General features: G+C 63.1%; 2 protein-coding genes across 6 annotated transcripts in view; both read right to left on the reverse strand.

The window, feature by feature from the left end:
- Positions 1–16,773: 16,773 nt before the first annotated feature.
- SLC7A5 (solute carrier family 7 member 5) lies at positions 16,774–47,847 on the reverse strand. The gene is made up of 10 exons (XM_059381565.1): positions 47,298–47,847; positions 34,304–34,429; positions 24,948–25,053; positions 24,031–24,075; positions 23,571–23,694; positions 22,728–22,831; positions 22,259–22,355; positions 21,753–21,902; positions 19,980–20,157; positions 16,774–18,928 (listed from the first exon to the last, which is right to left on the reverse strand). The coding sequence occupies exons 1-10, from the start codon at positions 47,830–47,832 to the stop codon at positions 18,873–18,875; spliced, it is 1,521 nt and encodes a 506-aa protein (XP_059237548.1). The 5' UTR covers positions 47,833–47,847; the 3' UTR covers positions 16,774–18,872.
- A 12,376-nt stretch (positions 47,848–60,223) lies between these two features.
- CA5A (carbonic anhydrase 5A) overlaps positions 60,224–68,604 on the reverse strand; it is a 23,463-nt gene continuing 15,082 nt past the window's right edge. Inside the window, exons 4-8 of one of the 5 annotated variants that reach the window (XM_059382233.1) lie at positions 67,803–67,898; positions 67,607–67,669; positions 63,251–63,406; positions 60,848–60,946; positions 60,224–60,547 (exon numbers count right to left, since the gene is read on the reverse strand). In XM_059382233.1, the coding sequence (XP_059238216.1) occupies positions 60,494–60,547; positions 60,848–60,946; positions 63,251–63,406; positions 67,607–67,669; positions 67,803–67,898 (468 nt within the window). In that variant the 3' untranslated portion in view covers positions 60,224–60,493. Of the gene's footprint in view, positions 60,548–60,847; positions 60,947–62,725; positions 62,919–63,250; positions 63,407–66,199; positions 66,726–67,606; positions 67,670–67,802; positions 67,899–68,604 lie in introns of those variants that run through there. The other 4 variants (XR_009400773.1, XM_059382235.1, XM_059382236.1 and 1 more) reach the window with 4 other exon arrangements.

Raw genomic sequence — 68,604 nt, forward strand, 5'->3', positions numbered from 1 at the left:
CCAGCTCCAAGTCTGAGGTCCTGCCTTGGGCTGCTGCCATGGACTGAAAATGGCTGGACAGAGGCTTTGGGGCTCTTCGTATCCAGGGGTGTGGCCCACAACTCCGATGCTCTGCCAGCTCCGGGCCAGGCCTCGGGAGGCTGGCAGCTTCCCCTTTGGGTCTCTCGGAACCGTCATTCCTAGAGCCTAGAATTCCCACCGAAGAACCACGGAGAAACTGGCAGGCTGAGGGTCTCCCCATGTCAGTCCCATGGAGAGGCCGCATGGACAGAGACGTGCCTGACCGGCCCTCGCAGCTCCAGCTGTTCCAGCCCAGGGGCCAGACGTGCGGACCAAGAGTCCCTGACCGGAACTCTAGACCTAGCTGTCCTCTGACCCCGGCTGCCTGTGAGACCTCTTCAGGAACCGTCCAGTTGAATCCAACTCTCCAGAGCCATGGACCTCGTAATGAATTGTCTTAAGACACTAACTTTTGGCTGGCTTGTTACCTGGCAACTGGTGGAGCAGGTGGTTTGGCGAGAATGGAAACCTTCCCCTCTTGGTGGGGGACACACTGTTCAAAAGTATTCCCTCTGGGTGGGCACGGTGGATGTCTTGGCTATTGGATGGGATTCTGTGCAAAGAAGCAGATGCCCCGTCTTCAAGCTAGAGGAGGCCTAGGCGAGTACACAGGGTGCACATGGAGCATGGGCCAGTGCCAGGTGCCTTTGTGCAGTGTACAAACTGTGCAACTGTACGTGGCAGCCCTGTGCAGAGTCCTCACTACCAACAGGAGGAGGTAGAATGTGTCTGTTTCAGATGCGTGATCCGCCGCTGTTCCTCCTTACAGCAACCTTGTGTTCATCGCTCAGTCGCAGTGGTCCCCCTCCTCGAGCCGGCCAATTTTGGCTACTGGGGAGCTCAGCCAAGTAGGGACCCGGAGGAATGCTCTGATACAAGCAGGTTCAGGTGCCAGGAGAGCTCAGACGAGGTGCCAGGTAGGTTCCAGCAAGGCTCTAGGATCGGGTCTTGACACCACCTCCCAGGTTCCTTCTCTAGTCGTAGCTTGTCTAGCCCAGAGCAACTTGACAAGAGTTCACCTGACAAGAGCTCCTTTGAAGTCTGCTGCTGGGGATGATCACAGGGCCCTGATCCGGAACAGAGCACCCGCCCCCGCCCCTCTAATCCTTGGCTGGCTCTGCTGGAAGCGGATGGACCTCTCCCACCTCTTCCGCTGTGACCCCAGCCTGCCTGGAGCCACCTGCATCGTAATCCAGCCTGCTCTGCCCGGGCCTGAAAGCACCCATGCTGCCGCCCGGGGCCCCTCCAGGGCCTCCCTCTGCCGTGCCCCACCCACGTGTCCCCCGTCCTGCACCCCAAGGCTGCTCTGGATGGCCAGCTCCCCGCTCCCGGGGCCCTCCAGGGCCTCCCTCTGCCGTGCCCCCCCCACGTGTCCCCCGTCCTGCACCCCAAGGCTGCTCTGGATGGCCAGCTCCCCGCTCTGTTGCCCTCTCGCTGCCGGCTGGATTCGACCAACGGGGACGCTACTGCGGGAGCCCGGAGGCTGATGCTGGAGGGACAGGGAGGCCGGAGAAAGACCTGTCGGGGCCCTTCCTGCGGGGTGAGGCCGCAAGTCCCCGGGGGCACTACCGGACAGCCTCTCCCACAGCCGCGGGAGTCTCGGGGCGACCCTAACCTGGGCGGTCCCGGCTCCCGGCTTTGCCAGCGCCACAGCTTCCATCTTGGTGACTCGTTCCTCAGCACCCGGTTGGGGGCTGCCTGTCCCCCGAGACTCCCTGGTGTGGAATTAAAGGTAAAACAAGCTGGCTTGAACAATACACGAGAAGGCTTCCATCCTTCCTCTGACTCAAAAATCCCCCAAAAGTAGGGGCCTCAGAAAGGCACTGCCCCAGAGACAATTGTTTCCTTCACCCCATGTCTTCGGGGTCCGATGGGGGCAGCACGTGCTGCAGAAAAGGGGAACCCGTGCCTCACGCCCTCACCAGACTCCCACATGTCAGGGTCATCGTCTGGGCCCATGTGGCTGTGCTGGTCTCTGACGCCTGCCCGACCCTGCACTGGGGACTTGGCAAGCCACCGGGCCTCTCCACACCCCAGTCCCTCCTGGAGGATAATAAGAAATTACCAACATAATGTCCCAGTCTGTGATGAAGGCTCCGTGACCCGGGTCTCGTAGGCTCCTCTGCACCCTTTCCCAGCCAGGCCACCGCTGAGGCCCGTCCCCAGGAGCCTGGAGCTAGCACGAGCCCGGCCACATCGGTCTGGCCAGAACTGCCACGTTGACTCTCCGGTCCTCTGTTTAGCTGGAACCTCCCTCCCCGCCATGGTCATCTTCACCACTCACAGCTCCTGACCCCAGGGCCCCTGCCATCCTGAGTGCACAGCTCTCTCCCCCCGGGCGGAGCCCCATTGCCCTGGCCCTACGTCCTGTTCAAATCTGCCTCCCCCTCCCCCGCTATGACAAGGGTGATCCATGGCTCGGACCCCAAGCCTCCCACCAGAGCCGCGGCTTGGCACCTGCTGCTGCGACACCACCCTCTCCTCCGTGGACGAGCACCTCCAGATGCCCAAGCAAGAGCTTCTCCCCTCATCAGACGGCCTCCCGGCAGACCTCTGAAGGGACCAGGTGACACCTGCCACTTGGAGATTCTGTCTTCACGTCTGGCGAGGCTTCCCTGCTCCTGTGGACATGTTGGCAGGGGGTCCTTCCCGGGAGCCCAACCCAGCAGAGGGCACCAGAAGGGGGGGCAGGGGTTGGCCAGCTTCCAAAGACCCTCCAAGAGGGTCAAGGGACTGGGAGAAGTCAGAGTGGCAGGCGGTGTCGGAGCTGGGACAGGAGGGACTCTCAGCTGGGCAGAGGACAGAAGGACTGTTTCTGTGGATTTGTTCCACTCAGGGCCCTGGGGCTGGCACTCACTCAGGGTCGAAGGTGCCTCCCAGGGGACACCTGGGGATGTTTGGTGACGTCTGTCAATATGGGGAGAAGTGCCCTGGCACCTGCTGGGTGGGCGCTCCAGGGAAGCTGCTCGGCAGCCTATGACGCAAGGGACAGCCCAACCACAGAGGACCTCCGGCCCCAAGTGTGGAGACTCCGAGAAGAAGGGCACGGCTGCCTGACTCCTGTGCGTCACTGTCGCCTCCTCCTGCAGGCGGGGACCACAGGGAGGCCACTTCCTGTGCTCCGGCCCCCAGGTCCCCACTCAGCGGAGAGCTAGGAGGCGGGTGCTGAGCTCCCAGGCCACCCTCCCCGGCACGCCGGCCCCTGTGGCAGCAGCTGGAGCGCCGCCCACACCTCTCCCAACGGCTCCTGGGCCTCAGAGCCTCCCCGGGCTTCCCGGGCAGGAACCCTATTGCTGGGTCCCGCTGAAGACTGGCCGTGCTATTTCGGGCCTTCTCAGGCTGGGGCCCCTCCTCCCGGGCCCGCCCCCGACCCGGGTACGCTCAGGCTCTGGCTGGGGAGGCGGTGCGTGGTGTTCCTTTTCCTTCCTGCCATCCGTGCCCACCGCCTTGGTCCCTTTCTAGTTCCCCGTCGGCAGAGCCCCAGCACGGCCCCTCTGTCTCTAACTGTCGGCCACATGTTGGCAGCTGCCTCCCGCCTTCTGAGCTAGCGACTGGTCGACTTGTCGACTTGTCTTTTGAGTTCCGCTCCCCCCAGTCAGAGCAGCCCTTCTGGGGAACAGGCCACTCCGGGGGCCTCTTGCATCAGCCACGCTTTTGCACGAGGTGTGTGGGGGGACGACGGACGGGCTGCTGGAGCCTCCACCCGGCTGCCGGCTCACGGACACACACACACACACACACACACACACACACACACACACACACGGGAAGGAACGTGCCCCGGGGGGTTTCTTTCCCAATACAGCGCGCTGCCTTCTCTGCCCAGATGGGCACTTGCGTCACCAGAGGCTGCTCTTGTGGTCAGGCCAGATGCTCCTTGCCGCCGTTGCTCTGACACTTGCCGGCCCTCACCTGGGTCTGGGAGTCACACACCCCTCCCCACCCCACCCCGCCCCAGAGGAAGCACAGGCAGGGCCCAGGGCAGGGGCTCCGGGAGTGAAGTGCTGCATCTGCATGTCCACAGGAGGCAGCAGGGTTCTGGAAAGGGTCACAGTGCTAGAGAGAGAATCCACAGAATTCACACACGGGGACCTGGCAGAGGGGCTCCCCTGGGGCTGACCCTGGGGGGCTGGGGCCCTGAGCGGCATGGGGCCTTAGTTCCAAGCAGGGATGCTCCGCTGTGTCTGGGGACAGCTTGGGGAGGGGCGCCTCAGTTTCCCGCGGGGCAGGGCCAGAGGCTGCTCCTGCCCTTCAAGGCACACATGGCCTCCAGCACGCATGTCCACAAAGCATGATCTGGCCCCACACGTCCACAGCCCCGGGATCAGAGAGAAAAGGAACAGGCTCTTCTGTGGCTTCTGTGTGCCCTTGGCACCGGGAGGGGTGCAGTGAGGCTCTGCTGTTCCAACCTGATCCCAGACCCACCTGGCAAAGTGTCCTGCACGGAGGCAGCTAATCTGTTCCGTCTCTCCGCCGTTTCTCTCCGGGCCTTTTGCTCCCACAGCCTCTGTGCTGCTCGCCCCGGGCACGGACAGACGCTCACTGGACCCTGCTCAAGTCAGGGTTTCCGTGGCCTGGTGGCCTTCTGCGAACAGCTTTTCCTCGGGGAAGGTGGTTAGACGGGCAAGAGTCGCCATCTCAAAGGGTTCCAGGGGCCAGACCTAGAGGAGGGGGAGTGGAAGGGGCAGGGGCGGCCGTGGTTCAGTGCCCAGGTCCTCCAAGAACCTGAGCCACTGCTGGGCTGCTCCAGGGACCAGGCGCCCAACACTGCTGGACTGCTGAGTTTTCTTTTAAAGAGAGAAGTCAGAAATTTGTTGTCATTTTTTAATGCGAAATCCCCCACTTCTAAATGCTAACTGGAAGTACTGTGGGGTGGGGAACAGAGTTGGCGGGAGCACGGCGGCCCCGGCTGTCCCTGCCGCAGCCGCTGTGCCTTGTCAGAGGAGGGCCCCGCTCCTAAGGCAGGTGCACCCGCTCAAGAAACAGCACCTCACGGGCTCCGGTCCCACAGACTGTGATGTCATAGTCCCCACCTGTCCAAGGACCCACACTCGAGGGGCTTGGGGCAGAAGATAACACGGCGTGGGATGGGGGAGGGACAGGACCCAGGAACGAGTCCCTGCTCGGGAGTTCAGACCCCAACCCCAAACCAGAACCTCCCAACCGGCTTCCCCACGGCACCCTTCTGGGAACCCCTTCAACTGTGGCCCCGGGACTCTGCCCAAGCCTTGTGAGACCAGAAATCTGCAGGGGTGACCAGGAATTTGTTTTCCAAAAAACCTTTTTTTTAAAGGTTTATGGACCCGAGGGGTGGGGGGAAGAGCCGAGGGAGAGGGAGACCCCTGCAAGGCGCATAGCCCCAAGCGGGGCTCGAGCTCACAGCCCCGAGATCATGACCTGAGCAGAAAGCTAGAGTCAGACGCTTACCTGACGGAGCCCCCCAGGGGCCCCCCCTGTAGTAACGCTTTCTATCACATGGGGTGTGAGGTCCCCAGGGGCACGTGTTCCGTTCGCCCGGAGACATCAAGTCTGGGCTCCGCCGAGAGCCATTTCCAAGAAAGAAGGAGAGACGGAACCGAGGCGCTGCGTGGTTGGAAGTAGGGCCCACGTGTCCACCTCCTGGCCCTGCAGGTGTCTCAGACCTCGGCCTCCCCGTGGGCTCCCCATCACTGTCCTCTTACCGCTTTTCCTAAAATGGACTCACTTAATGGGAAAACCAGCCATAAACCCAAGGAGAACCGCCAGGTTAGGGGGTCGCGGGCCGCGAAGACGGAGGACACGGCCGGAGGGTCAGGAGGTGATGGAAACCGACTGGCGGGGAAGTGGGACTCACGGGGGCGGGAGGGTCTGGAGAGAGCCCTCCGCGCCGGTCCACACACGGTCTGTGGACCCTAATGCACCTCCGGGGATCGCCTCCGAGGCCCCAATCCGTGTGTCAGGGACACCCTGCCCCGGCGGCCTGGCCGTGTGTGAGAGATGTCCCCTCCCTGACGCGGGGTCTCGAGGGAGCCACCGGGGACCTGGCCCCACAAGCCAGACCGTCAGTCAGACCACGGGGAACGCCGGCGACCCGGCGCAAGCCCTGAGGTGAGGAACCTTCGTGTTCAAACCGGCCCCCGAGTGCCTGTGGCGCACATGTCCACGCGGCGCCTCCGCGCAGTGGGTTGGGGCACAGCCGGGGGGCAGGAGGGGCGGGGAGCCCCGCTACCACCCGGCGCGTGGACCCGCTCAGACCACGTGTCACTCAGTCATGGAAGCCAGTCGCAGAAGGCCGCTGAGGACGTGAGTCCACGCGGAGGACGTGTCTGGAACAGGCACGTTGGCAGAGACAGATGCTCCATCGCTGGGGGAGGGGAGGCCGCGACCATCCCGGCTCCGGGCTGGCGGGGCAGGAGGGACCCGCTCGGGTAGTGGGTAGAGTGGGGGGGCTCACGGGGGGTGAGTCTCCTAAGTACCGCGGAGCCGGATGCTTTAAAATGCTGTGTCACGGGGCGCCTGGGTGGCTCAGTGGGTTGGGCCGCTGCCTTCGGCTCAGGTCATGATCTCAGGGTCCTGGGATCGAGTCCCGCATCGGGTTCTCTGCTCAGCAGGGAGCCTGCTTCCTCCTCTCTCTCTCTCTGCCTACTTGTGATCTCTCTCTGTCGAATAAATAAATAAAATCTTTTAAATAAAAATAAATAAATAAATAAATAAAATAAAACGCTGTGTCACTTCTATTTCCGTTAAAAGGAACCTTTAAACATATATACGTGTATTTGTAAGAGAAACGGGAGAAGAAGGGACACGGACGGCTCCGCGCGTGAGCCTGAGCCCAGGGCATGGGGTCGTGAGGCTGAGACTCTGGGCAGCAGATGCCCCGACCCCTTCCTCAGACAAGAACGGTGGGAGCCGGGGTAGGAGGACATGGGCGGCGCCCCCACCAGGGGAGGGGGAGTCCCCGTGGGGGAGAGCCCCGGGCCCAGGCCGTCTTCGCCACCTCCCAGCTCTGCTGTGTGCAGCGGCGGGTACGGAAGAGCCCCGGGCAGGGGTCAGCGCATCTCGGGCCAGAGGGGGAGTGTCTGGAATCAGCCGCTGCCTACAGACTCCTGGGCGCCTGCAACACTCTCTGGTTTCGGTGGAGCCGCCGCTATCTGCCGCCTCCTGCGGATCACAGGCGCTCCCTTAATCCTCCCGCCGGACAGAAGCATTATCCCCGCTGGAAAGAGGCAGCCACGTGGAAAGGAGGCGAGGGCCGGGCCCCACGAGGTCAGCCCCACGAGGTCAGCGGAGGCTGCCCCACACCCACGCGGGCTTGAAGGGCTCACGCCTGACAGCGCGCTCCCTAGCGAACAGTTGAGACCACCGACCCAGCGTCCTGAGGGGCTGTGGCCGTCCTGGGGACGCCTCGACCTCAGACCTGTCTTAGGGACCCAGGCAAGGACGGGTCTGGGCTGAGTGCCGTGTGCGTGGTCCCTTGTTCCAGCAGGACCGGGTGTGGAGACCCATGGGGCCTCTACGCTTCCCCACGGAGAGCAAACAAAGCTTCTTCTGCGGTCCTTGTGATGGGCCTGACCGCGTAGGACAATCCTGGACGCAGCTCCTGGCAAGACGGTCTCTCTTGTGGTCGAGGCTGCCCTGCAGGGCCGGGTCATGTGGGGAAACCCTGTGTAACTTCCTCAGCCTCCCCGTCCAAGCAGAGTCTGCTCCTACCGGATTCACTGGCCAACATTTTCAAGCAGGTCACCTTCACCTACCGCTGTGCCGAGGGACAGGCCAGACATCCTGGGTCAGGATGAGTCCAAGTTCCTGTTCCACTAAAGGGAGCTGTTGACAAGCAGAACGCACTGAACGTTCCCGCTGCCACCTCAAACCTGGCCTATCTGCCTATCTTCTCTGAGGGAGAGTTTCAACACTTCGTCGTGGCTTGAATCCAAGCTTACGGCGTCGTCCGTGCCCGTCTCGGGGGGCTGACACTGCCCCTGAGTGTCCCTCTGCCCCATCTGGAGAGCCCCGGCGGGGGCCGGCTGAGGACTGACGGTGCCGCCCACGGAAGGCCGGCCACGGAGGGCCGTGGTGCGGGACACTGGCGGCCCAGCGGTCACGTCCCGTTTCCCTGGCGCCTGACGAGAAGGAGTGGCAGGGACCCAGCGCCCACCCTCCCTGCCCTGCACGGTCCAGACACCTCCCAGAGCTCCCGGCCACGACAACGTTTGCATCGGTTCCGTAACAAGCCATCCGGAGCCATCCGCCTCCCGCTCTTAGCGCCGCTGGGGGCCCCACCCCTTCAGTCTTCCCTGGGATGACACAGCCTCACCCCTCAGACCCAGCCAGGGGCCGCTCAGGCACGGCTCGCCTGTCCAGACTCCCCCACTCTCTCAGAGGCCCCAAGATAGGGGAAAGGTTGGCAGAATAATCGGCCCAAGACAGCCGGGCCCTAGTCCCCGGAGCCTGGGGTAGGGTACAGAGCAAAGCGGACATTACGGGTGTGATTAAGGTCAGGATCCTGAGATGGGGAGACGGTCCTGGGGTGTCCACGTGGACCCAGTGTCTGCACAGGTCCTTCTAGGAGGGAAGCAGGACGTCACACGGGAGCCACGGGGCCATGCGGCCCGCTCTGCATTTGGAAGACCGGCCGTAAGGCAGGGAACGCCAGAGGCTTCTAGAAGCTGGGAGGCAAAGAAACGGACCACACCCAGGGCTTCCAGAAGGAGCCCACCCTGCGCGAGCCCTGATGTTGTTAGTCCTGTCAGCCCCGTGTCAGACGTCCGGCCGCCGGGACCGCAAGACAGGAAATGTCTGTCTAAGCCACGAGCTTTGGGCTCCCTTCTTACAGCAGCCCTACGGCAGAGAGGACGGGTGCCGCTCAGTGGAGTGAGGTTTCCGGCCACCCTCTCCTTCACTGCGGATGCGCCGCTGGAGCGTAGCGCACGCTCTGTTCCCCCCGAGCCCCCTCGGCACGCACAGCCGGCCGGGACCGCAAGGTCGCAGCTGTGGAACCAGAGCCAGACCGGCACCTGCTGTCGGGAGCCCCCCAGGAGCTCCCCTGTCCTTCCTAGCCGTCCTCCGCACAGGGGTTGGGCGGAAGGGCAGCCCCCACCTGCAACCCCAGAACGTGGCCTTATTTGGAAACGGGTCTTCACAGACGTGACTAAGATACACTGAGGTCCTTCTGGGGTTGGGTGGGCTGTAGATCCAACGACTGACGCCCCCCAAGGCCAGGGAGGTTTGAACAGAGGAGAGGCCTCGGGAAGACAGAGGCAGACATGGACGGACGCGGCCACCGCCTAGGGATGCCTGGAGTCCCCGGGAGCTGGAAGAGGTGGGAAGGTCCCCTCCCTGGGGCCTTGTGGGGGAGCCCGGCCCTGCAGATGCTCCCGCCCCCAGGACAGCGAGGGGATAAACATCTGTTGCTGAAGCCCCTCCCTGGGCTGATGTGCTGTAGCGGCCCCAGGACCTTGACACCTGACGCCACTACCACCTGCCACCCAGACGCCCTGATTCTGCCCCAAGTTTCAGACTTCCAGGGAATAGGATAGTGCAGTGGGCAGCTCTCGCTGAAGGTTTCTCTCCCAGGTCGTGGGTTCGTGGCACTCCATGTAGCTGTGCTTAGCTACAGCCCATCAACCCTCACCAACGCTCATTGTCCCACTGCGTGACCACAATGTCTCCTTTCTGGAATTCATGGTCTTGTGGGAAGTTCCCACTTTGGGCCGCTGGGACCGGAATGGCTGCAAACAGTCTCGCACACGCTCTGGGGTCCACGCACACCCAGAAATGGGACTGCTGATTCACAGGTGTGAGCCAACACTGCCTAAACATGTCTGGAGGCTTGAACTCATTTCCACGCCCTCCCAAAGCACGGTACGGAAACCAGGGCCGCTGTGCATACCTGACACCGCTCGTCCTCTTGGCCGAAAGCAAAGACAGAAAGCACAGTGGGACAGGGCAGGGGTCAGGAAACTCGGGGACCCAGGGGACATTCATCCGAATGGGGTTTTGTCACTGGCAGAGCTCTAAAAATACATACAGAGCTGGGTTAAGGCTGCCCAGGTTGTTGGGCTGGAGCGCTTACACCCGCTGAGAAGAGTTATGACGCCGACCGTGGCCTGGGCCATAGGCCGTGCAGGAGGACTGTCAGGATGTCCACAGGAACGGGCTCTGTTCTCTGCGGGGTCCCAGGGATGGGCCTGAGCTCCTGTGTTGGGTGAGCGAGGCCGGGTTTCCTCTGGAGCCCAAGAGAGGAAGCAGGAGGCAGCAGGCCATAACGGGGCAAGGAAGCTGGACGCCGGCTCTGGTGTCGGAGAGGCCGGGAGTCTCAGTGCCCTTGCTATGCCCAGGGTGGTATCCGGCTCCCCGTTTCATCCCGATTCCCTGGCTTTCTCCGGCTTCTCCTGCGCAGAGCGTACCGGTGCTCTAGCGAAGCAGAGAACAGTACGAGGACGGACCGCACCGACTCCCCCTTCTCCCGCGGTGGTCGTGGCCCGCGCGGCCCCTCGTGCGTGGGTTCCCAGGAGGCAGCCTCTGACGCAGGGACGTGAGGGGAGGGCTTGCTGGGGCGGGGGCGCTCCGCTGGTCGGAGGAGGATGCAGCGCACACGGTCATGATAGGTGCTGCAGCCGACCCCACAGGAGCTCGGGGCTGGGTGGCTGCAGGAGTCACCCCCAGCTGGGGCGCAGGGGCCTCCGAGCATGTCCACCTGCGGACGCCAGTGGCCTGCAAAGAAGCGAGCGGACCCTCGGGCCAGGGGTGAGCCCAGGTGTCTGGTGAGCACGGTCCGCAGCCCCCCCCACCGGGAAGGGGAGACCCAGTCCCCACAGGACATCTGGGCCATGCCAGGCAGCATCCACTCCAGCAGGCCGAGCCCAGCCAGGCACCAGCCCTGTCATCCCCGCGCAGCTCCCGGACACGCGACGGCTTCCACAGCCGCGCTGAAGGTCCCTAGCGCAGCATCCTGGGCCAGGCTCTCGTGCTCGAAGCCACACGGGGAGCCCCGGCTTCAGGGTCCTGCGGTGTCCGGCAGCTCAGCCGGGCTCCACTGTCCCCCACGTCCAGAGGGAGGAGTGCCCCTGCTGACCGCCCTCCACACCCCTCCCGCCCCTCTGGGCCCTGCCCTGCGTGCGGATCGGCCTCTTGCTCCTGCCATGCTCAGACACGTGCCCGGGCAGGGAGGCTCCCCCCACAGCTGCTGCGTCTGTCCCTCGGAGTTCTCCCCACACCACGTGCTCTCGGCTCCTGAAGCAGGCCTGGGAAGTGGCCACCCTGTCAGGGACCCTCAGAGTGTCCTAGAGGGGACGGGGCAGGAAGGATGAGTCAGAGACCACTTGTCTTATCCCTCACCACCTAAGAGATCACGGCTGGGGAAACGGAGCCTTGGAGAGGGAGCCACATGCTCAAAGCTGCGTAGCAGGACAGCGGTGGGCCAGGACCCTCACAGATCCCGGGAGGACCGCCTACCCCATTCTATAGCTTTCATCTAAGCGTCTCCAGGAATCTCCAGGATCCAACATGTTCTTACACGTGAGCAATGAAAAGAAGCCTGAAGCCAATTCCCAACAACCCAGGAAAGCTGGGGAGGGGGGGGGGGGTGGGGAGAGAAGGCTCTGTGTCTGGGGAGCAGCCGCAGTGAGCCTTGGAGGCACACAGACGGGAGGACAGCAGGACTCAGCAGGCAGGAGGCAGGGAAGGGCAGCTCAGTGTGGAAATGGTGCGTGCAAAGGCCCTGAGGTGCGTCCCAGGCTCAGAACAATGTAGCAATGAGAGAAGGCCATCGCGGGCCGGAATGCAGAGGGAGGGGGAGGTCGTCTGGCAACATTTAGATAAGTGGGCAGGTGGCCAATGTGCAAGGCCCTGGGAGCATTCGGGGAGGCGGGTCTCCGTGTCAGAGGCAGTGAAGTGCTTTATCCGGCACCTCTCGTGTCTGCTTCCGGCACCTTCCTGGTGTTCACGGAGGCAAGGGTAGAAGCGAGGAGCGAACAGGGCACAGGACAGAAACTGTGGCCTCCTCAGAGGATCCCACATCCCACAGATGGATTGACAACGCACCAGCCCCTCCGGGGCCGGCCGGCCGGCCTGAGAAGTCTAGCCGCTGGTCTTTCTGACTTTCGGGAACCAGGACTCGAGAAACCAGCGACCCGAACACCTCCGCCCTACCTAACCCTACCTCTCAGCTGGGACCCGCTGATCTAGCAATTCCCACCCCAGACCTGCCCCGCCCCCACAGAAAACCCTGGTCTGGCCCTAGAGGTCAGATGGCCTCCTTTCGTAAGAGCTCACACACTTGTCCTCCGTGAGTCCGGTCTGGACGTATCCTCCGGTGGATAGTGTGGCCCCCCCCTTCCCTTCCCAAGAGCATCCACGGGGGGCAGCGTGGGGGGCGGCACCCCTCCTTCCGGCCTTCCACAGGTGAGTCCGCTTTCTAGCTCTTTCTCTCTGGACCCTGGGCGGCGCCCATCAGAGCCTGCCACTGACGCTATCACTGTCCCTCGTCGGTGGCCCCCGGTGTGCCCTGCCTCCTTCCGCAGAGGCCGTAAGGACCCCGGAATCCTGGGAAGAGAGCCGGGGAGAGGGCTGCGAACCTGCTTTCCATCCACACCTGGGGACCCCCGAGTGGCTCACATGTGTGTCCCGCAGCTGTTCCGGAAGATGCCGTGAGCGGAAGCGGTGGGAGGTCACGCTGGGCGGAGAGGACTGAGTCCCAGCCGGGCTCACACGCTCACCAGACCGAGGGCCTCCCGCTGTCACACGCTCTCTGGCCGGCTGCCTCAGCGTCTGCATCCGTGAGACAGTCTGGGTGCAGCTCTCTGGCTTTCTGAGTTTGTGCTTCTGACCCATGGGAGCCTGGGGAGGCAGCCAGTTCCTGGAGCCATCTCTGTCCTCCGCCGACGGGTGTCAAGTCGCAATGAGTCAGGCCACCAGAAGCAAGTCCAGTCAGGGCTGACAGCCGCTCGGGGAGAAGGTGGAGGTGTCGGCCCGGGGTGACCTCCCGGGACGGCAAGCTGGGGCCTACAGGTGTGAACCCTGGAGGTCATCCCAGCCGGGGCTCCATGACCTTCTCCTCGGCCGTAGCAAGGTCCCCAAGAGGTCATGACCCTCATCAGGTTGGAAGCAGCGGGAGAAAGGTTCAAGGCACGGGTGACTCCCAGGACCTGCGAAGGGCTGAATCCTGGCCCCGTCCTCACAGGTGGGGGTGCGGATCCTGTGGTCTGCGGGCACATCAAGCAGGCACAGTGAGACCAAGGCAGAGCCCAGGCAGCCGCACGTCCAGGGCACACTTTAAAGACTGTGTACAAAGGGCGCAACCCTTCACAGCCCAATGAATTTGCACCCCCCAGATCACTACACAGAACAGTGTCTATGTCCCAGACAGCCTCTTGATTTGTAAAAGCTCATTCAAAAAGTATTGTTTTTGTGAATGGGTGAATCGTCCGTGTGATTCAAGTCCCGCAAGGAGCAAAAGGGCGCAGGCGACAATCTCTTTTCCTGCCACACGCCCAGCCCCTCTGGTTCCCTACCTGGAGGTTCCCCGGGTTGGCTGATTCCCACAGACTCTCCCCGAGATCTTCCAACCTCAGGGAAATGCATTTGTATACTCTTTCTGCCTTTTCTTTCTTTTTAAGATTTTATTTCATTTATTTGAGAGAGAGAGGGGACACAGGCAGGGGGAGTGGGAAAGGGAGGAGCAGGCAGTCAGGGAGACTGAGGTGCCGCTCGTCCCGCTGGGGTCATGACCTGAGCCGAAGGCAGATGCTCCGCTGGCTGAGCCGACCCGGCGCCCCTGTTTCCACCTTTTCAAACTGGTGGCGCCTGCGTCACCGTTCCCCACGCCGCCCGTCCCACGTGGCGATGTGCTCTGTTCACAGGCTGTACCATTCACCACGTGAAGAGCCCCGTTCAGTGGGTCCCGGCACACTCACGGGGGTCGCGCCGCCACTGCCGCGGTCGAGGTGAGGACACACTTGTCCCCGCAGTCGGCTGCCTCAGCTGCATCGCCCTCCCCTGTGTGCTGGGAGCGGTCCCACGCCAGCTTCTGTGCATTCCCGGCCGCTGCTCCCCTGCGGGGCGTGTGCCTCTCAGTTCAGCCCTGAACGCTCATGACACGGGGGACTCCGCAGCCCCATGGGCCGGGCACAGGTCCTCAAACTCCCTCTGTGTCTCAGCAGTGACGACCCCACTGATCCGGCGGGACAAAACTCCTTAACCAGACTGTGGTTGGGCCTCCTCTCAGAGCCCTGGCCCTGCTCAGGATGAGCCGGCGGACGGCCTGTAGGTGTGGGACACCGGCTCTGCCCGGGCCCCACGCGGCCGCCCTCCAGAAGAGGAGCCCTGGCCTGTCCCCCGGGGTACCGGCAAGCTCGTGGTCCCAACCGCCATAGCCCAGGCCTTCCAATTACAGTCTCTCCCTCCTCAGTCCGGACGTAGGTTTTATGTAACAAATCCCTCCCTGTGGGATGGCCGCCGTCCGCCAGGGACTGAGCGGAGCCCAGAAATCAGATAGCAGCCACTTCAATGGAAGGAGTCTGGACGCAATCCTACCTCCTACGGTGGATCCCTGAGAGCGAGGCTGAGCCGTCCACACAGACGGACCCACAGCCTGGAGAGAGGTCGCCACGGCGAGAGGAACAGGACGGGGTGGCCGTCTGTCCAGGAACACCCTCCCACTGCCCCGGCTGCCCGTGGGCACTGAGCTGGGCCCTCCCGGAAGGCCAGGCAAGTGCTCCCGGATGACTGAAGTCAGCTGCCTGGTTGTTAACAGTCTGAGCGGCTCGTGAGGACAGGCAGTGGGCCCCGCTGACCTCGGACCTCGGGGTCAGAGATCATCCACACGCCGCTTTCCCCACCTCAAGCCGGGGGCTGTTGAAGGGCTTCAGAAGGTGACCTCCCCGGGAGGGCCGGTGGGACCACACGTGGGCAGGGATGGGCCTACGCCTTGACTCTGGGCCCCGAGCCCTCTTCTGGGGGGTGGGGAGAGCCTCCCGGGGGCCACGTGCCATGCTCCAGATACTGCACAGAGGCTGCTGAGGGAGAGGGAGCTTCTGGAGCCTTCTGTGCCCTCTTTGACCTGGACGGGGAAATGGGTAGAGGCTCGTTCTGAGTGACCTGCTCAGCCGGGCGCCGCAGGCATGTGTGCTGCAAACCTCTGATTTTAATCACCTGGCTGGGCTCCTGCTGGCGGAGAGAGAAGCTTCTGGGTCTTGCCTGAACTGGACCCCAAGTAGCGCAGAGGGCAGCACTCCGTGTTTGGCATGTGAGAATTCAGAGCCTTTGCTCTGCCGGGGGAAGGCGCCTGGGTCCCCAGCCACACCGCTGGTGCATGTGCGGCTGGTGCACGTGGTGGACAGTGCGCCTGCCTTCATGGGTGCCACGCTCACTCTCACTGTCTCTGGAGGCTGTTCCTTGGGGGTGTTGTGGGGCGGGGCAAGGATTTGCGGGACTCTGGAGCCCACAGAAGGGTCCTGTATTTGGGACTCAGAAAGGGTCTTGTCTGGACGCACACACTCCCTTCCTGGGGTCCTGGGGACACCCCAAGGCTCCCAAGCTCTCACACCTGGCCCTGAGGTCACCCCATCTCCTCCAACTTGGCTCAGAATCCCCATTTCCCTCGTCGGACCCCTATTTCCGCAGCCTGTGGAAACCCGACATCCACGGTGGTTGCGGCCAATTCCGCAGGCTGCGGAAACCCGACATCCACGGTGGTTGCGGCCAATTCCGCAGGCATGGGTAAACATCTCGCTGAGGCCCGTCTGACCCCCTCACCCCCTCGCTAGTCTCCATACAAGCACCTGGAGAGGATTTCCTAGGAATTGGGGGCCAGCGAGGAGGGGATACCTAGTAGCACCCCCCGCCCCGCGGCCCTCTCTCCCTGCTCCATCCGTTCCCCTCTGGTCTCCCTGCCCCCACCCCTCAGAGAAAAGCGGGGTCCATTGTGGTGGGCCGGCTTGTGAACCATCCTTCAGTGGAAGGACAGCTGTCCCCGGGCTGGGGCCAGAGCCACAGGTTTCCCACCTGCTCCCCTGGCAAGGGATGTAGGATTTCTGTGCACTCCTGGACACATCAGGAGTTGAGTTTAGCGGGGCTCCCTGGAGCAGATGGGGGGCGTCTGCAGGGTCAGCAGCTCTGGGCAGCCCTGCCCACACGGGGTCAGGAGGCCCTGGTGATCTCCGGTTGGATCGGGTCGCACTCCCCTCGCCGAGCCCGTCTGAGGAACGGGGCAGAGTCCCTTCACTGGACACCCAGACCTGCAGTCCCAAAGTTCTGGCGTGGCCTCCCCACGAAGCCCTTTTGACCCTGGCAGACCCTTCTCTGCCTGTCCTCCAGGCCCTGTTCCGACGCGGATGCTCAGAACGCAGCGTGTGGTCCGTGGGTCCGTGGAGAGAGCCGCGGCCCTCAGTCCTGCTCTGCTCCAGGGCTCGGCCTCCCTCCTGGCCCCAAGCTAGAGACTCGCCTGCCCTCTCGGTGCTGGAATGGCAGTAGCCACAGCCGCCTGCAGGCCGGAGGCCATACTCTCCCGCATTTCGACTGCAACCGCCCCTCCGAACTCCGGCTCAGTGCCCCCCGGCCTCCTCCCGGGCCTTCACCGCCCATTCCAAGCCAGGGGGCTGCGGCCACTGTGGTCACATCTGCGAACGAACGAGGTGTGCCAACAGGTGCCCGATTGGCCACCCCTGTGGGGACAACACCAGGGTCATCCCCGCACCCAGGGTCTGGCGCCAAACAAAGGACACAGGAGACCATAAGCAGTACTTAAGATTCTGACCGTTTTTCTTTAAAAACCAACGAAAAACCCCACACACAAAATCCCCAGAACTCCCCACCAAGTGCAAAAGGTTAGCCACTGACGGGAAGAGAGACGTTAGCCACACACGCCGATCCGCAGCAGGCGCCCCAGCTGGGCTGACGTGGCCGCCAGGGCAGTGGGAACACCGTGCGGCAGGGGTGGTCCTCAGCCCCTAAGAGAGATACACGAGGTGCCACAGCATCCTTTAAGTTAGTGACACGTTAGGACAGGAGAAAACAGCAGGTCCATGAACACACACTTGCTGCTTACGGCAGGGTGTGCTTTACAAGGAAAAAAAAAAAACAAAGCTGGACAGATGCGCGTGCCCGGGACGCTGTCAGCAGAGGGACAGGAGTTTCTGCCTCGGCCCAAGGCTGCCGTGGAAGCACCACCTGGCGTCTGAGGGCAGGCAGGCCCCCCGGGGGCAGGGGCAACCATGCCCCGATTCCCCACACCCACCTGCAGGCCACCCCAGGAAGGCTCCTGTGGGCTCCCCACACCCCGCCCAGAGCCAGCACTGTGCTCGGGCACAAAGCAGGACAGGTGGACAACAGGCCGACTTAGCCTCCCAGGTGGCTCAGGCTGCTCTGGGTCCTGGAGCCCAGACGGATGGCGGCAGGCTGACCACGCCAAGCTCACGCGGCCCTTGGGGGCTGACGCGGCATCTTGGGCTACAGCCCGCACTGGCCTCAGCAGCCGCCCCTGGGAAAGCACCACGGGGACCACAAAGACAAAAGCCCAAGGAGGCAGGGCAGCCCCAGTAGCAGGTGCAGGGACAGGAGCCCCAGCTTCGCAGCAATGGAGTCTGGCCTGGGAAGGGCCATGCAGGGGGGAGTGGGGGGCTCCCGCGCCAGGAGCCCCAGCCAGCTGCAGGTGCCTTCCTGGGGCTGGTTCTTCAGGCCCTGGGAGGAGACTGTCTCGAGGGCCTATTCGGCTAGGGAGCCCTTCAGCATTCCCCATCACGGCATCTGCCATTCCTGCCAGGCCGCTTCTAGATTTCCAGAGAGAGTCTTTGCCTGGAAAACCTCTCGTTCAGTCCCGGTACCGGACATGGAACAGCCCAGCGTCATCCCGCGTTGTGCCTCCGCTCACATGGGCGTCCAGGGCAGGACGTACAGAGCCGGAAGACCAGGCTGTCCCGGTGACTGGGTCTAGCCCAGATGCTGGCCCTGTTCTGCCGTCCCGGGGGGGGGGCACATGGGTGGGAGCCCGGGATCGTCCGGGCACCCGTGACCTCTGCCCGGGGGCCCCCCCGCCAGCAGCAGACACCAGGTGCAGGAACCTGCCTTCCGCTGAGCCGGGGCTGGGGTTACTCTCGGAAAGCAGCTGTTCTAGTGACCTTCTCTCTTCTCTTCCGGGGGTCGGGGAGGGATCCACCCTTGGATCTTTAAGGCAAAGAGACTAAGTCCCAAGATTAGTTTTTGCTAAAGTCACTACATCTACAACAACAACAAAAGAAAGCCAAGTGTGTGGTCGGTCTGGGCTGCCGTCTGTCTGCCAGTGCAACTCGGAGGTCCGCACAGTGAGGCCGGAGTCTCGGTGGCTCTGCTCCTGGGCCTGGAGTGCTGGGGACTCAGGATCCCCCCTTCCTGGAAGCCTGTGCGGGGCCGGGCACCGCACCCCACCACACGCCCAGGGCCCTTGCAGGCAAGTCAAGCTGCAGGGGGCAGAGGGCAAAACTCTCACGATTCCCCCTCATTTCTTTAGAAAATAATCATCTTAGTGGTGTCAACCTGACCCCAAATTTAAGTTAAAAAAATAACACAGATAAACAAAGGCTGGAAGGAGGAGCCCCAGCGGACGAACAGCCTGTGGTAGCTCGGGGCCCGGCCTCCTCTTGGCGCTACACTCGTGGAAGTGAAGACAGAAGTTCGCTTTCTGGGACTAAGGTCGTACCAGTCTGCACTAGGGCCCCAGCCCCCGACCCGGTGGAGGGCGGGCGCAGGGCGCTCCGCTGAGCTGCCTGGATGACGGGACCGGAGTCGCTTGTCAAGGGGGTGACATGTTCCAACACCATCTTCGTGCGTTTTCTTTCCGGCAGCTTCTTGGTCCTTCTGGCTTACGTCTCCTGGGGCACCACCTGCATGAGCTTCTGGCAGAGGACTGTCGTGGAAACTGCGAGGGGCGTGGGGGACACGTGAGTTAGCTCGGGGACACCACGGGCGCGGGCGGCAGGGGCTGCAGCTCACCCCGTGCCCTGTGCCCCGTGGCCACAGCTCCCACAGCTGCACGAGCAGCCGGAGACCCAGAGTTCCTTCCGGAACCTCCTGATGCGCGCAGAGCTGCCCGGGGCCCGCGGGTCTCCCCGCTGTGGGGCTCCAGCCCGCACGCCCGCCAGGTGAGAGGCGCCTCAGCCTCAGCCCAGGTCCGAGCCCGGGGCTCCTCGGAGCCACAATGGGGTGGAGGGGGTGGGCATGGCCTCCTCGAGGTGATCGCCACTCGCAGGCCGGCCTGTACAGGGGCCCGGCCAACACCCGCTGCCGATGGCCTCTGCAAGCACTCATTTCCGGATGGAGGAGCTCCTGCTTCAGGCCCCCGGGGTGGCGTGTTCTGGAAGATGACTGACAGGGAGCCAATGGGCTGGGCTGGAAGCAAAGCTTCACCAAACGACCAGCAGGCCAGTGCCGGACAGCAAGCAGAACCTGGCACTGGGTGGCGAGGGCGCAGGCCTGCGGACGCCCGGACTTCCCTGAGGCCCGTCACAGGCCTGAGCTTGGAAGGGAGCCCAGGACGGCATCCCGGGGTCCAACACTGTCCTTCTCTGCCTTTCTAGGTCAGCCGGCTGTGCTTAAGCTGGCGACAGACGGTGGGATTTCAGGACTGGGCCAATGCGGCTTGGTCCTCGGGAATCCCTTGTTCTGGGATTAGCAGGTGCCGAGCTGAGCGTCTTATCCCCGAGACTCGTGGGCAAGACGCCACCGCCAAACACGCCATCGCTCCCCAAAGCTCCGTGAACGCCTCACTGCTGGCCCCAAAGCCAGGGCCTCACACACCTGTCACCGCCCCTGGCTGACCCTGGGCCCTGGGCCCGTGGGAGCTCCTCTGCTCCCGGATGGGGGGGGTGTTAGACCAGAGCTGCAGACGGCCCTGCTCTGGGGTCTGGGGTGGGGGGCTGGGGGAGCTGAGGCTGGCCCTGGGGCGCTGGAGTGTAGACAGAGATACTCACAGATGCCATGGAGAAGCCACTTGGGCTTGTTTTTCCACCAGACCCCGAAGAAGTAGACGGGCAGGCCGCTGAGGATTATGGTGAAGCCGATGCCACACTCCACGGGGGTCTTCCAGAAGGAGACCGCGATCAGGAAGAGGCAGGCCAGGATGAAGAACACCGGGAGGGCCAGGTTCACCTGGATGGGGATGGAGCAGGCACTGACGCCAGCCGCTGCGCCCCCGCCTCCCACCCCACACCCCCCACTGCCTGCCCGTCCACCCTGCCGAACGCACACCCTCGCCGGAGGCGTCTTTTCCCTTGGGAGCCCCACCCCCGAGTACCCCCTGCATCCCCCGCTCCCAGCCACTCTGAGCCACTCCTGCGTCGCTGGGTCGTGGCCGAGCTCAGAGCAGCTCTGGCCTCTGGGGCCTGTTCTGGCCTTAGCCTCCACGGGCTCCGACCCGCACGGTTCTGAGTCGGCAACGGGGGGCTCCACCCGGCCTCAGCGTGGGGCCACGCAGGAGCTGCTCCGAGCACAGAGCGCAGACACAGCCAGGTCATGCCCTTGAGGCTTCCCGAGGTCAGGGAAGGTCAGCCTCCTGGTTCCATCACAGGGTGGAGGCCTGGCTCAGCCCCTGACCCGCGGTCACCCAAGGGAGGGGCCCGGCGCTTCTGGGAAGACCGTGGCCGCCCACAAATCCCATAGCAGTACCCGCCTCCTCAGAGAGCCCTTTGTGGGCAGGTGGGCTGTGGTCTGTGCCCCACTGGCGCGCGGCCCACACACACGTTCAAGGCCACAGAGCTGCGGCCACGCCCACAGCTGGCAGCCGCTCTGGGACTCCCACCCCGCGTCTGGTCCCCGAGCCTCTGGCAGGCTGTCTACACATCAGCGTCTACACACTGGAAGAAACTCTAGAGCATGAGGGACAAGCAAGGGTCCCACTCGGCCCACGGGTCATGCCGCCCTGGCCACCTGGCCCCAGTGGGGCAGCGCCCCCCACCACAAGCGAGGGCCGAGCTGATCCCGGGCACTGAGGTTGCCTGTGTCCCCCCAGAAGAGCCCGTCCCAGGCCCCGCTAGGCTCTCTGCCAGAGAGGAGGCTCATGGACAGGTGCCCACTGCGAGGACCGTGCACCAGCACGAGCTGGACGAGGGACAGGAGCTGCCGGCTGGCGGCTGCCCAATGGCCACAACAAGAGGGTTGGGGCCATGGCTGACGTGCTCACGGGGCCTTCATGGCTGCCCTCCTGGGAGAGACAGGGTCGCCCTTGGGAGGCTGTACCCGAGGCCTGAGCAGACAAGGACCAGCACCCTGCTTCCTCCTGGGACGGCCACGGCCAGGGCAGGCGCCTCCACCCATACCCCAGCTGGTCTCCCCCTGCCGCGCTGGGGTCCGTCTTCCCAGGCTGGTTGGGGCCTCACCTGCCCCTGCCCTGCGGCGCTCGGCACCCCCCACATGCCAGGTGGGGGTCTCACTTATCGCTCTGCCCTCCCTGGGACAGTAGCTCTAGGGCACGTGCGGTCTGATTTGTTCAGTGGCGAACCACTGCACCAGGAAGCGCGCAGTCGGCCCCAGGGTTCCCGATTACGGCCACGACGTGAACTAGCTCCCTGTCTAGCTCGGAAGCACGTGCAGAGATCTGATGCAGGCCTCGCGGGATTCCGGAGAGTGCCCTCACCCCTGGTTGGTGGAGGGAAGGCGGGGGACGGCGACCTGCCCGGCCACGGGCCACTAGGCACAGAGCCACCAGAGCCACGTGGCTGTGGAGCCCCGGCCGGAGGGCCGCTCACCTTGATGGGCCGCTCCAGCTCAGGCTTCCGGTAGCGGAGCCACAGCATCCCGGCGATGGCCAGGGCCACGCAGAGCCAGTTGAAGAAGCTGAAGAAGTTGATGACGGAGAAGATGTCTCTGGAGAAGGCGTACAGCAGCGTCATGATGCACTGCGAGCAGAGCAAGGCCGGGCTGGGACACGAGCACACGCGGAGCGCGCGGGCCGCCCGCGGACACCCCCTCCCCACGGACACCGCGCGGGACTCCCGGGAGCAGCCCGCGCACAGCCGGCTCCGACACCCCTGCCCACACACTTCCACACCGTTCCCACACCTTCCGGTTCACAACTACTATGTGTAATTTTTGGAACTAAAAACTCAAAAAGAAAAATGTACGAAGCGTGACGTGAGGGAGCACTCGTGCTAATTATTCGTGTCTCCGCGTCAGCCAGCGTGCAGCCTGCGGACAGCACGCGAAGCCGGACAGACGGACAGAGGACAGGGCGCGGATGGCGCGGCCCGCTTACCGTGAAGACGAGGGACGGCATGGGCGTCAGGAGCTGGGGGTGGATCATGGAGAGGACGGAGGGCAGGTGGCCCTCCCTGGCCCCCACGAAGAACAGCCTGTGGATGTAGGAGCAGGCGCTCAGCTCCTTCCCCTCACCCCCCCCGGGCAGGGCAGGGAGTGGAGAGGGCCCAGGCCCAAGCACCAGGCTCCCTGCGGGGCTTCCCGGCATCCTCGAGGGGCTCAGCTGGCCAGGGCTTCGAAATGAACGCAAGGAGGAGTCCAGAAGGACACGGTTGGGTCCCCTCTAGCTGGGGGCCGCGGGAAGAGGGGGTGCGTGGCTCCCTTGTTTCTGTACCCCGCCAACGTGCCAGGACGAGACTCAGAGCGCACGTCAGAAGGTGGTGTGCGGTGGCCTCCCCTGCGCCCCAGGGCCCGGGGGACGCGGCGGGTCCGGGTGGGGGGACGCGGCAGCCCGGGTGGGGGCTCACCGAGAGGACGTGAAGAGGGACCCGTTGACGGAGCCGAAGCAGGACAGGCCCACGAAGACCGGGATGATCCAGGACATGACGCCCAGGTGGTAGGTCCCGAAGTCCTAGGCAGACGGGGAGTGTGAGCCCCTCAGCCCCAGGGCCCCAGCCCAGCGCCCCCAGCTCTCCGCCGGACAACAGGCCACGCGGCCGTCCTCACAGCCAGGCCCGGCACACTTCTGCCTGCACAGCTTCCTACGGGCTCATTGTGAGAGGTCTGCACTCGGAGTGGCCTCCTGGGGTCTGGACCTTGGGGACAGCCCCAGGGACAGCACGGGGTGCTGCGCCTCAGTCCTCATCTGTACCCTCAGGTACCTGTCCCCCCCGCAGGACACCGGGGGTCCCTGAGCACGGTGTCCCCACATCAGCACATCCGCTCAGGGAAAGGAGCGCGGCTGTCTCTGGCTGGGCCCCCAGCGCCGTCCCGCTGCCCAAGAGCAGAACTGGGTGTTTATTCAGAAGAAGGGGTTGTGTGTTGCCACAGCTCAGTCCACCGGGTCTAGGGGCCACCTCTGCTGGGCCTGGGAATGCCACATCCCGTGCAGGAGGCTCAGGCTCCCAGCAGCTCCGCTCTGTGCTCAGGGCTGCAGGCGTCACTCACGGGGGACTCACCCCTCCCCCACGCCCAGACCCACACCTGGCCTGGGGGAGGCCGGGCCCTGGCGTGTGGCAGACCCCAAGTCTCAGGGGGACCCAGGGTTGAGGGCCAGCACCCACTCTTTCCGGGGGGTGGCAAAGCGTCACTCAACCCTCCCGAGGAGGGTGCGGTTTGCAGGGGCCTGGTCTGCTCGGATGGCATCTTACCACGGCCACGGCCTCCGACGTCAGCATCTGCTCTGTGGACAGCGTGGTGAAGTAGGCCAGGTTCGTCAGCACGTACACCAGGGTGACGATGGGGAGGGAGATGATGATGGCCAAGGGCAGGTTCCTGCAAGGAAGGGGAGGCAGACATCATCCAAGGGCGGCCTGGCACAGGCTGGACCGGGTCCCGAACCTCACTGTACGGGGAAGGTGGCCGCCAGCACGTGGAAGGGGCTGGAAACTGGCAGGCGGGTGGCGGTGTGAACCTGGGCCAGGGATTGCGCCGCTCCAGCCCTGGGCCCGTGGGGGAGCCCGGTTCCAGGTCACACGGCCACCGTGAGGACGGTACCCCGCCCCAGCGACCCTCCTGCCCCTCCAAGGCCGGCCAGGGGCTGGCTCTGAGACATAACCAGGCTCCCTCCCCTCTCACGTTACAGCAACAGAAGTCTGCGCGTGCTTGTACCTGTAGGGATTGATCATCTCCTCCGTGACAAAATTCAAGTAATTCCTAGAATTGAGAGCAGAATTTCAGCACCCGTCCCTCACACAACGCTTAGGGAAAACAACACCGACCCCAAGGGAGCCACTCCAGGCTGTTCCGGACCCGTGCAGTGGGGATCCCCAAGCCATGTACGGGGCCCCCCTGGTGAGCCGCAGGGGCCCCGGGTCCCGAGGGAAGTCAGCACTGCCCACCCCCAGGGCCTGTCCTCCAGTGCAGTCTGTTGCCCCGCCCCGGGCAGCGAGCACCGTCTCTGAGGCAGGGGGGACACCCCGTGCACCTCGCCCCACACAGACCCCGCTGCGTGCGCAGCTCTTCCCGTCCACTCCGAGCACGCATGGGCCGACTCAGCGGCCACCTGAAGTGCTGCCCCCCATGGGCTTCTGTGTCTGTAGGGAAAGTGCTGCCACATTGAGCTGGTTCCAAGGCCTCCCTGGCTGCTACCTGACCTTTTCCGGCACCTTCTGTGCCTGCCCACCCACCGCCGCCACTCATGTGGCTCAGGACAGCCTGCCCCAAGAGTAGAGGCCACGGCTGGGGACCCAAGGGGACAGAAGGCATCGGCCAGAGCTGCAGGCAGGTACCTCGCTCCTGGTGGGGAGCGGTCAAGACGACCAAGCCCAGCGCCTGGCGCCCGAGTGCTCCACATGGGTCAGCAGAGGCCGTCTACAGGAAGCAGGCTCGCTGTGAGCAGTGCCCAGAGCTGCGCGGACGCACGTCGGTGCCTCTCCGGGGCGCGCGGGGCCAGCAGCAGCTCCACAGCCTTGGCTGCATTCCCCAGAACTGCCCGTGGGCGGCCAAGAAACCTGATTTCTGGACACCTGGGGGCCCACCCAGCCCGTGTGTCCCAAGCCCAGAGACCCTGACATTCTAGAACCTACCATCCCCCGTAGGCAAAGAGGCCGCTGTACAACGCCAGCACGATGTTGCCCACGTCCAGCTTGGTGCCCTCAAACGAGAACTTGGGATCCAGATTGGACACGTCACCTGGCAGAGGCCGGACAGACAGACAGGAATGCCGGGTTAGAGAGCACTGTAAGGAGGTCACACCGCAACTTCCGGAATGTTCCCGGAGCGGAATTCAGTCACAAACAGAAACCCTGGGTGAAGGCTTTCCATGGCAGCAAACTGGATGCACCTGCTGAACAGCCTCGCCAGTGCTCCCGCGCTCACGCCCGGGCTAGGAGCAAGCAGGTACAGGGGACCGGGGGACGGGCCTCCAAGACGCCCCTCGAGCGGGAGGCAGTGCTACAGACCGTCGTCACTCTGAGCCCCGGACTAGGCGCTGAGGGGCCGGACGCCCACGAGCGGAGGCACATGTGCGCCCACCTGCGGTTCACTGGGGCAGAAGGGGGGCTGGTCAGCCCAGGTCATCTCGGAGGACACCCCCACAGAGCCCGTGACACAAGTCCCAGGTCAGGGACACCTGGGCTGCAGTCTTGGCACCGAGGATCTCAGGCTGTTGACCCTAGAGCCAGGTTCCTCGCGGTGGGACAGTGTTCACAGCGGGACCTGGTGGCCAAGCATCCGCAGGAAACTTCTCACGGGTGACTCCGATGTGTCCCTGGAACCTGCCCACCCCAGAGATGGTGACAGTATGTGATGGGGCTCTGAGGGCCGGCCCCTCCCGGACAGCCGTCCCTGGGGGCATCGCGGCCTTGGTGTCCGCCCAGACAGACGACAGCAGGGCCCGGCGGGGCTCCGTCCACCTCTCTGCAGACCGTTTCCACCGGGAGTGGCCCAGGGGGTCCTGATGTGCAGTCACACCACCCCAGTGTCTGCCCCCGTCCTCCTGTGGCTTCTCTGCTGGGTCTCCCCTCTATCTTACTGGGACGCATGTCACTGGATTTAGGGCCCATCCCAAACCAGGATGGTCCCGTCTCACACTTCCCCCTCAAATACAACCGCGACGACCCTTTCTCCACAGGGGTTTGGGTCCACCACCCACAGCGGCACACATGAAGGGGAATGGGGGTCTTGGGGGGGACCCTGGCTATCAGGCTCTTTCTGACGCTCAGCCTAGTATGCTCCGGCCCAGAACCACCTGCCCCGTAACAAGGGACCAGCCTGCCCATGAGCCCCATGCTTCTCCAGTGCTCCCAAAGCCCCGGCTCTGGGGACACAGGACATGGCCAGTCACTCCGCCCACCCAGCCGAGGCCACCTGCAAGGCACACACAGCTGGGGGCGGGACTGCACTCTTGGGCGGGTGTGGACAGCTCGTTTGTTTGGGGACGTTTCTCAGAGTCCTTATGGCTCTGCCTATGAAGGCCCATGTTGCTGCCAGCTAAGAAGCCACGGGCCAGGCACCGCGGGGTGAGGCAGGGATGTGGCCCCAGCCCAAAGCCAGGATCTGCAGACCGCCCAGGAGCCCAAGGTCTCCCCCACTCCCCACCAGGGGCCTCAGTCACCCCAGGAACAGGTCACAATGACAGCAGGGGAGGGGGCTCGTGGAGGGGACTGAGGAAGGGAGCTGCTGTCACACCCTGTCACCCCACCGGGAGAAGCACTTCAGAGCAGCTCCCCCTCTTCTGTGTTCCGGACTCCGCCCTCAGCCTTGTTCGCTGACCCCACAGGTGTGGGGGGGGACCTGGCCGAGGTCTCGAGATAGACTGCTTGGCCCCAGGGCGGCCACCCCCTCACCCCCTGCCCGCGCGTAACCGGTCTCGGAGGCCCTTGCAGGTCCGAGGACTGCCTGGTCACAGGGTGGGCAGCAGGCTGGGTGGGCGGGGGCCGTGCCGAGAGCAGGCTCCGGACGGCACACCTTTCATTCAACAGCACCCAGGAGAGTGCCCGGAGCCCCCCGCGGCTCCCTCCTGGCGGCGCCCACAGAAAGGCTCTGCCACACACCCCACGTCTGCAGAGCTCCACCACACCCCACGGCCTTGTCCACGTGCTTCTGCTGGCTGGCAGCCGGGGTCACAAAGGCTCAGGCCACCTGCCCCTGGATCCCCACAGTGGGATCTAGGACCATGATGGGGAACTCCCTTCTGGGGACCGCGTGTGCAGTCCACACCACCCGACACCTCCTGGAGGTGCCCCTAAGAGCCTGGGGGAGCCCGCTGAGACCACCCTCCCTCCGAAGGAGCTTGCGAGGGCCGCAGGTCCCCAGAGCCGCTTCTGGAGCACGGGAGGCTTTGCAGAAGGACCCCTCACATGTGGTGCACAGCGTCTGGAACCCAAGACTGTCTCACGAACCTGCCCCTCTTCCTACTAGAACATACGCACGTGTGTCACGTGTGGTTCAAATTACGGACGGGGACGGGGACAAAGTTCAAGGTGGGACCTGCGGCCTATGGTCTGCAGGTGAGAACCAGGTGCTTTCAGCCCTCAAAGTCCGCGCAGCCGTGACGTCCTCCTCATGTGCCACTCCCGCTGTGGCCACCAGCTCCAAGGTGGCACATGGACACACTGTCGTCTCCCCGAGACGGTCACGCAGCGACTGGGACTTCCTGACATACGACAGTTTTTTCTGGGATCTATAGCCTGATTTTGCAGAGTCTGCGAGTCCGAGGAGATGCTACTGCTCTGACCAAACACAGATGACAGTCTCACTGGGGACCTCGGCCAGCCCCCCTCTAACAGCCCACAAAGATTTTTCCTCCTAGGACAAGTGTGGGGGGCCATCTGCTACGACCGCCCTTGGCCATCTGAGACCTCACTTCCTGCCTGTGAAGTGTCTAGGGTCCCTCGGAGGAGAGCAGACATCAGGCTCACAGAGGGACTGCACACCCGGATCCTTCAGTGTCCCCAGATCCGGCTTCTTTCCTGGTGCAGAGGATTTGGGGGCAGCTGGCAAAGCTCTGCCAAGTATTCGGCTCCTGCTCCTGGCCGCCAACCCACCCTTGGCCGAGTTCCTCGGGGCTGTCACGCCCCCTGCCACCCTCTCTAGATGCAGTGTGTCCCACTGCACATCGGGTACAGAGGAAGGGGCCTGACAGGGACCTGTCCTGAGTGGGCGCTGTGCATGCACCCCCGGCAGGGCTCCCGGCTTTGTTCAGACTCCGACTGCGCTGGACGCCAGCCCAGAAGGGAAACCCGCAACTACTCCAGGCTCCTGACCCAACGCTGGCCAAGCACGCTGCCCCCTCCTTCTTGGTGGGCACCAAGGAGCAGGCACTGGGTCTGTGGTTCCACGTGCCCCGTGGCTGGGGTGGCCGCTCGGGGACAGTGGCCACGCCTGCCCTTGCCATCCTGGGGTCCTGCTGGGGCTGGAGCCTGAACAGCAGGGGGTCTTTGGGGAGGCCTGGCGAGCTGGCAGGAGGGCCTGCCTGCACGTCTCCACCGGCTCCAGCCAGAGGCGGGTGAGGCGGCCACTCCGCCGTGTCAGGATGTGTGTTAGCAGCTGCGCACGGCCGCAGCAGGGGTGAGCGAGGGTGCGGCGTGGAAGAGACATGGGGACCCCGTGTGGTCTCAGCACCACCCCCACCACCACCAGCAGCAGCGGGCACGTGAGGCAGTGTCTGGAGACGCAGGCTGGTCAGGGCCGGTGCGGGCTGTCTGGTAGGGGAGCAGGCAGCACCAGTCAGCAGGCTCGGATGCGAGCACAGCTCCCCCAGACAGCAGTGACACAGGGCGACTGTGCCCACGAGATGGGTGACCAATGCTTGCCCGCGGGCGCCGCTCCCACTGCTAGCGCAGATGCGCGGACTGTGCCGGGCCCCCAGACGGAGGGGGGTCCTCAGACACAGACGAATGATGATGGTCCTCCAGGGCCACCATGTGCCAAGCTACCCGATCCCCCTTGCAGACCGGGGTAATGGGGGTGGGAAAGCTCAAGGCCTCAGGGAGCAGCTGTCTGGGAAAGCCCAAAGCTCCGTGTCCCACAGACACAGCCACAGGAAGCAGCAGCTCTGTGCACGTGCGGGCAGACGTGGTCCTTCCTCACACTGGGGGAATGTGCCCTCCAACTGCTGTGCTAGGAGGACCAGGGCTACCCACAGTGCCTGCGTCCCCTGAGACCTGGCCTCTGCGAGGGGGGAAGGTCTGGTCAGACGCTCACCATGGCTTCTCCAGGGCACCGGGAGCCTGTCTATGCCGCAATCTGGAGATGGGCAGTTGGGGGCAGCGGCAGAGAATCCCAGAACCTCAGGATGGCCCCACCCCTTCGCCATGCTTTCCCACAGGGAGAGCAGCCCTGGGGCACCCCTCCTGGGATGGGGACACTGTGAGAAAGCCAGCCCCAAACTGGGAAACTTCCACCATGCCGGAAGCTTCTGCTTCTTTTCCCACTTGATCCCTCCGGGGCTCTGCGGGGCGGTCACTGACGTCACGAGATGTGAACAGGGTCCCCCAAGAACCGTTAACCCGGCACGTCCGAACGTGACCTGGTTTGAAGACGGACTGAAGATGAGGACCAGAGGAGATCACGGATGAGGGCAGGCCCTGAAGCCTCCCCAGTGTCCTTGGAAGACACAGAGACACAGGAATGGGGCAGGGATGAGACCGAGATGGCCGAGTGCCACAGACAAGGAGGGACTCCCCCTCCCCAAACAAATTTCAGAGAGAGTACGGCCTTGTGTTTGGACTTCCGATCCCCAGAACCATGAGGGGACAACAGGACACTGTCTGCAGACAGACCGATGGGCCTCACTCTGTCTAGGTCAGATGCCTGGTCTCCACTCTGTGCCTCACGGGCGTGGCTGGGACAAGCTGTGGCCTTGGGTCCCGCCTTTGCCATCACCGGTCAAGTAAATGGTGTTCGGCCTCAGGTTTCTGCTCTGTAAGACGGGCTGCCCCGTGTGGGGCCGTGGGGCCTCAGCGCGGTCCCGCCTGGCAAGTGGGCTGTGTGTGACTGGTGCCCTTCGGGCTTGGGCAGAAAGCACCGTGATGGGTCTCTGACTCCAGCCAGAGCCCAGCACGCAGGAGTGGAGGCTTTCTGCAGCCGGCTCTCGGGCTCCTCTCTCCCATGTCCCCACCCCGGAGGGACGTGTCTGGCATGCGGTGCTGTCCTGTCTCTGCCTGGTGTCTGGGAACGGTGCTGCGGCAAGAATCCGGGTTTGGGAGGCTGGTTGGTGCTTCTTCACCTGGCCAGCGTCTGTCCCTGGGACCCTCTTTAGACCCTCAGAGGGATGGGCTCCTTGGCCTCAAGATCTGCTTCGAACCTCAAATCCCAGTTACAAAGGGGCCTCTCCCCACTGAGCATGCTGCGAGAGACCTCTGAGAAACCAGTGTGCCCAGCATAGGCCTCCAGGGCTGCCACGGCCCAGGGCACGGGCGGGTAGAGGGCTGCGGCGGGAGAGCCCCGACCTGGCTTTCAGGCTGGAGGGCACGAGCCAAGCACGTGATGGCCAGTCTGTCCCGATTCCGGACGCTGACTCAGTTCAGATGCGCGAGGGCCCAGGGGAAAGGCCTCCAGTAAAAGTGACCAAAGAATGGGGCGCCGGCGGGGGCTCAGTGGGTTGAGTATCAGACTCGTGATTTCGGCTCAGATCCTGATCTCAGGGTCACGGCACAGGGCCAGACAACAGGCACCACGCTTGGGGGAATCTGCTGGGAAGTCGCCCTCTGCCCCTCTCCCACACATTTCCTCCCTCAAACAAATCTAAAAAAATTATCAAGAATGACCACAGGGGAGAACTACCAAGCCGGTCCCGATGGCCTCTTCACGACAAGTCATCCCTCCGTAGCCCTGTGACCTGATGCTCCGGACACCGCCCAGTGCCCTGCCCGACCCCTCCCTGGTCCTGGGACCCAGCTGCCCCGAGCAGAGAACCGAACCCCAGCCTTGCACGGTCCCCTGCTGCTGGGCCCTGCGGCCCTGGCAGGACCCGGCCCTGGGGAAATGGGCCCTGAAGTCTCTGTCGGGGGAGGCCGGGCCCAGGAGCACAGAGAAGCAACGGCCCACTCGGTGCTGCTCGGCCCACTCGGTGCTGCTCGCTGCAAGGGCCCTTCCTGCCTCGCCGTCTCCCACACGTCCCCCGCTCAAGATGCCCCTATCATGCTGGGACAGTGCCCGGGCGGGCGAGATAATCAAGGCCGGGTTGGGGAGCCTCCGCCCGCCGTGCAGACCACACCCATGTCCCCCAGCGTTTGGGGGCCAACGTCCCGGCAGCCGGGTGAACCCGAGCGAGCTGCTGCAGGGCTCGGGCGTAGGGGGCAGGACTGCTTGGCGCACGGAGACTCTGCCTGCCACGACCTCCCTCAGCAGAGGACATCGTGCTCGGACGCGGCGTGGGAGGCGGACAGCACTCCGCAGGCCCGGTTTATCTGTAGGAGGGGCGGTCCGCACCGAAACCTCTCTCCCACCGATGCCGCAGCCCGAGCAGAACCACAAGGTCCCTTTGTGTGTCCTCTGGGAGGGACCTGGGCAGAGGGACGTGCCTTCAGCACCCCACTCCCACCTCTGGTCTGAGAAACGCCTCCTTGGCTTTGGGAATGGCCCAACCTCGGGGCATGGTCTCTGTGGGGCGACACACGGAAGGACAAAGGCAGGTAGAGGCAGCGGGCCAGTAGGGCCCTCGAAGTGCCCTCCGCCCACCCCGCCTGCCTGCCTGTCGGACGCCTGCCCTGCTTCGTACGGGAGCCCCCGGGTCTGAAACGCTGACCTGAGCTCCGTCTCGCCTCCTGAAAATTCTGGGAGCGAATCCAGACACCTCGCATGGCGCCAGGCTGGCATGCCCGACACCGCGGGCGGCCTCCCACCCCCAGCCGCAGGGCAGCTGAGCCGCTCCCACACCAAGATCCCAGCCTGGGGCCACGCAGAGTGGCCCCTTTGTCCCCCTAGCTCTGTGCCTTCATCCAGCACTCCCCACCCCGCCCTCAGTCCCGGTCTGGGCTGGCGCCCCATCTGCCTGTCCGTAATTCTCCTGTTTCTGCACTGTCTGGTGTCCCCACCCAGAGCTGAGCCCCGGCCAGCAGGGCCAAGTCCTTGTCAGGGCTCCGCACCGAGTCACACTCGGGGCCTCAGATTTCCAGTGAAGGGCAGCAGGAAAAGCAAGGGCAGACGGCTCATGGGCCTCAAGGGAATGAGACCAGCTGAGGCCTGGGGCTGACCACAGGCCAGCTGGACTCAGACCCCCTCTGCAGCTCTCGGGCCCCGGGGCGCTCGGTGGGCTGGGGCAGAACACTGGCACGCAGAGCCCAGGGCAGCAAGGCATGTGGGGTCTGTGCTGTGACGCTACCCAGCCGGGGACAGTCAAGCCGTCCAGCCGAGCCCCTGTCCCAGGGATCCGGGCCCTCCCGCCAGCCATCAGCAAGAGGACCCAGGGAGACGGGCAGGATGCCCGAGGGAATAAGAGTCAGACCACAGACTCCGCTGGAGAAGGGGGTCCACTTTACAACCATGTGTCCCCCAGAAGGGAAGGCATTCATCTGGGAACACACAGAGCTCTTGGAGAAAACCAGGAGGCAGAATTCTGCAGACGCCGCACTGTATCCGGAGTTCAGAAAGGAACTGCTTAAGGGGCCGGGTGGGGGGAGGGGTGTTTTCAACGGCATCAACATCATAAACACATTAGGTATTCCAGCCGGAACAAAAGCTTTTCGGACTGAATTGTGTTTTTACAAAAGTCAGGTCAGCCCCTCCACATTCCTCATCTGTCTGTGGCTAATCAGACCAGCCAAGCGAATCCCCTCCGGAACAGAATCCCCTCCGGAGCAGATCTATCGAATGTCTCCCGGCCGCACAGAGCCTGGCCCGCGGGGTCCTGCCCAGCCTGACTGTCTCACGATGCTGCACAGGGAAGCGCCGGCCAGGTCCTCAGAACTCAAGGAATAAGGGAGAAGATACAGTCCTACCTGCAAGATGCTGGACCCTGGAGTCCTGGGGTACGGTGGGAGCCCCGGAGCAGCAGCGGCCCCAATTGGGGGCCAATCCCACCCCCCAGCGCTGCCTGGTCGGCGCCCCTGAGGCCGGGGGGTACTAAGGATCTCCTGGGTGGTTGGGGACAGGCTCCCAGGAGGAGGTCTGGCCCCCGAAGCAGTGACCCACCTGCCCCAGAAAGGGGTCTGGAAATCAGGTGGTGATTGTAGCTCGGGGATGCTGGGTTCTCCAGAGGGGCAGGGGCCACGTGAGAAGCCCTCACACCCCAGCCGTGTCCGCTAAAGATGGTCTGCCTCAATTACCTGACCCTCCCTGCCGTGTTACTAGGCCAACGCAGACCAGCGCGTGGGCTTCTCTCTGGCCCCAGAGATGGCCCACGGGCACCCAATTCTCCCGAATCGCGAGCCTTCCCCGTGCATGGGCCATGGTCTGTGGACGCTGGGTTCCTGTAAAGTGGGGTGCAAAGCGTGGCCGCCACAGGAAGGGAGCAGGGCTCCGAGAACGACAAGAACGCGCTTCTGGGTATCACGGGCAGGAGCCTGGGGGACACGGCCGACGCGGGGCCGTTCCGGGGTTTCTACTCACTCGACTCCTAGCTAACCTACACGTGAGGAGTTGGGGGTCGGGGGAAGACGTCCACAGAGGCCCAAGAAGCCTGCGCACGAGAGGCAGCCCTGGGCCGGCCCGCGACCATGGGCGGCACAGACCCGGCCCTAGCCCGGGCTCTCGCACTGACCCCGAGACTCGGTGAAGCAGGCGACCAGCACCCCGCTAAGCCGGAGGCATGGGTGCTGCCTTCCCGCACCCCAGGGCTTGGAGAGTGCTCGGACGTGGAGCAAGGCCACCACAGAGGCTGTGGGGCACCGGCTGGGCCTCCGTGGGTCCTCTGTGTGCACGTGGCTGTGCATCCCCGTGGTGACCCTCTCTGAAGGACCACTTGCGGGAGCGCTGGTCTGGGAGACCAGCTGGAGACCACCCCCACCGGGGAAACTGCGGACTTCCCTCCCCAGCACGGAGAGGACACACTGCCACCAAGCACCAAGGCGTGGGTGACCTAGAGGGTCAGACAGTGGTAGCCCGCAGCGGGAAGGGTCAGCAGGCATGGTGCTGGGGCTGGGGGAGGTCCTCCATCCTCCCTGGCAGACAGCCCCCCCGCATCGAGCGTGCACGTGGGACGTGGCCCCGCGTGAGACTCTGTGACGGTTCCACCCTCCTCGCCCTCCGGGTGCCAGGCGCAGCCCCGAGGTCCCCATCCTAAAGTCGTCCTCGCAGGTGGGTAGGAGTGGGGTTCGGAGGGGCCAGGGTGGGTCTGTTTCTCCCCATCACTCAGGATTTAACTCGCTGTCCAGTCTCCGTAAGGACGTCAGGGCCTGTCGCTGGACAGCGTGACCGGCTCTAGTGAAACCGTGTGTGCCGAGTGCTGAACCTTCTGGGCAGGGGCACTCGGGGCCGGCGACCCCGGGCTTGCACTCACCCTTCCCGATCTGGATGAAGCCGAGCAGAATGATCAAGGCCAGCGCCAGGAGCTTGGCCGCGGCGAAGGCGTCCTGGACCCGGGTGGCGGCCTTCACGCTGTAGCAGTTCACGGCCGTGAGCAGCACTGTGGACAGAGCGCAGCAGTGAGTGACAGGGGACAGGGCCTCAGGGACACCGGCTCCCCCAGGGAGGGGGGCCCAGCACCTCCGGCAGTTCCCAGCTTCCAGGCCTGGTTCTGCTCTGGGTTCTCTGGGCTCAAGGCCAGAGGCTGAGCACAGAGCTTCTCGACCCCCCAAACAGCTACAATCCCACTCACCCTTGGGTTATCGCAAAGATTTTATTTATTTATTTGAGAGAGAGAGAAAGAGGGAGGGAGAGAGCGAGCAGCAGCAGGGGAGCGGCAGCAGGAGAGGGCTCCGCACGGCCTGACGCAGGACTCCATTCTGCGACCCTGGGATCACGACTTGAGCCCAGGGCAGACGCTTTACCGACTGAGCCCCCCAGGAACCCCTGTGCCCCAGAGCACTTTTAATGAATGAATCAACCCCTGCCAGCCTCTGCCCACAGCCCCGCCCCGCCCCACCCCTGCTGCACCCGTGGCACACCTGGGGCCCCCTTCGGAGCACAGGTTACAGACACAAACGCACCTTCCTACAGGATCCTCCCACCATTTCAGCCCAACTCAGGTGCCCACACAGTCCACCTCGCTTACCCAAGGTGGGAAACCCTTTCTGCAGACAAAACCTTCCGGAATCCCACAGAGGAAACAGGTAAGTGAGGTACAGTTAGCATAAACCCAGATGACAAGCCATGTGCTGGGACCGTGGGGGGCCATTCCGACCCATGAAATGGGGGCTGAAGGCGAGGCCAGGCCCAAGAGGGTGGACCCAGCTGGGGGTTTTACCCGCATGTGCTGAGAACCGGAAATCACACCCAGCAGTGGGCTGCCCGACCGGGACGGGAGAGGTGGTGGGACTGGGGTCGGGGGGCACAGGTGGGCAGCTAAGCCCGGCTCTACCGACACGCTCAGATGTGCACAAGCAGGCCCTGCCTGGCTCCTGGGAGACCCCAGGCCCTGACCCGAAGCGGAGGCATCCGTGAGGTGAAACGGCGGGTGTGCGGGAGGCGCAGGAAGGGTGCACGGAGCTCGGGAGCTGGCGTTGCGGCCGCTCCGCCGCGGGAGGACGCCCGGGGTGCGCGGGGTGGAGGGGGAGCTCACCAGGCTGCGTCCTCCCGAAACCGCTCGAGGTGACCTGCCGGGGAGCTTTCAACACCAGAATCCCGCAAGGGCGTGGAGCGGGGCCCTTCTTTCCTGGAGGCTGGTCCTCTGACTTTAACCCACAGGGCCTGGACCTTGGAAGGGCCCCTCCACGAGCCCCCCACACCCACAGCTTCTCCAAGGGCTGCAGTTAAGGTAAGATACGCCGGAAAGGTCTGCACATCTTTTCTCTTTCCGACACAGAACCCGCCCGGGACTGGTGGACCCCGGGGGGCTTCTTCCCCAACTACAGTGAATCAGTGAAATTTCAGTTCGAGCAGTTAAGGCCCAAAGAAAGAAATCCGCCCTAATGACTGGGTAAGACCCAACAGCTCCAGTAGAAGAAAAACAGGAACTGTCCCAGGGTGCTTCACCCTGCCACCTGCTTTTCGTTCCAGGAAATTAACTGACGCCTTAATAGCGCCCCTCCCCCCAGCCACATTCCTCACTGCCCGGGGCTCCGGCTGATGCAACGGACGCAAGACGCTGCTTCTCACTGACGTTCAGTCGAGTCCGGCCCCGGCCGCTGCCCTTCCAGAGCTGACACACTCAGAAGTGTCCTGAGCTGGGCAGAGCAGCAAAGAGAAGTGGTGTTCGGGCCCGGCGTGGACCCTGGAGGGCCCTGGGTTCTAGGGCTGTGGTCTGCACCCGCCCCTCCCAGGCCCTATAGTAAAAGGAGCTGCCGCAGGGAGGTGGGGCTCCAGACTCAGTGTCCACACCACAGGGGTGAATGAGGAGCTGAGCCTGGCTAGGAAAGGCTCAAGTGTGCATGGGGCAGACAGCCCGGGGGGCCTTCATGAGTGGCCCCAGGAGTGTTCGGTCCAGGCCCTCAGAACCAGCAGGGAGATGGCGGTCCTGTATCAGCCATGTCAGCATGGCCATTCTCCACACAGAAGAGGAAACAGAGGCTCAGAGTGGCCCCCTGCCCCCAACATGGTAGGGGCAGACCCAGGACTGAGACCCACGTCTCTGCGGTCCATCTGGCAGCTCCACGGTCATGACAGTGGAGGGCAGGGGGAGCAGCAGCGGGACTCCCGTGTCCTCAGCTTCCAGGGGAGCGCTCAGCCCTGTGCTCATGGATTCATCTGGCCACATGGCTGGGGTCCGGGATGGAAGGGCCAGGGAGGGCAAGCCCAGGCTGGGGCCGTTCCTTCCTGCCACCAGATCCCCGGAGCCTCGGCAAAGCGAGAGAGTGGGGCCGGGGCTTTCTGAGACAGCGTCACATTTCCTTACGGGGTGAGGGTGCCAGTATTGGCGCAGAGGCCCCTGGCCCCCCTCGCCAGGCACAGGTGGCAGAGCCCTCTGCACAGATGGAAATGCACTTCCGGCAGGAGGCGGCTGAGGGCCCCATTGCATCACTCCGCCATTCCCGCCCCAGGGAGGCGGGGGTGGGGGGGGCAGCAGCGCTGGGAGGCGGTGCTCCAGGAAGGCTGGACACCCTGCCCCATGCGGCTTGCGGCAGGCGGGTCTCCTGGCAGCGGCACGTGGGCGCAGCTCTGGACGGCCCTGCACACCGCCCTGCTCTTCTGGGGTCTGCCCACCCCTCTCCCCATTTCACAGGGACAATTCCGGCTCCAGGACGTATAAAGCAGGCTTGCCCGAAGCTCCCGGCTCACGGTCAGTCCTGCCGCGGTGCCCACTACTGCTGTGCTGGTCTCGGCGGTCACCGCGGCAGGACAGAGGCCCCGGGTCGCTCCCCCTGCACGCCACTGCCCTCCATCAGGAATGCGCGGTGCACGTCCTGCCCGTGCCCACACCTGACCTTTCCCTAGCCGGCCCGGCAGACGCGGAGAGCCTCTCTTCACACACACACACAGCTCTAGGTCACATTGAAAGCACCAGGTCACCGACAGGCAAGGCAAGGCAGGCTGCAGGCGGGAGGCGAAGGGACCTGCTCACAGAACAACGCTACCTCGCAACATCCACTTCTAGAGAAAGAAAAACTGAGTATTTGATGAAACTTTAAAGTTCCCTGACTTTCGCTGACAAATAAAGGAATGTTTTAGTATTCTCCACGGCGTTCCTCTCTTAAAAGTTTCAAAACGAGATACAATCTTAAGTAAACATGTGCATTCCTCAGGGACCCAGGCCCCTGGCTGTGCATCTCTGCTGCCCCGCCTGAGGACTCGACACCCGCAGAAGTGGGGGGGGGGCTGCTGCCCGGTGTCTGGTGGGGACGCTGGGACCCTGGGTGTAAGGGGAGGACGTGCCAAGGGTCAGCGGTGTGGCCACTGTCCTCACGGATGCGCAGCCCTCCAGGGCCTGTGTCCCACAAGTGGGCAGCGGGAAGGCGGCCACAGGGCCCGCCCCAGCAGGCCGGCCGACGGGGGCAGAGGTGCCGTTGGGAAGGCTCCCCACACGGGCACCTCCAGATAAGCGGGGCTGTGCTCGCGCATGCTCTCAGTGGAGCTTGGGGAGATAAGGCAGCTCTGGGCAGCTGAGGACGGCCGGGAGCAGGCTGGGCCTGGCGGCCCCGCTGCAAACTGCACTAAGCCCTTGTCTTTCACGTGTGTGTCTGTCCCGTCCTCGTCCTGCTGCGACACAGGCCACCTCGCTGGCCAGCAGGAGCAGCAGCTCCACCTCAGCCAAGGAGCCAGGGTCTCGGGGGGGGCTCCTCCTGCACCTCAACGGTGGGTAGTGTTGCCCAGGGAGGAAGGACAACCCCACAGCCGCGCGGGACACCTGGTCACAGGGAGACGCTGGTGCGAGCTCCAGGCTTGCAGAGAAGGCGACGTCTGTTGAGATTCCTGCCTGCAGACCCGGGCGTGCACATCCCCAGAGGGCCACTCGGGCCCTGGGCTCTGGAACCCCCAACCTGTTCTTCCCAGGGTCCCCTCAGGGAGCACTCCGGATGTCCGACCCGGACTCGGGGGTCGGGTCGGGGGTCCCTGACCCCGAGTGTGGGGTGTCCTGCCACTGGTGGTGCTGCATGTGACCTGGGACACCCTGCATGCTCCCTGCTTCCCCGTCCCTGGTGGAGCCTCCAAGCTGCGGACATCACAAAGGCACGGGGTGGGGGTCACAGAAGGTGCCCTGAGCGGGGGCGGGGACGCACATACTCTCCACCAGAGCGCAGGTCGCCTGCCTCCTCTTGGCCTCTGCCTCTGGGAAGACCGTTACCTGGCCAGGACTCAGAGGCTCCCTTCCGCAGCCCGGCCCCACCTCCCACCTGACCTCTCACCTCTGGACGCCGCCCCAGGGACCCCGATCATCCGCCAGAGCCCTGACTCCTGGACAGCAGCCTCGTGTTAAATGTACTCATGGGGCTGTTTCATCCAAGAGGGTCGGCTGACATGCAGGAACCTGTTTTCATTTAAAAACACCAAAACCAAACAAAAATTTTCAAGATAAAAATAAAAGAAGTAAAAAGAAAAAAGATACACCAAAACGAGACACAAAAAAGCCACACCAACTGAGGGTAAAACACTGAGCGCTGCAGTGGGCCCAGTGCCCCAGGCTGTGCTTCCTCGGGACCGTGTGGACCCCGGCACCAGAGTCAGAGGACCGTGGTTAACGAGGGTGGTGCGTGAGCACCCGCGCTGCACTGCGGGGTTCGCTGCCCTCTGAGCACCTGCAGGCAGGCCTAACCCTCCCCCTCCACTGGCTTGATGTCAAGCACACCAGGGGAAGGTCAAGAGAAAGCCAGAGAGAACCATATCCCATATCCCAACCCCCCACCCCCCTCACCCCTACCCCCCCAGCAGGGGCCCAGCGCTTCACGGGGGCTCAGGAGGGTGGGGGTCGTTACCAGCACCTGGCCCCTGCCCCTCACAGGTGCACATGTCCTCTGGGCGAGCGCCCCCCCAGAGGCCACCTGGGGGCCGTGATCACCTCCTCTTTCGGGTGCCGCCTTGACTCTGTCCCTGTCCCCAGGGCAGACAGCATCTCCCCCTCCCCAGACACCTGACGCCCTTGGCCCGAGGGCCTCCTGGGATAGTGGGGGGCGGGCACCCCAGAGCTTCCAATTGGCCGGTCTGAGAGTCCGCATGCCTAACTCTGCCCTGGGATGCCAGAGCTGCGGGCCCAGAGATCCCCACAAAGATCCCCCTTGAAGAACCGGAGGGCGATTTTGAGAAAAGGAATGTGCATGACCCCAAACCACCTGACAGGCCTACCTCAGCTCTGGAACGTGCTAGAACACGGAGCCAGCTGAGGTCGAGAGCCCTGCTCCAGACCCACCCAAGGGCAGGGAGCTGTTCCCAGAGGGCCCGAGGCTCCCTCCGCCAAGAGGCCGCTGGCTGCGGGGGAGAGGGGGACGCGGCCCCTCCACAGAGGCGGGGACACTGGCTCTCAAGCCGCCCCCCACATCAAGTCGACTCCCGGATTCTCCACAGAAAGAAACTGCTGACACGCCAGCGTCCCGTTTTCAAATTCCCCAAGCCCCGCCCTGGACCCTGCGTCTCCACATTTCTTCCCATTTTTAATCTGACCAAGGAGTTCACCAGGCCCTGGGGCGTGGGTGCCAGCGCGCATCAGGAATGGGGCTGGCGAGCTCACGCCAAAACACACCCGCGAGGGGCAGGCTTAGTCAGCTTGGAAAGCTGCCAACCCCCCGAGACCTGGGGTGAGCAGGGACCCCCGACAGACAGCGGCGTCTCACTTTGTCGGCTTTTCTGAGGCACAATTCTTGGAGGACAGGGAGGTCCCCGGGGGCCCCTGCCACAAGAACAGCCAGGACAGCCAGGAGGGTAGCCCCCCCCCCTTGGCTCTGAAGCGAGGCCGAGTGCTGACATGCTTCGGGGGAGGGTGGGAAGAACTGGTGAACTCGCTGTCCAGCCCCCACCAGCCGGTCGCTGCCGACCCTGAAGATCAGCTCAGGACAGACCAGGCTGTTGTGCGGGAAACTCAGTGCTCTGGGGTCCCCCTGGGGGCCTGGAAAACCCCAGCCATCCACCCTGCACCTCTCGTCATTCTACTGCAGAGGAAAACGGAGGGAAACACGCGGTGGTCACAGCCTGAGAGGGCAGGGAAGCATCTAGCCTCATCAGATAGTTGGGTGAATGGAGCGCAGAGAGGTTATCGGACTCACTGGAAGTCACTCGGCCCAGTGCGGAGTGCGGAGCGCGGAGAGGAGGCTCGGGTCTCCCCAGTCCCCCTCCTGTGTTCTGGAGCCCTGGCCAGGACTCGATCCTGCTCCCCAGCCCACGCAGCGCTCTGACCTTATAGCTCTGGGGAGCCTGGGCACCAATCCTCCCAACCGGGTGATTCGGCTGCCTACCGAGGGGGGGCAAATCCCCCAGGGACCCACCCGCCACGTGCACACACGTGATGCCTGTGTACCAAGCGCCCTCCGAAGGGTAGGGGCCGGGTGGGTCGCGGGACGCCGGCCCGGGGCCGAAGCAGGTTGTCCCTCCAACGTCTGCCGCTCTCTGGATGGAAGGTTCCTCGTGCAGGCTGCGCTGGCATTGCAGGGACCGTGCCCAGGAGAGGGGCAGCCAAGAGCGTCCTGGGTGGGTGCCCCCACGGCATGCCCCCCATTACAAGACAGGGCCTGACCGGAGCTAGACAACGTGTTCAAACACGTCTCCCTCCTCCCAGGTAAGGCGGCCGCAGGACAGGGCCCGGTGTGTACCCCCCCAGGCCTGACATCCCAGCATGGGCTGTTCAGGCAGGCCACACGCTGCTGAACCACAGCGAGGCTTCCCAAGCCCTCTCCCTTGGTGTTCTGGAAACAGCTCCCTGCCAGGGGCCCCCTTCCCTGACGACCAGGCCAGACACAGGTCCTCAAACTCCCTGTCTTGGCAGTGATGACCTCACCCATCCACCGGGACGAGAGCCTCCTTAGCCAGACTGTGGCTGGGCCTGCCTTCCTCCCCACACCCCTGACCCTGGTCCCCCACAGGGCGAGCCAGCAGGTGGCCTCCGGGGGTTGAGGGGGGACACCTGCTCTGCCCGGGCCCCATCCAGCCGTCCTCCCCCCACACCCATCCCAGGTCCTTGGGTCCTTTCCCTTAGCTCCAGGGGGTCTAAGATAATCGCAGGAGACACCCCCTATACCAGGGCTGTGACACGAGGGTGCCCAGATTAGGGGCAGCTCCAGCCAAGCCCCGTCTCTACCCACGGCTACACCTCAGAGGGCCACGGCTCCTGGGCCCCCAGTCCCCCCCACCAGGCACAAGCGCCCTGTCCTGTCCCGTTCGACGTCGGACCGTTCCTCTGTCCCTCATCCCTGCAGGGGGGAGATCACCCCCTCCGACGCGCACCCGCGCCCCACTGCTCCGCTCTGAGACAGGTTCCGAGAAGCTAAGCACCCAGCCCCAGGTCACACAGCCCAAGGGACTCGCTGTAGTGTGGGGACAGGGACAGGGCCTAGAGCCCCACCCAGGCCTTCTGCCGCAGCCCAGGTAACTCAGGCAGGAGATGAGCGTGTCTGTGCCCCGCGCCGAACCCGGGGCCAGCCCTGGCCGCTCACACGGACACGGACACGGACAAAGCATGAGGCTGGCCACAAGATCACGGTGGACTTCAGGCCCGTTTCCCTGCAGTGGCCTCAGAGCTGGACTGGCCACGTTGTGAGCTCACAGACAAGCACGGACAATCCGCCGGGTCTCAGTATGGACAGATGCCACCCGGCAGCCAAGGTCAGAGGGACTCAGAGCAGGATCACGTTGCAGGCACTGAGCTCCAAGGGCCCAGAAGGGAGGGTGGGGCCCGGGCCTCACGCCGTGGGAGGGGTGGGCGTGGCCCCCAAAATTCTCCCGCAGGGAGGGAGGGAGGGAGGTCCGCCCTCTAGGCGTCCGGAGGGAAAGGCACCTCCCACACTGTGAGCCTCCCTAGGCTCACGGGTGCTTGGAGGCCGGCTGGGCGGGAACGGGACAAAGCCCAGTGTTGGGGACAGGTGTGCCCTGGGCAGCACCCAGCCAGCAATGCAGAGAGGGCCCAGGGAGGTGGCGCCCCCCCAGCAGCCCCTGGTCCCAGTACCTGCTGTGGGTCACAGAAGGCTAATGGGAACTGGCGATCCAGGTGGGCATAGGAAGGGGCGCGTGCGGGGGGGGGGGGGGGGGCGCGGGTAGCTGTGGGCCTCCCCTGCCCTAGAAGCTCCTGTGCAAGAGAAAGATCTGGATGGAAACGAGAAGGAAAGATAAAAGGCTCCCTGGCCAGCTGTGCACAGCGGCGGGGGGTCGGGGAGGTGGGGTGGGGTCAGGCACCCCGGTCAGGGTACAAGCACACCCCAGAGACTCCATGGGACAAACCTCAGGTCCCCCCCGTCTCCTTACCCTGGCTGACCGGATGCCTGAACCTGGCGACCAACACCACCCCAGGGCCCTGGCATCCGCCGCTCCCGCCCAAGACGTGGCCATGTGTCCCCACACACCATGACAAAAGGCGGTTCAGCACGCACAGTGGGCTCCCAGCCCACCGCTGCCTCAGTTTCCCTGGCCATACGAGAAGGATGGCAACCCTCGATTCAAAGGCTGGGGCAGGAACATGTGACGGGAGGTAGCCAGGAGACGCCAGATCCATTTCTGCCACCCTTGGGGGGGCAGGGCTGTGAGAACCCCGTGATTATGCACACTTACGAGTTAATACGCCTGGAACCCATTTCTGGGCAGAGTCTGCGCATTCCATCGGATTATCGAAGGGGTCCGTGACCCAGAGAGAGAAGGTTAGAAATGCCCACCCAGCATCTCGCGCTCCCTCGAAGTCACGCGCTCTTGTGAAGGACCCCACGGGGCTGAGCTTCAGTCCCGTGACCCAGCGTGACTTGCTCCAGTGGCTCGGGCACGTTTGTGTCTGGCTGGGAAAGTGAGATTTCTGTGCTGATGACTGGGCCGTCGCCTGCACTTAGCTCACGGCTTGTGACTCTGGGGTCGCGAACAACGTGCAAACTCACTGACTGTGCCGAGATGGGCCCAGCCCTGGTGGAGGGCAGGCGTTCAGATGCCCGAGACTAGGCCATATAGTGGCAGACACACTGTGTGGGTACCCCGCAGCCCCTGGAGTGGGCACCGCCTGGACCTGATGGAGGACAGCCGGTCAACCAGTAGACTGGGGGGTAGGGCCTGAGCTCCTTCCCACTCTGATCATCACCCCAACTGACTGACCCTCACGTCGGCCGGCCCCAACCCACGGCCAGCCAAACCCATCCCTGATCCATGCCCCTCACCATCGGGACCTCCAATCTCCTGTCCCCAAGGCAGGAAGGGACTCCTTGGGGGCAGGCACGTTACAGCTCAGACCCCAGCCAGAGAGAGAGGCCTTGGCATTGACCCACCGCTCGTCCTGCCTCCTCTCCGTTCTCTGGCCTCCCGCTCTTTGCTAGACTGGAAAACAACAAGTTCGAGGGCAGCTCAAGACAAGAAAGGGGAGCAGCAGACAGGGCGGTGCTGGGAACAAAGGCAGCCCCGTGTGCCACGCTTGATCCGCAGGCTGTGGCCGAGAGTTCCCACTTCACCCCGCAGAGCTGCGACCCATCCCCATGTCACGGATGGGGAAACTCTGCTGAGGCCCCAGCAGATTTCCTGAAGCCGACCACGTCTGTTCCCACGCAGAGCTCAGGCTCTCCCTGACACCAGCTGGAAACCATCTTGGCTCACAGGTCCCCGGGGGAACACTCATCCCTGCCCCACATGGATCTGCCCAATCCAGGGGCATGGTGGGGTAGGAGACCCTTGGCAAACCCCGTCTGTCTCCCACAAGAAGCCAGATGGAGGTGCCTTCCAGACCCTAGCCTGAAAGGGACCCAGAGCCACCAGCAGACCATGAGCTCTACAAGCACCTGGCGGGTCCAATTCATGGCTGTCCCAGTGGGCCCAGTCGCGCCCACACCCAATGGTGGGGGAGAGGGCAGAGGAGGGTAGGCGCCCAGCAGTGTGCAGCCACTGGTCTGACACCTGCGTCTGGAGTATGAGTGACCTCGACACAGCAGCTGAGGCTGGCGAGAATCTAAACTCCAGTCTGAGCCGCTTCTGCCTGAAAGTAAAAGCCCTCATCTCTCTGGTCCAAGCAAATGCTACTAAGTTTTTGTTTAGGGAGAAGGTAAGCCTGGCCTCATGCCAGATCCCACACAGCCATCAAGACTGACAGAGTTGGGACACCTGGGTGGCTCAGTTGGTTGGACGACTGCCTTCGGCTCAGGTCATGATCCCGGAGTCCCGGGATCGAGTCCCACGTCGGGCTCTCAGCTCCACGGGGAGTCTGCTTCTCTCTCTGACCTCCTCGCTCATGCTCTCTCTCCCTGTCTCTCTCTCAAATAAATAAATAAAATCTTTAAAAAAAAAAAAAAAAAAAAAAAAAGACTGACAGAGTAGGGGCGCCTGGGGGGCTCAGTGCTTAAGCCTCTGCCTTCGGCTCAGGTCATGATCTCAGGGTCCTGGGATCGAGCCCCGCCCGCATCGGGCTCTCTGCTTGGCGGGGAGCCGGCTTCCTCCTCTCTCTCTGCCTCTCTGCCTGTGATCACTCTGTGTCAAATAAATAAACAAAATCTTAAAAAAAAAAAAAAAAAAAAAAAGGAAAGACTGACAGAGTGAGTCTCTCTCACCGCTCCTTGCACTGGGCAACACCAGAGCCCACAAGAGGAAGGCCCCGTGGGGGTCGTGGCGGGAAGACCTACAAGGAAGGGCTTTATGCCCGTGCATGCTACCAGCGGACCGCACCGAGCCCAGAAGCCAACCTGTTTCACAGCAGCACTTCTTAGGAAGCCCAAACTGTGGTGGGTTGTGTCCAGGGCACTGAAAAGACCAACCAGCAAACCTGAGAACTTTGCTCGAGTGCCTGCAACACAGCACCAAAGGGGCAGGCCACCGGGCCCTCCCTGGGCGCACCACGGAACCTGGGCCCGCACTGCTGCGGGCGCGGGGGGGGGGGGGGGTTGAGGCGGAGGGCGGAGCAGAGTGCCCCTCCTCTCCTCAGGGAGAACTTCCAGAACCCAGCGCGTTGTGGGATACTTGGAGGACACTCAGAAACTCTCTGTGGCTTTTCGCTGCCTCCTCAGAGGCCCCTACAAGGGCCTCCCTGGGCACCCATAACCTTTCTCCCTGCTCAACTTTGAGCCGCCCGTGCCAGGCAGCTCCAAGTTCTGCGAGGCTTGGACCAGCCTCTCTTTCCAGATGGTGAGGCTCTAGACGGGCACTCATCCTGGCAGACAGGGAGCCCCTTTCTGTGACTGAAAGTCCTCTCTCCGCCAGAGAGAGCCACCCACACCTACACACACCAGACACACTCCCAAGGCAGTTCAGGGAAGAAGAGCCCCAAAGACTGATGAGGACATGGAAAACCTCAGCCGCACTCAAAGCCCCCAGGGGCAGGGGTGCCGTCCAGGACTCCTGGCCAGGCCCAGCAGCGCCACAGTGACATGGTGGGGGGCGGCGCTGAACTCACCGCAGTCCCTCTGCCGTCTACTTAAACCTGAAAGTTTAAGCAGGGACTTTCTTTTAAAGACAGAGAGGACAGGCCCTTAGAGACATTATCGGTTTCACCACAGACTGGGCCCACAAGCGCTAGATCATATTGGAATGTGATTATTATAATCGTATCAGAAAAAGTCATCCTGCCTTTAGAGAGCCGTTCCCTTTCCAGACCAGTGTGTCATCCCATAAACCCTCATCTCAAAGCCCCACCAGAAACCACAGGTCTTCCTGTCCTAGAGCAGATGGACCTCTTAGACTGGCACAGATGTTCTTGTGTTTTTTTAAAGCCGAGATCCACATCCTGAGACGGCCCCCCAAAAGGCAAATAACGTTCTTTCCCCCGCATGGCTGCTCTGTTCAGGGTCTCTCTCCGGAAAGCGCGCGATGTCAGGCAGCCAAGGGGAAGTGCACTGGGTTTTGCCTTCTGGACTCAGCACTTCGTGAAGTGGGCCTGCCCCGCAGGACAGTGTGGCTCCGGCCCGACACTCGGCCCACACACTGCAGAATCCCCATGGCACCAGCAGCCACTGCCCATCAGAAGCTACTCCTAGGAGTAGGTCCCGTGGCCGCGGTCCTGTGGCCAGGACCCCAACCCTGATCGTAGCCTGCGGGCTCTGGACTCTGGGCACTTCAGAACGTCCAGGAAACCCTCGCTTCGGTGGCAGCTCTGAAAGCAGGCAGCTTCCATCCGGCACGGCTCCACAGAAGCCCGCCAAAGGGAGGCAGGCATAAAAGGCGCCAACAGCCAAGAAAGAGAAGAAAACCACACGACGTTTGGTACAAATGATTTTTTCCTGAAATCCCGCAAGACAAGGGTTTTTGCAGAGCACTCCTGGCCCCCGGGGACCGCATCCTCCGACACACCCAGACCAAGCCCCAGGCGAGGACCACGAGCAGGGCTGTCGTTGAGCACGACCGCGCACCCCCAGGCCCACCCTGCACCCCCCTCCCACACGAAGTGGACGCGCAGGCCGGACCCGCGATGGCTCCTTTGAGACCGCTGCGTCCACGAGCGTCGGCTTGGGCCGCGCCAGCCGCTGCCGACTCGGGACCGGCCGGTTCCGGAGCAGGAATGAATGAGCGTCTCGCTGGAACCGCAGCGTCCGCCGGGCGGTCGGCCCCGGGGAGCGCGGACCGGCCCCGCGCGGACGCTCGCACGAGGCAGGGGGAGGGCGTCGCGAGGGGACGAGGGGAGGAAGCGGAACCGGCCCCCACCCTCACCCCCGCCCCCGCCGCGGCCGGGCCAGGGGCCCCGCGGACTCACCGCCCCACCCCGCGAGGACGCGTCCACCGACGGGCGCGACCCACGTGGCTGCGCGGCCCCGCCGCCCCCGCCCCGCCGTCCCCGCGGGCCCCGCCGCCCCCCGCCCCGCCGCCGTACTCACGCACGCAGAGGCAGGCCACGAGCTTGGCGGCCTCCTCGGGCACCGGGCAGGTGGGGAAGAGCGGCTTGAGCAGGTAGGTGGCGAAGACGAGCGCCACGATGTACTGCGAGGACGGCCGGATGATGAGCAGCTCGATCCAGAGCTTGAGGAAGGCGGGCAGCGAGCCGTACACCTCGAGCATGTAGGCGTAGTCGCCGCCCGACTTGCTGATGGTGGTGCCCAGCTCGGCGTAGCACAGCGCGCCCACGATGGAGAAGACCCCGCACACGGCCCACACCACCAGCGCCAGCCCCGGCGAGCCCGCCTCCTTGAGCACGCCGGTGGGCGTCACGAAGATGCCCGAGCCGATGATGGTGCCCACGATGATGGCCACGCCGTTGAAGAGCGTGATGCTCCGCTGCAGGGTCACGCCCTCCGCGCCCTCCGCGCCCTCCGCGCGCCGCGTCGCCAGCATCCGCTCCCGCGCCTGCCGCTCCTCCTCCTCGGCCGCCGCGGCCGCCGCGGCCGCGCGCCGCTTCGGGCCGGCGCCTGCCATGCCGCCGAGCCTCCGGCCGGGCCGACCACGAGGCGCGCGAGGACCCGCTCCCAGCGCGGCTGCCGGCCGCTGCGTCAGGGCGCAGGCCCGCCGGCGCTTTTATAGGCCGGCTCAGGCCCCGCCCCCGCCCGCCCCCCCGCCGGCGCGCGCCGCTTCCAGGCCGCAAGCCCCGCCCCCGCGGCGCCGGCGCGCGCACCTGCTCGTGCGGCGGCCGGGCCCCGCCACCCGGGCTGGGAGCCGGGGCGCCCGCGGCTCGGACGGGGCGCGGCCGTGCGGGGACGCTCAGACCCGGAGGGGGGGGGGGGGCGCGGGGGGCCGGGGTGGTGTCCCCGCCCCTCTCGCCTCCACCCCGACCCGGTCTGCTCCTGCTGCGGACCCGGGCAGTAGTACGAGGACGTTCGGGACCGGCCCTCCGGGGGAAGCTGGGGGTCCAGGGGGCCGCTGGGGTACTGCGTCACGGGCCGAGGTCCTTTCTGGGCCAATCGCCGTGTTCCCTGCCAGAGAGCAGCGTTCGGGGCACAGCTCTGGAGGTAGGGAGCTAGAGATCTGCGTAAGCTCCCGGAGACTGACCGACGGGGGCCCTGCCCCCGAGTCCAGCAGGCTGGAGGGTGCAGGCACTTTGATCTTTAGTTTACCAAGATGAAAATGGGTGCAAGGGCTCCCAGTCACCAGTCACCCTGGGCCTGGAAGCCGGAAAGGATCCAGGGCTCTCGCTCAGGACGCTGACACGGGCACAGGGAAAGAGCAGAGTCCCGCCCTGGGGGAGGAGGCGCATCACTCTGGGCCTTCCACACCGGGCCCCCCAGCGGGCCCCCAGCCGCAGCTGAATGTCAGCAGTGTTGGAACCAAATGAAATCCTGGCAGCCAAAAGGTCACCGCACAACTGCTGACGGGCAAGATGTTGTCTGACGTGGCCTACGGGAAACAGAAAACAATCTCGCCGTCCTTGTCCTTCAGCCGTCCTTCCAGGGCGGGAGGGTCCCGCTGCCCACGGCCCAGCAGACTTCCCCAACCCATGGGAGCCCCCGGGCGCTGAGCGGAGGCCCCTCGTGCACACTGTGACCAGAGCCGTCTTGTAGCTGAGAAACAGGCTGGGCCGGGTTCTGTAACTCATCTGACAGGTGAGTGGGCTGGGGCTGTCCTGCTGAGGACCCCGAGCCCCTCTGCCACCCTTCTTCCTGTGGGTTATTCACCTCTAGACAGACGTTCACCCTCTGTCCCAGGCCCCCATGGTGGCAAAGGCGACCGTCTTGGGATGGGTGACAGTTTCTCAAGGAAGGCAAGCACGTGGCAGTGCTGGAAGGCAAGGCCTCAAGCATCTCACCTGTGTTCACACGGCAGACACCTGCAAGGGTGTGTCCTTGGGGTCAGCACTGCCCTGAACTCCGGGCACCTGACCTGGAGGGTGTCCTCCAACAAGAGCCGATCGATAACCGCACGTGGCGCTGTAAAGCGGCAGCGGTGATAAGCCGACCGGCGCTGACGGGACCTGGAATGTTGGTGCGGAGGAAACAGACCAGTCTAGTGCAGCTTTCCCGGCGTGCGAATTAATGGGGGAGACACAGGGGGCTTGGGTGCGGGGCTCCGGAAAGGATGCAGGAGACCTTCATGAGCTGCGTGCCAGCACCCCGGGACCCCAGGGGCCCACTGCTACGATTGGTTTCCGTATGATAATGTCCGCGATGTGTCTCAGAGCTCCCCGTGGCTTCTTGAAGGGTCTGAAAACCTCTGACCCCTGAAATCAGACTCTAAAATCTTAGCCAAGAGTGCCATCTACCGGCAGTGTCCTTAAGGACCCGTTTCTCCCACACGTTACCCAACAGCCGTCTGTTCAGGGCCAACCCGCGCTAGTTGCTCATTTATTAAAAGCTGTGCCCTTTCTTCTGCCGAGCGCTGGAGGGGAGGATCTCTCGAACATATTTCTACAGAGGAAAGCTCTCGGGAGTTTGCACCAGTAGCTTCAAGCCTTGTGCGCTCTCCCCGGTCATCCCGCTTCTGGGAATTTCTCTTCGGAAGTAAGGACGGAGCTGTGTTTTGGCTCCGTGGCCGTTTGTTATGGCTTTGGAACCTGATGGCCAGCATTGGAAAGAAACCAAACAGCGGGCAGACCTGCTTTGGTAAATGCGGCCGTGCCCGCCGGTGGCGCACTGTGGAACCCTCGGACATCAGGGTGTGAAAGAATCTTCCCCTGGCATAATCCAGCCTTGATGTGTGGAAGATGAGGACGGGATGTAACATTCCAAAGCCGCATGGGGCGGAGTCCTGGCGTGCTCTGGCTGAGCTGGGTCTCCCCTTCTGTTTTGCCGAGAGTGGGGAGACCTGCCGTTTTGGAGGAAGAGCTGTTGCTCTTTCTCAGGTAGGGAGTGTAACCGGGCCTCGAGGCCAGTGCCTCTTCTGGGGAGGAACATTTCCCAGGGCCTCTTGGAACAGGGAGGACTGGCTTCCAAGAAGCGGAACCGCCCTGGAGGGAAGCGGACACCGAGCTTCGGGGACAGCAGAGCCACACCTGTTGTGAGTCTTGGAAATTATGACTCCCTTTTAGGCAGCAGCCTCTCTCTCTCTCCTGTTTGGGATCCCAGAGGCCCTGGGGCCAATCTGGGGAGAAGAGAGCCTATCGCAAGCCCCCACCCCGCCCCAGCTGCTGGGAGATGGGCCAGACATTGGGCTAATGTCATAGCCACTAGGCATCTGTGCCTTCTTTCCGAGCGCCGCCCTGTCATCTCCAGAGTGGCCCTGAGGTTCAGGTTCCTGGTGGCAAGTTGCGGGGTGCAGGAAATGGGAAGTGGGGAGGGGCAGGGGCAGGGGCAAAAGGAGCCAGAAGACTCAAACTGGGAGGTGTTGGTGCTGGTGATGGCATGGTCGGCGGGGACCTGAGTTCACAAGACCAGTAACTATGTGAGATGATGGGTAGACTCGCTGTGGGGTCGCCTGCAGCATATTCAAATGTCAAATCATCAGGGGGGCACCTATCTCCATAAACTTGGGGCGACACGAAAGGGAGATTTCATGGCAGCAGCGTCATCCTTGGGCTTCCACGCGGGCCCCTGAACTCACTGCTGAGTCCCCCATCCACGGAGCCACCACCTCAAGGAATGGGGCAAATCCGGCCACTCTTTGGGCCTGGGTTTCCCGGGCTCTAAGTGGGGATCATGGTTCCCACTACAGACGAGCACAGTGTCGTCACAGAAGAACTTCATCAGTAGTGATCACCAGCAGGGGTGATGGTGTCTATAAATGGCAAATCTGAGGGCTTAAACCCCGATTTGGCGGCAGCAGCTATCTCCCGGTATGCGCGCGAGCACGCATGTCACCTACATTTTCTCCTATTTCCCTGTTGTTCCTAAACTTTCCACGGCGAGCGTACACTTCTTCCAGGTTCTCAATCTCTCTCTCTCTTTTTGAAAGATTTCTTTATTTGTTTGTTTGACAGAGATCACAGTAGGCAGAGGCAGGCAGCAGAGAGAGGGGGAAGCAGGCTCCCTGCTGAGCAGAGCCCGATGTGGGGCTCGATCCCAGAACCCCGAGGTCTTGACCTGAGCCGAAGGCAGAGGCTTTAACACACACCTGAGCCAAAGGTGCCCCCGTTCTCAATCTCTTCAAAGTCTTCCCATCACGGAGGGTTGAAAGGAAACTCTCCAGGGCGCACACAGGAGCGACGTCTGAGTTCTGGCTCCTTTCCCACACGGAGCCTGGCTTGGGACTCCTCCCTGGGGAAGCTAGGAGTCCAGGGGAGGTCGCCCTCCTGCTCCCCTAGCTTTGCCTCCGACTGTCCTTTGCCAACACACTCTGATTTTTCGGTATTGGGGAAGAGAAGCGTGGCCCCTTCGCCCAGGGAGAGTTGGATGGTCTCACGACGCTTCGATCACCAGACGTGCGTGCTGTGTCTTTCACAGATATTCCCAGCATAGTCGTCAGCCAGCATCTTTCTCCCAAAGCAAGCCACCTCCTGTCCCCAAAGGTAAAGAAAACTTGCAGACCACACACGTAGGGTGATTTTCTGCCTCCCGGACAGACCCCCGGCTCCAAGAGACAGGAGGTTTATTTGTCTCCAGGGTTTAAAAGGCTTCCTGACTACTCCGGGGTACTCCTGGGTGCCCCCGCTTCGAGCTGCCCCAGACAACACTTGGTTCAATGCTCGTAGCCCGGCCAGTGGCCTGGCTTGGAAAGGAACCTCCAGCAGGTGTGTCCCAGCTTCTGCATGGGTAAAACAAGGGCACTAGTAGGGTTTGTGGGGGGCAGAACTGACACAAGCCACACACAGCAGGTCACGGAAAGCCAGGACGCAGCACGGCAGCCACCCGCCCCCACGGGGTAACCTGCATTAGGGCAGAGCACTGGAGGGGTAGGGGAGGACGTGACGCTCTGTTGGCTTGGCCCTGTGACTTTGCCGGCTGCTCCGCCAAGGCCCTGGGCCTTTACAGGCCCATGAGATCCTCATTCTCCTTTAGAACTCCTTCTTTTTCCCGGGGAAGAGCTGACCCGAAAATCCCTCGCTGATGTGGAAGCGTGCCCGCCCCCCGGTCATCTGGCTGCCCCTGCCTGCCTCTTCTCGGTTTTATGAGAAATCTGTGTCCTTTTCATAAAGAAAGCATGCTTTCTTCTAGAAATGTGTGTGTGTGTTTTTACAAAGATTTTATTTATTTATTTGACAGAGATCAGAAGTAGGCAGAGAGGCAGGCAGAGAGGGAGGGGGAAGCAGGCTCCCCGCAGAGCAGAGAGCCCGATGAGGGGCTCGATCCCAGGACCCTGGCATCACGATTGAGCCGAAGGCAGCGGCTTTAACCCTCTGGGCTCCGCAGCGCTGCGAGGACAAACTCTGGGTGTGGAGAGCCTGTCTGTCATTCTCTGTCGCAGCCCTAAGCCGACCCTGAGATATTATAGAAAGGGGACCCCTTCTGGCCCTGGCCCGTCGTGCCTGCCTGTCAGCGGGGCAGGAAGAGCCAGCCTAACCTGCCCGCCGGACGCTCCCGGGGTCCCCGTCTGGCTGAGCACCCGCGGGTCCCTGTGCGCCCGGCTCCGAGGGGGGCCTGGCCTTCCCTGTGGGCACGTCTGAGCCGATGGGGCCACACAGGCTCCAGCAGATGGGAGAGCACGTCCGGCAGAATCGTCTTCTGGCGGAAGGAGGGACAGACGGACCGAGGCCCTGCTGCACCGGGCAGCGCCCACGTCGGGGACCTGCACACACAGATGTGAGCTTCCAGGGTCTCCCCCCTCGTCAGACAAGCCACCTCCAGGCCATCTCACACCCAGAATTTGCCGTGCTCATGGAGTGCAGCAGGGAAGGAGGTAGCTCCCAGCGGTCAGCCTGCCTCCGGCAGCCAGCCGAGGCCCACGAGAAGGAAGTGGCAGGGAGACCGTCCTGTTCCCATTGCTACTCCCGTCCCGAGTGGACACAGACAGTGGCCAGAAGGTCCTGACTGCTGCTCCCCACACCCGGGAAGCTAGGAGGACCCAGGCAGCCTCACGATGACTCTGCCTTCTGGGTCCCACCACCATCCCAGCTCCCCGAGACCCCTGGGGCAGCGCCTGCCCGCTGGGGTCTGACTCCAGACGTTTCTACCCTCTCCACGCAGGAGCGTGGCCCACACGTGCATCTGTGTCACTGCACTCAGCCCTTTTGAGGTTCTAGAAGGGAGTGGGGTGTGGAAAAAGGAAAAGGCCAATCGGAAGTGTAGCTCACACACCTCGAGTCCATGTGGGAACTGTCGGAGCTGTAAGCAGGAGAGGGTGCCTCCACCTTCTCCCCGACCTTGGCCCTGACCTCGGCCCTGACCTCCAAGCCGGCGGAGCCAACCCCATCCTCTGAGCCACGCGTCAGCGCCCTGACCTTCTCCGGGACCCACCACGTTCTTTGGCTCCTACAGCCAGGGGGGCAGAAACCACATGCAGATGTCTCCAGCGTCCAATGCTTTCAGCCAGTGCTGCCGGCCTGCTTTGCCACTGGGCCTGCGTCTGGAACAGGAGTGACACGGAGCCCTGGTCACCTCTAGCATTATTCCACACTTGCTTATCACATGCCCTGTCTCTGCACCCTCTTCCCGCGGACACACGCCCTGCCCGGGGCTGGGCCCCGTGGGCTTTGCTGTCCTGTTCATGGACGTATGCCCACTGTCTTGCACGCTAACTGGTATGCACCGGCGGGAGGTGTTTGAGAAATGGTTGTGGAACGTTGATTGCAGGGAAGCTGTGTGTTTCGTTATGGAATCGCGGATATGGATGTAGAGCCTGAGCTCTGCGCATGCTGTTTGATGTCCGTACCTTTGATTTGTGTTTATGTGTTCAGGGACCTGGAACACCTGTAGGGCGACCCCCTCTGAATTTCCAGAATTTAGTAAAAGGATCAGAAGATTTCACTTTAAAATAGTTTCCCTATTTCAATGCTACTATGAAAAAAAAAATCCCAAACTGACACAGGAAATTCTGATAGAGTATAATCTTGGCATTGAAAAAATACACAGCCTTAATCTTCAATGCAACAGTTGGTGAACGTATCTTAAGTATGGCGGAAACAGGAGAGCTTTTTTCCTGTTGACATCCATGCTAACGCTTCCATGGACTTGGGGCCAGGCATATCCCTGCTTGGTGGCAGACGTGAGAGCAGAGCCTGCGTGTTGGTAGATGCACGGGCGAGCCGACTCTCACTCTGAACGTGCTCTCACCTTGGCCTGGGTTGTCGGCAGAACTCATCCTGCAGCCTCCAGCCTGGTACTAAGCAGGGCCCGGCCTGAGGTGCGCACCTCGCGAGTAGCTCTCTTAACTCTGCGGAGTCTGGAGAGACCCATGCTCTCGGCAGTCCCGGTTCTCAGAGCCGCTCACTCGGGGACCTCCGCTCTTCCTCTGTGTTTTGGGCATAGTGGCCGCTGGTCAGAGGCCACACACACCAAGCCAGGTACAGGACTCAGAGCAGAAAGGTAGATTTGGGGACGTGAGACTTCAGTTCCACACTTCAGAAATCTCCGGGAGGATATTGTTCCCCACCCTACACAATGCTTTCTATGGTGAGGGCCGAACACCGAGGCTACTTCATGCTTTCTGTGCTGCTCTGTCGTGCTCCAAGCTGGTTATGCTGTTCCATGTCTGCCTCATGCTGTTCCATGTCTGCTCCAAGTCTGTTCCGTGCTGCTCCTAGCTGCTCCACGGCACTCTGTACTGGTTCTGCTGTTCCATGCTGCTCTGTGTCTGTTGCATGCTGTTCCGCATCTTCCCCATACTGTTCCATGCTGCTTCACGCTCTCCCTCTCTTGCTGTCACACACATCCGTAGGACACGCAGTAGCACAGAGGAGAGGGACAGTTCTCCGGGGAGGAGCCCAGGAAAGAATCACTGCAGAGGAGGCACTTGGGCCAAGCCTTGCACGATGGAAGTTTATGAGCAGAGCCAGGAGGGGAAGGGCATTCTCAGGAGAGGGAACAGCACGACCCAAGGCCTTGAGGCAAGAGCACGGACAGCTGACTTGGAGACGGCAGGCAGCACCTGCGCATCACGGATCGGCGCTCCTCACTCAGCTTCCCCAGATGAGCATTTTCTCTGGGCTGCAAGTCAGCAGGTAGATGAGGACCCCGCCGTCGCAGGGAAACAAGCTGCGGACCAGGGACAGGATGAGTGCGCCACCCAAGCGCAGGCTGGAGGGCTGCGGAGAGGGGGAGGAAGAGGAGGACTCCCTCAGACAGCTGTGGGGCGGCAGTGCCAGCACAGAGGACTCCACGCTCGGAGGTCGACCCAGCAGGGAGCTTGGGGTACAGATGTGTTAGGAGAGTGAGTAAGGCGAGAGCCGGGCGTGCTGGAGAGAAGGGGTGGCATCGAGAAGCTGCCGGCGCGATTCCGGCCGGAGGTGCTGCAGCCACGGACCACGGAGCATGGCGAGTGGAACTAGAACCCGTGACGGCTAGACCTGCCACCAACAGGATCCACGGCTGTTTGGAAAGTGGGGAGCTCGGGGCAGGAGCTCGGAGGGGCTCCCAAGGCTGGCCTTGGCCCTGGGGGCGGAGGTGCCGTTCCCTGAGTTGGAGCCGGTGGGCACCTCTCGGCAGGAGGCCAAGCGCCCAGGACGGGAACCCCCGGACGGGGGCCGGCGAAGGCTCGGGGGGCCTCGTATCCCAGGAGTTTCTCCGGAGACAGGGAGGAGCAGAGGGCGGTGGGTAGGAGAGCCGGACGTCCAGGCCGGGGGGATGCGGGGCGGAAGGGTCCAGACTCCGGGCTGGTGCAGACTTGGGGGGAGGGGTGCAGGCAGGAGGTGGGCGGGGCCGTCCGAGCTAGAGCTCACAGTGGCTTCTGTCCGCAGGGGCAGCGTGGGGCTCCCAGCGGGAGCGAGCCTCGCAGCAGGAGCGAGCCTCTCGGGGTCTCGGGTCTGCGGTCTCGGTCTCGGGTCAGGACGGGGAGGGGAGGGAGCGAGGGCTGGCAGTTCGCCAGGAACCAGCACTTCTTACCCGTGTGTATTTTACAAAATGAGAAAATAACATAAAAGCACAGGGAGGGGCCTTTGAACTTTCAAGTCTGGGCCAGAGTTTCCACAATACGGACCTCGGCCACAATGTGCCGCCCTGAGAGCCCGTCCCGCAAACTGCGGACCTTGACCTCTGCGTCTGGCCGCCACTTGGAACAGGGAGTGGGAGCGTCTGTGTTTGTTTTTTGTACCCGTTGCTTTGAGGGCTGAGAGCCACGTCTTTCCTCTGGGGGTGTTTGTGGTTTCAGGGCAACGCATCCAGGCTCCGCGTGGGTCCCGGGAGAGTCTCAGCGTCCCAGGGTTCACGCCGGCTTTTAAAAATAACTGACAAAAGAGAACACCTACCAGGAGACAAAGGCGTCCGTCTGCACACTCGGAGCAAGGCTTCCGTCAGCGAGAGAACCGAGGATGAAGGTTCTCTCCTACCTGCGGCTGGGTTTCTGGTGGGGACACGACGCTACTGCGGGGCGGGTGGGACCGAGCCCGGGCTCTGCAGCCCCCTCTTCCTCCTCTGCACACCTGGGCCTTTCTCTGCCCCGAAGTCCCCATGGAGAGGGACAGCGCAGAGACCGCGTTCTCCAGTCACCCACATGCCTGCGTGATCTGCAAGCGGGGTTCTCGGAACGTGCGGGAGGTCGGAGCAGGTGCCTTTTTGGGCTGGAAGCGTCTGTTAAGGCGCAACTGGAGGGTTATCACAACGTGAGGTTTTTCCTAAACAGAACAGCTCTGGGCTTGAGCTTCTGGATGGGGGACGGCCCTTTTCCTTGTCTTTAAGTGACCCCAGAAAAGGCAAGAGCCAAGTGCAGCCTGGGCCTCTGTGGGCCGCCTCCCATCAGAGAGCAGCACTCCCTCCGCCCCTGCCTCTTCCTCAGAAGTCACCATCTCTCAATCGCGCCTCAGCTTCCCCATTAAAACCTGGAGGCCTGGGGCGCCTGGGTGGCTCAGTGGTTTGGGTCGCTGCCTTTGGCTCGGGTCATGATCTCAGGGTCCTGGGATCAAGCCCCGCATCGGGCTCTCTGCTCAGCGGGGAGCCTGCTTCCTCCTCTCTCTCTGCCTGCCTCTCTGCCTACTTGTGATCTCTGTCTGTCAAATAAATAAATAAAATCTTTAAAAACAAACAAACAAAAAAAAAAAACAAAAAAAGACCTAGAGGCCGTTTCCCAGAAGTTCCACGGAGCTGGTGACAAGAGCTAAGAGCTAAACCGGGGTCTTGTCCCCCGCCACCGCAGCCGGGCACTTGGGGAGCTTTCTCAAACACCGTTCCGCAGAGCAAGGGAGCCGCAGACTTTGGGGGCGAGGGCTGGGCCCATGCGGTTGGACACGCAGTGGGGGTGAGAGTTGCTGACCAGGAAAGCAGCCCAGGGTCTGGGCGGGAAGGGCCCCCCAAGCTGTGACAGTTGCTGGTAGTGGCTCTGCTGGTCAGTAAACTCCTCTATAATTATGGGTGAGGTGACGGGGGACATCCGCTTAGAAGTGGAACAGAAACACGTCCGTTTCGGTGGGTTCCTTCTTCGATACCTATTTTGGCGGCTTCAGGCCAATGCTCTCCCACCCAGCATCACCCCCAAACTCAGCCCTCGTGAGAGTCAGAACAAGTTTATTTTCTGCCATTTCTGTTGCAATCAAATGACGTGACCAGTACACAGAGCCACCTCCCCTTGGAGGCACTGGTCACCTGCTGGCAGGGACCTTGTGATGCCCCCAGAGGCTGGAGTTGACAGCCCAGGTGGCCGCAGGTCCTGTCTGCGGGGCCTCAGAAGCCTCAGCTCTCAAGTGGGCAGCCAAGTAATATACCTCAGGTCCTGTTAGAAAGCTGCGCTGCCCAAGACAGCGGCCACCGGCTGGTCACGGGTGGCACTGAACTCAAGTCACAATTCTGTTCCTCAGTTGCACTTAACACATTTTAAGTGCTCAATAGCCCTCTGTGTCCAAGTGCTGCCGCAAAGGACAATGCAATTCTGGAACATCCCACCATCCCCGAGAGGGCTAGAGGGCAGCACAGTTCTAGAACATTCCACCGTCCCCGAGAGGGCTAGAGGGCAGCACAGTTCTAGAACATTCCACCGTCCCAGAAAGGGCTGGGGCCAGTGTAGTCTGGGACATTCTCAACATCCCTCCCTCCACCCCTGTGTTTCCCGCGCACCTTTCCCAATCTGTCCCCTCTCTACCTCCCGAGGACACCAGGCTCAGTGTGGTTTTGTGCACACAGCGTGGAGGGCTGAGTAATGGCCCAGGGTGTCCTTGTCTGAATCCCCAGGGCCTGTGGACATGTGACCTCACGTGACAGAGGGACTGTGACCATGGGATTAAGGATCTGGAGGTGAGGGGCCTGGACAGTGACGGTGGGCCCAGGGGAACCACAAGGCCCTCATGGGAGGGAGGTGCAGGGTCCAAGTCAGGGGGACGGTGTGGTGATGGAGGCAGAGGCTGGTGGCAGTGACGTGCTTGGAAGGTGGTCTTAGGAGGGGCCATGAGCCAAGGGACAGGGGTGCCTCCAGCCGTTGGGGAAGCCGGGAAAGCGCCAGGAGCCTCCAGTGGGAACCAGCCTGCCCACACCTTGACTGTTGTTCCTGGAGACCCGAACCTTCCTGTGCCCTCCAGACGGTAAGGCAACAAACACACTTGGTTGGAAGCCGCTGAGTTTGGGGCAACCTGTGTGGCCACTGCAGGACGCTTTCCCCGCGCGGAAGCCCGCCCTTACTCTAGGTTCCGGCTTGTGACGTTTCCCCAGAAGGCAGGGATATTTTTGGCCCGAACCAGGTTTTACACGATCCTCCCCGGCCGCCCTGCAGCGACGGGAGCCGCCCTCCCCCGCCCCGCACGACACTAACAGCCAGGCCCCCACCCATCAGCAGCACAGCCACGCTGCCGGGCCGGAGCTGTGTCCGCGGGCTCGGTGGGCGCCCCGGACGGCCCGTGGTGCAGCCTCTGGACCAGACCTTGTAACTGGATGGGTCCCGCAAGGGTGAGCTTTCCCAGCGAGCCCAGCCGGGGGTCCCGTCTCTGCAGTGGGGGCCAGAGCCTCCCATCGCCCAAGGCCGGACTGCACACTGCGGACATCCCACAGCGGCTGCGCCCCGTGGACACAGCACGGGGAGCTCTGAGATAGGAGAGAAATGAAAATCTCTGCGACCCAAGCCCCGCCCACATCACACCTTCTCTCTGATCCGAAGTCCTATTTGTGGACTGTACGGGCTCTGTTTTTTGTCTCCCCAAAATGAAGTGGACTTTTTTCTTTTCTTTTCTGTCTCTCTCTCTCTCTCTCTCTCTCTTTTTTTTTTTTTTTTTGCTGTATCTCTACGGATTCCGTATTTTCTGTGCGGGGACGGGGGCCGTGGCGGCGAGCTTGCCGCGTGTCTGTCCATCCCTGGGCTCCGAGCGCCCAGCAGAGACAGGCCGTCTCCGTGCTCTTGACATTTCCAGAGAAAAAGAGACCCCGAGGTTTTAAAACATAAACAAGTAATACCTCCTTACTTTAGGGGGGAGAAAGGCTACTTAGGGAAGGAAGAGGGAGGAAGCGTGCCAGGCTCTGTGCCGCGCCGCCCCCCACCGTGCAGCAGGCGGGAAGGTCACGCTGGGAGACGACACGAGGGCTTGCTCCGAGGTGGCCTGGCCACCACAGGGGAATATTTGTGACACTGGCCCTCACCGTCAGGACGTTCCTCAGCCGCACAGAGGAAGGAAGGTCTGACCCCGACTCTAAGATGGGTGAACGCTGGGGACGGGCCGCCGAGGGGAAGAAGCCGGACGCGGGAGCGCAGATACCGTACGGCTCCGCTTCTGCTTTACTCCAGCACCGTCGAAGTCCAGAGACAGACCCTGGCAGGGCGGCTGCCACAGGCTGGACGCGGGAGGGGGCAAAGTTCCCACTCTGAAGTGGGTGCTGGGGCCAGGCAGTGGGGGCAGCTGCACAATGTTCTGAACGCAATAAGCACCACAGACCCGATGCCGTGTGTGTTTCACTATAATTTTTTTTAAAAAGCAGAAGGACCATAGCTCAATGGCACGGGGTCCTGAGAGGCCACACCGGGAACCCCTGGGCCTCAAGCAGGGAACGCAGGCCACCTCCGGGGACCGGGCAGGCCTGGAAGCCGTGGTGGCCTGCCAGCTTCCCGGCAGAACCAGTGTGGGCTTCTAGCCTCCGGAGCTGGGAGGCAACGCACTGCCGTTGAGTCAGCCCGCTGGTTTGCGGTCATACGTCATGGCTGCCCCAGGACATCAAGACATCCAGGAGTCTGGAGGCCGGGAAGATGCATGTGGGTTCCCATCCCTCTGCGTGTGGAGACACAGAGGGCGCCTGTCTGAGACAAGTTTGTGTGGACAGACAGAGGCCAGGCTGGCGGCCTGGGTCAGCCGTCAGCGGGGGCTCGCTTGGGCCCCACCATGGGCCCCGAGCTACCCCGCGTGCCACATTTCTGTCCCCCACCCCCACTGAAGCTGCTTTGAAGTGGTTTCCTTTCCCTGCAGCTGAAGAGCACGAGGACTGGAACAACGATCTCTTTCTCTGTGTTTAGCGTCAGAGGCGACATCCGCTCAGATGCCCCCTTCCGCAGCCTGGAAGGAGGAACGGACCTTGCGGTTCATCAGGGGTTGAAGTGGACGGTAGTTGTCCACCATGGACCGCTCTTCTTCACCCAGCGCAGAAGACAGGAGCGTGCGGAAGGCGGCCAGCTGTAACGGAGAGTAGCCAGAGTGGGCGGGGTGCAGGTGCGGTGTGACCCAGCTCCCACGTGGCCCTCCTGCCCTGCGCACACACGCTCGGCACCCCACCCCCACCCCAACAAGCTGAATCAGAGATGGCCGCGCATGGCCAGCACGAGGTGGTGGAGGGGACAGAAGAGGCATCAAAGCTTCCGCCTTGGTCTCCAACACCCTTGCCCTGGACAAGCCAGCTGCCATGTTGTGAGGACATCCAAGTGGCGCCTGCGGGAGGTGCTGAGGCCCCCAGCCGCCAGCCAGAATCAGCGTGCCGGCCACCGAGACGCCACCTTGACCACAAGCCTCCGGCCTGGCTCAAGCCTTCGGAGCCCCCCCAGACACATGACTGCAAGGTCAGGAGGGATCCCAAGCTGGACCCGCCCCATGTTCTGACCCCTGCAGCTCTGGGGGATGCCGGCGGTGACTGGGAGTCACCACACGGCCACAGGTACCGAACACCTGGAGCCCCGGTCAAGTGAGGACGTGTGGGAGGCGGCGACCACGGACTCGAGTCTCGCTGGAGGAGCTGCCAGTCCACTTCCGGTCACCTCGTTTGTCCTCAGGGTGCGCCTAGGAGCTAGGTTCGATGGCCCAGGGAGCTGGGGGCTGTGTGTGCACAGCGACCGCGGGGGGAGCGAGCCGGCGGCTGCCCCAGAGTCGCGGAGGGCATGGAGGACATCGGCTCCCGGTGCTCAGCCCACGGCGCACTGCACGGCTCGCTCAGGAAGCAGCGTCTCTCCACCGGCCCCCGGGGACAGTCCCACTCAGCACTGCTCTGTCATACGTGCTCCCGTCTTCAAAGGGTTAACTCCTGTTTGTCTCTCCCCCAGACGGCAGGGCAGCGCGGACACCACCCTCAGTGTCCGTCACTGCTGCTGCTGCTACCCGAGTCCAACCCCTGCGGCCGCCGTCCTGGGCACTCGAGGGGGCTCACAACAGGTGCACTGAGTGACAGGACGAGGCTGGGTGGCCCGGGGCCATTTCTCGACCAGCGACCTCCTTGTGTCCCTAACAGTCCTGCTGTGGGAGAAGACGGGATCATTCCGCCTTCCAGGGCAAACAGCGTCCTTCGGTGACTTTTGCCTGAGAGGATATTCGTGGCATCGTGAGGCCGGAGCCTCAGGAGGAAGACGCGCGACGGGCGGGGAAGGCCTGCCCTGCCCGGGGACGGTGGCCGCAGCGGCGAGCTCGCTGCGTGTGTGTCTGTCTTCCCCAGACTCTGAATGCCCAACGCAGACAGGCTGTCCCCGCACACTCGAGATTTCCAGAAAAAGGATACTCTAGGTTTTAAAAATGTAAGCAAGTGATCTCCTCCTACTTTGGCGGGCTGGGGCTGGGGGCACTCTTTGGAAAAGGAAGAGGAAGGGAATGAGAACCCCGCAAAGACCCTGGGGCAGCCAGCGTTGGCTTTCTGGTAAAGTCTGTTTGCGAGATCAGGGCTTTGCTCCGTGAGCTCGCGCTCCTCTCCCCGCACCGCCCATGGACCTCAGCCACCGGGACCTGCCGTGGCCAGCGGGAGGGCAGCGTGTGGGGTCTGCCGGTCTTCTGCATTTCTGTCATGCGCCATGGACTCCGTTCTGGGTACCCCTGGTCCAAGGAGCAGGGACACACTGAGCCCGACCCAAACCACCAACACCCGCCATCCACAGAAAACCCACAGACCCACAAGCAGGAAAAAGAGATGCTTGTTAGGAGCCGTTGGGTTTTGGGGTGATTTGTTAAGTAGCATTATTGTAGTAGCAGCTGACTGACCTAATCATTCTGGAATCTTCTCTCAACGTATAGAACTTAGTACAGCCTGTGCGAGGGACCTCAGAAACCTCGACCGTTGTACCGTCCCACGTAGGGGGACAAACTCGGAAATCTCTTCTCCTCCAACGGCCCACCTTCTTCCACGGCTTTGTAAAAGTCACGGACATTCTCCTTCCTCGGTTAATCTGTTCACCTGCAAACACCCATGAGGTCCCATGACGGGGACCCATATCCCGGGTCTAAGTCACTTCTGTTCTGGTAAAGTAGCCGTAGCCCGACACACACCAGAGCCAAGCCCCGACCCCGCACGGCGGTCTGTCGTCAGGGAGACTCGCAGAGCCTGAATTCGAAGCCACCGAAACCAGACCGAGCCCGAGCGCGCCGGTCCACCCAGCTCCTGTTTCCACAGGACCGTCCTCGCGGGGGGACATCCACACCGCGCCGGACGAGGAAACCCTGACCCCTGCTCGCAGCGTGTCCGCACGGCTTCAGTCCCGTCCCCACGCTGGTTTGGGCCCCGCTCACCTGGTCCTGAGCCACCTCGATGGGCCGCTTCTGGACGATCCAGGTGACCGACTCGCTGAGCGGAGGCGTGGTGAGCGAGCCCGGGTAGGTCCAGTAGTCCCGGCAGGCGGGCAGGAGGCAGGAGGGCTGGAAGGGGCCCACGGCGGCCCGCGCACCCTGCGGGACCAAGACCACGGGCGTCAGGTCTCAGGCAGCGACGGGGGCGGGGGCGGGGGGGGCAGGCGGGAGGGGGACCGTGCCCCGTCTTCATCCGGGCGACAAGGCCTTCACGGGCTGAGCTCGTTTCTGGGATAAAGACCGCAAGGCCACGGCTGTCACCCGTGGAAGCGGGAAGACGTGACCGCCCTCGGCCCGGCAGGGACGCCCGCCCGTCACATACTTACAGGTTCCTTTTCCAGACACGCTCGCGTACCTCCGGTGTGAAAATGTGTCATTTTTGGAAATGGTGGTAAAATAACGCACGTAACATGAAACCGACCATCCTAACCACATGTAAGCCTATGGTCCTGTGGCTCCGAGCACGTCCGCGTATACGAACACCAGCACCACTTGACTCCAGGACGTTCCCATCTTCCCAGGCAAACTGTCCCCATTAGACTGGACCCGACTCCTCCTGGGGCCTCCGTGAGTGGGATGCGCACGGTGTCAGTCCTGCTGTGACAGGCTGACCCCGCTCGCCGGGGCAGGTGTCCGCATAGCCTTCCTAATAATCCGCTGCATGGACGGACCGCGTTTTGCTTCTCCGCTCATCCCCAAAGAGAGACTTGTGTTACTTGTCCCTCTGGGCTATTGTGGGTGATGCCCTTGGGAACATGTCAAGACCTTACTTTTGGTTACTGGGGGGACATATCCAGAAGTGGACGCACTCGGTCCCACGGTCATTCTGTATTCAAGTTTTTGAGGAACCACCAGACTGTTTCCCATCGTGGCTGCCCCAGAAAATACTACGCTTCCTGGACAGTTGGTCTCTTTGAAGCAGGCTGCCCTGACCTTTATGCCAGGATTCTCCTCTGGACGCTGGTCTCAACTGCTGAGCGTCGCTCCCTGGGCTGCAGCCAAGTGGGGGCTCACGTCAGCACCTCTCCTGCGTGGCAGGCTCTGGTCAGGATCCGTGTCTACTGGCTTTCCGGCCTTCATCAAAGGATCGGGGAAAGCCGCTGCTCTGTGCTCCGGAGGGCATGGATGGGGCAGGACCTTCATTCATTCGCCACAGCTATGTGGTGTGCGCCCTACTCTATGTTAGGCACGGGGTGGGTGCGGGGCAGGATCAGACAGGACAAACTACCCACGTTCACGGGACTCACCTTTTACTGGAGAAAAGCAGATCGCACACAAAGTAAAATATCAGGTTGTTCCCACCATGGTAAGCGGGATGGAGTGGGGCTCTGGGATCAGAAATGCCTGGGGGTAGGGCTGTGTGTTAGGAGGGATGGTCCTCAATGCCTCATAGAGAAGGAGAAGTTTGAGTAAAGACTTGGAGGGGTGAAGGAGGAGGCCAGCGAGTTCCTGGGGGAAGGGCCTTCCGGGACTTGGGCAGAGGCAGTGCAAAGGCCCTGAGGCAGGGTGTGGCCTGAAGGGATTGCGGAATAACACAGAGGCCACCTGGCTGGAAGGAGTGAGTGAGAAACCAAAGCAGTAAAGAGGTGGGGGCCAGGGAGCCTGCAGGAGGGGACCCTCTTGCTTCTGCCCAGGACTAGGGGTCCCCTGAAGAAATCTGCCAACAGGGGCAGGAGTCCTGGGGCCGTGATCCGGAAGCCACTTAGCACAGTGCAGGACGAGGGAAGGGGAGCAGATGTAGGTTGTGTTCTCCAGCCGGAGGCTGCTGCTCAGTGTCGAAAGCATCTCTTGGGGTCCCTGGGGATGGCAGGCTCAGGGCAGTGGCCCCTACCGCTCTGCAAAGCCAGGGAGACAAAGGCCGAGGGGGCAGGCCTGGGACAACACTGCACTAGCCAGCGCCGAGGTCCCGGACCTGCAGACTGGGCCCGGGGCGGGACTGTAGGAGGGTCCAGGCACGGAGCAGACGTGCTCGTCCCCAGGGAAGGAGGCCTTCCTGCTGGTCCAGCCCCTCCCCTGCCTTTAGACACAGGAGTTGGGGCCCCAGAGGCCCGACTGTCCCCTAACTACCGACCCCCAGGTAGACACGCAGCCCTTAGGCGAGCGGCTGGCTGTGCGGTCGGGAGCCACGTCCCCCCACCCGCCCCCGCCCCCGCCGCCCGCGCCAGTCCGCGCACCGTGGGACTCCTTGTCTCGCTACTGCCCTGCGAACAGCCATATGGAAACATTCGCACAGCGCGGGACCCTCCCCTCCTAAGCTCCCCGTGCTCCGGCTCTCAGGGCGTTCGCAGATGGACGCCGGCAGCCATCCCCACGGTCAGGTCAGCGCAGCACAGCCCCGCACTCAGAAACGAACCCCAGGCCTGCCCCCGCCTCCCCCATCCACCCTGGCCTGCCCCCGACCCGCTTTCCATCCCCTCGGGTATGCCCGTCCCGGACACGCCCTACACAGAAAGAAATGCTCTGCGGCCTCGGGGGCCGGAATGTCACTGAGGGTCACGCCTTCGAGCTCCCGTGTGGGGTGGCGTGTCGGGACTCCCGGTCCCTGCGAGGCCGATGATGTCACCCTGCGTGCTATGGTGACACTGCGAGGGAAGGGGGTCACAGGAGAACTTGGGACGAGACCCGAGAAGTGCCGGGGTGGGGAGTGCTGAGGCGAATCCATGCCCTCCCCTTGCCCCCTGCAGGCCACAAGGGCCAAGCTTCAGACCCGCTGCCCGACGGGTCTCTACTCTGCTGAAGAGGAGCGTAGGGTACGCAGAACTGACCTTCCCAAAGCCATGTCATTGGTGGCAGCGCCCAGACGCTGCGGGAGCCTGTCCCACCCCCGTGCTGGCTGTCCCTCCTTCCCGGGGCCGCGGGAGTGGGGGTAGGGGCGACAGCTGGAGGCGGGGGCTGCGGCGTCCACCCACCGCCGCTTTCCACCAATTAGAACGTTGGGGGGATCCATGACGGCGTGTTTGTCAAGACCACAGAACGGTAGGCCACGGAGACGGAGTCTAACATGGCCCACGTGAAGAACGGCTCCAGGTGTTGGGGGCACCCCGCATGGGGCACAGAGAGGGGCCACTGAGTCTAACTGGGTCCCCACCCCCCAAACGCCCGTGAGGCCCAACGTCGAGCGTCAGGCCCAGAAGTGAGGCCCAGACGGTTCCCCCGTCACCCTCGCTGACACCCCTTCTCCCGTGCGGCTTTCCCAGACGGCCGTGGGGGACCAGACGCGCCCCAGAGCTTCCGTGGAAGGAGAACAGACCCCAGAGTCAACAGCCCCTTGCGGCCAGGTCCTTCCCTTCCCACCGAGAGGTGGAGGCCACGCCGTGGGGGAGGCGGGCGCATGGGGAAGACAGCCTCCGTTGACTCTGGCTGCGCACCAGCGGGGAAGGGCTGCTCCCGGCACCTTGACCTCGGGAAGTTCCTGCACCTGCGGACGGGGCAGCAGGGGGGGATCTGGTCTTGGTCCCTCGGGGCCAGCCCCGAGGTCAACATCAAGGGGAACACACCGCCCACATCAAACAGACCCCGCGAAGCCGCCGAGGAAGGGCTGGCCCCCGGCTTTCATCTGGAGCCGCTCGGGCCATTGTTGCGACAGGTCCGGGCCCATCCGTCCCCATCCAGGGACCCCCGGGACTCCTCGCGTCCCGGAATTCTTTTGTTCGGTACCAAACAAACAAACGAACGACATCTCTTTGGAATTTCATGTCCTTTCTCAGCTGCTGCCGGAGAAAAGCCACATTGTTGTCAGCTGAGCTCCGAGCACCACCGAGGGGCTGCAGGGGAGCCGACGCGCTCGCTGGGCAAGCGGGCCGGCGGGGGCAGCTTGCTCCCTTCCCGCGGCCGCCCTGTTCTCCCGGGTGGCAGGTGGCATGTGTGTGCGCACCCCTGGACGACGGTTGGGTATTTACTGCCGTCGGTTTTAAGACAGACATTATCCTGGTAGATGTCCTCAGTGCGGACAAGTGGAAAGATTCTTCCGAACTGATCCGTTGAAGGAAAAACGCTACGTAGTGAATAGTGCCCACGACAGGCGGACACGGCAGAAACCTTAAGACGCTGCCTGACAGGCTGGATTTGGGGAAGCTCAGACGGCGTCCAGCACCCCCTGTACTGAGGAGGGAGGGGCCCACGGGCGGCAGGGACTGAGCTCACTGGAGACACGCTGGAGGGAGCCCGGGGGTCCCAGCCGTAGGATGGGCCTCAGACCCGCCCTCGGCCAGACCCTTCCACCCAACCCATCTCTCGCCCTTGCGAACGAGCCATCCCTCTAGCGGACGCGCTCCTCCGGCGGTGCCGACCGCCCCTTACCTTAAGCTTTATTTCCGGCAAGACTCGCACCAGCTTCTGCAGCTCCTCGTGCCGGGCCCCCAGCTGCAGGGCACAGACGGGAAGGGCCGCTGCAGAAGGTGGCGGGCGGGCGGGCGGGCGAGCCCACTCCCCACGCCCCACTGCACGGGCGGGGGTGCCCTGCTTCACGGTTGGGGGGGAGCCCGGACGAAGTTACCTTTACAAACACGCCTATCACGGCCACGCCGTTCTCCCCCACTACGGCGTCTGTGTAATTGCGGTATTTCACCGAGTTCCAGTGAACTAAGTGCAGCTGGAGGGGAGGAGAAACGCAGGACGTCGGTCCTGATGGCCAGACCGCAGCTGCTCCTCCTTCCCCGGCCGGACCCGGCGCCCATTGCTCCCTTTACCGGTTTGACTGGATTCAGGCGTGTGGCCTGTCTGGGGCTCCCCAGCGAGAACCGCAGAAAATAAGGGTTTGGGCGCTTCCGGGGAAGGGGAAGGAGGCTCGGCTTCACGGGGGGACGTGGGACTTGGTGGCGGGAAGGTGTCCTCTCTCCCAGAAACCCGAGCGAGGCTGCCAGACCGGCTCCGGGACGCTCATTTAAATTTGAGTTTCGGATAAACGACACCTGATTTTTAATGTGACCAAGGCCAGCCGAATTGCTCTTCTCCCCATGTCCGTCATTCTCTCTGGAACCTCACCGAGGCCCCTGTTTTCCGTCCCTCCTCGGGTTTTGCCGAGCCCAAACTCGGCATCGGGATTGGTCCGCTGGCCACGATTTAAATGAGCGGCAGAGGACGGGCCGGGGAAGAGGGGAAGCCTAGTGCCGGGGCCTGCCCTGGGTTCCGTGTGACGTCCTCCCGAGGCCGAGCTTGGTTCAGACCAAAGAAGGGGCCCGGGTGTCTACACAGAGGTCCTTCTACGGGATGAGAGCTGGGCTAGAATGGCCACCCAAGCTCCACGTCCACACCAACAGTCCAGAAAGCCCACAGCCTGTCGTGGTCACCAAGACCCT

Source organism: Mustela nigripes, chromosome 17 (assembly GCF_022355385.1).
Source record: "Mustela nigripes isolate SB6536 chromosome 17, MUSNIG.SB6536, whole genome shotgun sequence".
NCBI lineage: Eukaryota > Metazoa > Chordata > Mammalia > Carnivora > Mustelidae > Mustela > Mustela nigripes.

Bases quoted from the DNA above. Each gene is read 5' to 3' on its own strand.
- SLC7A5 (XM_059381565.1), bottom strand. From the start codon at position 47,832: ATGGCAGGCGCCGGCCCGAAGCGGCGCGCGGCCGCGGCGGCCGCGGCG. The intron at 25,054-34,303 runs GTGAGTGCAAGC...GGCCTCTGCCAG, and splicing joins CTTCATCCAGATCGGGAAGG to GTGACGTGTCCAATCTGGAT. The intron at 22,832-23,570 runs GTAAGATGCCAT...CCGTCTGCCTAG, and splicing joins CGTCGGAGGCCGTGGCCGTG to GACTTCGGGACCTACCACCT.